At 42.0% G+C, this 72089-nt stretch overlaps 5 protein-coding genes across 5 annotated transcripts in view; 1 reads left to right on the top strand and 4 right to left on the bottom strand.

The window, feature by feature from the left end:
* Positions 1-4407, bottom strand: part of zgc:193811 (uncharacterized protein LOC559801 homolog) — a 23306-nt gene extending 18899 nt beyond the window's left edge. Inside the window, exon 1 of the mRNA XM_060902436.1 lies at positions 4387-4407. Within this exon, the coding sequence (XP_060758419.1) occupies positions 4387-4407 (21 nt within the window). The remainder of the gene's footprint in view (positions 1-4386) is intronic.
* Positions 4408-17458: 13051 nt separating this feature from the next.
* lin7b (lin-7 homolog B (C. elegans)) lies at positions 17459-27457 on the bottom strand. Its single transcript, XM_060902676.1, has 6 exons — positions 27042-27457; positions 23125-23243; positions 19036-19107; positions 18754-18963; positions 18490-18653; positions 17459-18267 (listed from the first exon to the last, which is right to left on the bottom strand). Exons 1-6 carry the CDS (start codon positions 27109-27111, stop codon positions 18246-18248), a joined length of 657 nt encoding a protein of 218 aa, XP_060758659.1. The 5' UTR covers positions 27112-27457; the 3' UTR covers positions 17459-18245.
* A 3608-nt stretch (positions 27458-31065) lies between these two features.
* snrnp70 (small nuclear ribonucleoprotein 70 (U1)) lies at positions 31066-48345 on the bottom strand. The gene is made up of 10 exons (XM_060902106.1): positions 48175-48345; positions 45420-45573; positions 42245-42307; positions 42114-42168; positions 41936-42000; positions 41775-41837; positions 38199-38280; positions 32923-33024; positions 32731-32830; positions 31066-32552 (listed from the first exon to the last, which is right to left on the bottom strand). Exons 2-10 carry the CDS (start codon positions 45564-45566, stop codon positions 31763-31765), a joined length of 1467 nt encoding a protein of 488 aa, XP_060758089.1. The 5' UTR covers positions 45567-45573; positions 48175-48345; the 3' UTR covers positions 31066-31762.
* A 4313-nt stretch (positions 48346-52658) lies between these two features.
* pex11a (peroxisomal biogenesis factor 11 alpha) lies at positions 52659-56440 on the bottom strand. Its single transcript, XM_060902675.1, has 3 exons — positions 56385-56440; positions 56192-56307; positions 52659-53254 (listed from the first exon to the last, which is right to left on the bottom strand). The coding sequence occupies exons 1-3, from the start codon at positions 56438-56440 to the stop codon at positions 52686-52688; spliced, it is 741 nt and encodes a 246-aa protein (XP_060758658.1). The 3' UTR covers positions 52659-52685.
* Positions 56441-70752: 14312 nt separating this feature from the next.
* The window catches only part of rnf113a (ring finger protein 113A), a 25270-nt gene continuing 23933 nt past the window's right edge, over positions 70753-72089 (top strand). The window contains exons 1-2 of the mRNA XM_060902105.1: positions 70753-70864; positions 71029-71108. Of these exons, the coding sequence (XP_060758088.1) occupies positions 70759-70864; positions 71029-71108 (186 nt within the window). The 5' untranslated portion in view covers positions 70753-70758. The remainder of the gene's footprint in view (positions 70865-71028; positions 71109-72089) is intronic.

Raw genomic sequence — 72089 nt, 5'->3', positions numbered from 1 at the left:
TCTGTTATCAGAGGAACACAGTCCTGTGCAAAACATTTATATATCTTTTTTTTGTTATATCATCCACCTCTAGGTTTGTTTAAAAAAAAAAAAAACTGTGCTGCATCATGACAGACCGGCTGCACTGATTCAGTTACAGGTTGCCAGGTCTGTATTCAACACCCACAACCTACACACTAAACAATAATTTTAAACTCAAACATTATCCTGTCTGTCATGACACAGAGAGTTTTTTTAACCTAAATATAACAAAAAAAAAACGATATATAAATATCCTCAAACACAGTACTGTTCAAAAGTCTTGGCACCCTATTGTTTTCTTCATACAAACTTTGTTATAGACTTCTATTTTATGATTTCTACATTTTCAAGTAATGAACCTACAGTCTGAGAGAGTTCTACACAAACACACTGAACTTTACAACAGCTGCATGCATGTGAAATGGAAATAAATTGACTAAGGCAGGAAAAACTATTTTGGATAAAATTGTTATTGTCCGTTACAAGTAAAAAGTAACCAATAACCAAACTTAATAATGAACTTAATCAATAACTCAACTTAATAATGAACTTAATCAATAACTCAACTTAATAATAAACTTAATCAATAACCAAACTTAATAATAAACTTAATCAGTAACTAAACTTAATAATGAACTTAATCAATAACTCAACTTAATAATAAACTTAATCAATAACCAAACTTAATAATAAACTTAATCAATAACTAAACTTAATAATGAACTTAATCAATAACCAAACTTAATAATAAACTTAATCAATAACTAAACTTAATAATGAACTTAATCAATAACTAAACTTAATAATAAACTTAATCAATAACTAAACTTAATAATGAACTTAATCAATAACCAAACTTAATAATAAACTTAATCAATAACCAAACTTAATAATAAACTTAATCAATAACTAAACTTAATAATAAACTTAATCAATAACTAAACTTAATAATAAACTTAATCAATAACCAAACTTCAACTCAATGTGTGATCTTCATTTTATGTTGCAATTCACAACTATTCTATGGTTTTCCTAAAAAAAAAAGTAGTACTCGCAAAATAGTGGGAAAGTGATAATATTGGGGGGCAAGTGGAAATTAACCCCCACTTGCCCCCCAGGACAAGTGGGTTTAAAAGTTAATGTTGAGCCCTGAAATCGTATGTTTACCGTATATTAACGTGCTCATTCTAACATGGACGTTTATAACAGATGCACCACACAATCTTAGCCTTAATAGTAATAAATGTCATACACAGTACTGTGCAAAAGTCTTAGGCAGCCTATTTGTTTATACAAACTTTGTTATAGATTTCTATTTATTGACTTCTACATTATCAAGTCAAAAACATTACAAAAACATTTTAGAGTTCCAAACATTTGGGGGGGGTTTCCAGCACAAAATTAAACGTTACAGGAAAAAAAACTGTTAAAAGTTTGTATCTGAGCAGCATTTTACAGAAGAGAGCACTTTTCAGATTAAAAAAGAAAACATAATGAAGGCTGCTGGGTTTTGGGGCAAAATGAAGACGTGAATGTGACAATCAAAATGTCCAGAAGAACTGTGGCTGGTTCTGTAAGATGCTCAGTAAAACCTACAGCTCACTTCCTTATTAGATTAGATTAGATTAGATTAGATTAGATTAGATTAGATTAGATTAAACTTTATTGATCCTTTTGGGCGGGTTCCCTCAGGGAAATTAAAATTCCAGCAGCATCATTACAGGATAAACAGAGAATAGAAAACAGAGAAAACTTCTAGATAAATTAAATTAAGTATTTTCATAAACAAATATAAAAAAAATAAGATATGAAAAAAAAAGTTCAGCAGGAGCGGTATTGCACATTTATATTGCACATTAGGCGTTTTTCGGGGAAACGCCTTGCATGGGTCACCCGTTCGCGTTCTCCCCTTTGGGCTCATCTCATCTCATTATCTCTAGCCGCTTTATCCTGTTCTACAGGGTCGCAGGCAAGCTGGAGCCTATCCCAGCTGACTACGGGTGAAAGGCGGGGTACACCCTGGACAAGTCGCCAGGTCATCACAGGGCTGACACATAGACACAGACAACCATTCACACTCACATTCACACCTACGCTCAATTTAGAGTCACCAGTTAACCTAACCTGCATGTCTTTGGACTGTGGGGGAAACCGGAGCACCCGGAGGAAACCCACGCGGACACGGGGAGAACATGCAAACTCCACACAGAAAGGCCCTCGCCGGCCACGGGGCTCAAACCCGGACCTTCTTGCTGTGAGGCGACAGCGCTAACCACTACACCACCGTGCCGCCCCCACTTTGGGCTGACATACTTTATTATGTTTATTTTTATGTTTATTTCTTTTTTTATGTTTATTTTGTAACAGTCCAATAAAGTTGGCAAAATAAAAAAATTTAAAAAAATAAAACACATTGTCCAGTATTGCTTTTTGTCAGGCTAGGCTACTGCTCCTTCCCGTCCTCTGTCCTCCTGTTCCCCCTCCTCCCCCCCAGAGAGGAGTTGTACGGTCTGATGGCGTGAGGGACAAAGGAGTTTTTGAGTCTGTTCGTCCTGCACTTGGGAAGGAGCATTCTGTCACTGAACAGGCTCCTCTGGCTGCTGATAACGGTGTGCAGAGGGTGACTGGCATCATCCATGATGCTCAGTAGTTTGTCCATAGTCCTCTTCTCTGCCACCATCACCAGAGAGTCCAGCTTCATGCCGACCACAGAGCCGGCCCGCCTGATCAGTTTGTCCAGCCTGCTTTAGTGATGTCACAGTTAGATTATTGCTTTGTAATATGGTCTAGTGCTTCTATGAAAGACATGAGAAAACTGCAAGTTGTTCAAAATAAAGCAGCGCGTTGTGCATTACAGAACCAACGTGAAGGACATGCATAATCGATTGAGATGGTTAACTGGAAGACAGAGGTCTTATTATGTTTTTTAACCTTTTTGAGGAATATTACAGTATGTTAGTACAGTCCCCAAGAATATTGTATAAAAGGTTATTGCCTAATTTTGTTCAACATGAATATCAAACGCGATATGCAACTGATGGAAGGTTTATATTGCCCAGAGCCAATACATATAGTATTCAGAAGACGGTTATATATAGAGCGATGGAGAGGTGGAACTCATTGCCAGTGTATATTGTGCATGAGAATACTAGGGAAAGATTTAAGATGCTGATAAAGAGCAATTCCAGCGTTATGGACGTGACACTTGAACTCAAAATGGCAACAAATGACCCAGTGCATGTTTTATTGTCTCCCAGTATTTAAACAGGTGTTGCATATTTTAAGGCTGTACCATACTGGAGAAGTGATAGAACAAGAACAATTCCCATAGTACATCTAGGGCATGCCAGAAAATGCCAATAAAAGATGCGTTATGGATGTGACAGAAAAAGTATCACTTTTCTTGGGTGACTGTACATTTTTATCAAACTCTGTGAAATTGTAAACCTAATGTCGAAATGGAGATATCCATTTGATAGAGGGGTCCAAGGTGAATATTAAAAAAATCTTTGTTTAAAATATTTTGTTTTTCATGCAGAGTTTCGGAAGGAAAAGTCAGCGTTATGGATGTGACGAAATTCCGTTATGGATGTGACGCGTCTGAAATAGACATGGCATATGTTTAGAAAATCAGCAATTTAACCACTATAACCCTTTGAAAAACTCTCTAAATATCAGCTAAAACTATCAAAGTTCTTAAATAATATTTAGGATGGCTATTGTTTTGCTGTTTTGTGGATTTTAGCATACATTTCTGTGGCTTGTGGCAATAATATAGAATTGTACATGATCAAAGATGATTTTAGCTTGGGTTTTACATGATAAGAAAGAAAGACTGACAGTGACATATTAGGTTGGTTACAAATTGGTTCAACTTATTCACATCTGTAAAATACAGGCCTAGGTGAGATCTCTGGGAGTGGTTTTGATGTATTACATGTTGCTTTATTTTTGCATGGTGAGGTTGACATTTACATGGAATTGCCCTAAAACAATACCTTGTAGGATTTCATGAATTATGATTTTGTTGTGGGAAATCCAAAATATTACTGAGTATGATAAAATGGACTGTACTGTTTATTGTTTTATTGACTTTGTATTATCTCATCTCATCTCATCTCATTATCTGTAGCCGCTTTATCCTTCTACAGGGTCGCAGGCAAGCTGGAGCCTATCCCAGCTGACTATGGGCGAAAGGCGGGGTACACCCTGGACAAGTCGCCAGGTCATCACAGGGCACTTTGTATTATGATTTATGTTTTTGGAAGTGAAGAGTGGGAGTGTGGGGGGGGTCAGGGTGCGGGTGTCTGGCGCGTGTTCACCGGTGCCACTCTACAAGGGACCCTCCGCTGTTGGGGGGTGTACGTGGGCACGTGTTGGGGGCATCCTCGGGTCACTCTCAGGCCCTGTCCACACGGCAACGGATTCAGGTGAATCCGATAAAATTGTTTATCGTTTCGGCCTGGCGTCCACACGGCACCGGTGTTTTAGGTGCCCCAAAACGATATTTTTTGAGAACGGTTTCCAGAGTGGAAAAATCTGGCAACGGCGCCGTTGCGAAGTCGTCTGGATGAGTAGAACGGATTTGTTTATGATGACGTCACAACCACACGATGTAGTCACAGCCATCTTCTTCTTGTTGTTGTGTGTTTATTCCTGTGAGTGCTTCACGCCGGGTAGAAGAAGGGGTTTATGCGCATGCGTCCTACTTCTTCTATTGTTCTGGTGTCTCCGATGGGACCGTCTTACAGCGCACGTAGAGGTGTGGCATGTGTATTGCATCGTTTTCAGCAAACGTTGCGTTGCCATATGTACCTGATATTTTACTGATCCGTTGCCCATGTGGACGCGATATTTTTTTTACCCGCTAAAACAAAAAATCTCGTTGCCGTTGTCGTGTGGATGTAGCCTCAGACTTACTTTTCTTTTGGTGTTGTTGTTTGTTTTTTTATTATTTGAATTGGAGAAAAGGTAATATGGAAAGTGGAGAGAAACCCATGGTAATATATATTAGAAATGAATAGATTTATGAATTTTTATTGTACTTGATTCAAATATATGAACTATTGTGTGTTTAGTTTGTAGTGTATTGTATGTTGTAATGTATTGTATGTATTTGTATGATTTGTTTGATGTTGTGATGTGAGAAGATTGGACACCAGGAAGAATAGCCTTGTTTATAACAAGTGCTAATGGTGATTCCAAATAAAAATTAATTAAATGAAATGTGTCCTTCTTGGATGTGCAATCAAACTGATTGTACTCAGTGTACCTGAGACTTTTTTTTTTTAAAGCAAAGGGAATTTCTTCTCACACCAAATATTGACTTCGTTTCATGTATTATGGCTTAGTGATTACTGTTTATAGTATTATTTTTTTTAATGTTGAAACATTTCATTTCATTATTTTTAAGCCATTTTTGGTTGACAGCATTTCCTTACATGTGCCTCAGACTTTTGCACAGTACTGTACATGAAGAAATTTCTGTGGTGTAAGAGGAATAGAACTCTCAGGGTATACTGGAAGAATAACTTCGTAGCTGTGACAGTAACACTGTTGTGCATCAGGTCACACCACAACACTGTCAGTGAATAGTTATACAAGTGTTGCGAGGCAAAACAAACCTCGCCCGGTAGCACTTATGATGAATATGAAGGAAGATATCACGATTGACTTTGTTTCATGTATTATGGCTTACTGATTACTGTTTATAGTATTAGTTTTTAATGTTGAAACATTCATTCATTCATTCATTATCTCTAGCCGCTTTATCCTTCTACAGGGTCGCAGGCAAGCTGGAGCCTATCCCAGCTGACTACGGGCGAAAGGCGGGGTTCACCCTGGACAAGTCGCCAGGTCATCACAGGGCTGACACATAGACACAGACAACCATTCACACTCACATTCACACCTACGCTCAATTTAGAGTCACCAGTTAACCTAACCTGCATGTCTTTGGACTGTGGGGGAAACCGGAGCACATTTCATTTCATTATTTTTAAGCCATTTTTGGTCCACAGCATTTCTTTACATGTGCCTGAGAGTTTTGTATGAGAGGACTGTATGTCAACTAAGGAAAACGCAATTGTTGGTATTTTGCATTTTGTGGATGCTCAGTAAAATGAAAAACAACAACAATGTAAGTTATAACAGGAACTAAACTGTTTCCTGGACATTTACAAACATTAAATATTGTTTTTAAAAGTATAAGTTGAATGATTAATGAAGTTAATTGTAAATCACTGAAAAACTGCTGTGGTGTAAGAGGAATAAAACACTTCCGGCGAGCTGTTATAGGAAAACAATCAACTTCCGGGTGGTAACAGTTACTTCATGACGTCACACTGTCGTTGATTATTTTCCTAACAGCACAACACAATATGTTTTATTCCTTACGTAGTGAATGGTGTGTGTGTGTGTGTGTGTGTGTGTGTGTACAGACCTTACAGCTGTGTGTGTGTGTGTGTACAGACCTTACAGCTGTGTGTGTGTGTGTGTACAGACCTTACAGCTGTGTGTGTGTGTGTGTACAGACCTTACAGCTGTGTGTGTGTGTGTGTGTGTGTGTGTACAGACCTTACAGCTGTGTGTGTGTGTGTGTGTGTGTGTGTACAGACCTTACAGCTGTGTGTGTGTGTGTACAGACCTTACAGCTGTGTGTGTGTGTGTACAGACCTTACAGCTGTGTGTGTGTGTGTGTGTGTGTGTGTGTGTGTGTGTGTACAGACCTTACAGCTGTGTGTGTGTGTGTGTACAGACCTTACAGCTGTGTGTGTGTGTGTGTGTGTGTGTGTGTGTGTGTACAGACCTTACAGCTGTGTGTGTGTGTGTGTGTGTGTGTGTGTGTGTGTGTGTGTACAGACCTTACAGCTGTGTGTGTGTGTGTGTGTGTGTGTGTGTGTACAGACCTTACAGCTGTGTGTGTGTGTGTACAGACCTTACAGCTGTGTGTGTGTGTGTGTGTACAGACCTTACAGCTGTGTGTGTGTGTGTGTGTGTGTACAGACCTTACAGCTGTGTGTGTGTGTGTGTGTGTGTGTGTGTGTGTGTGTACAGACCTTACAGCTGTGTGTGTGTGTGTGTGTGTGTGTGTGTGTACAGACCTTACAGCTGTGTGTGTGTGTGTGTGTGTGTGTACAGACCTTACAGCTGTGTGTGTGTGTGTGTGTGTGTGTGTACAGACCTTACAGCTGTGTGTGTGTGTGTGTGTGTGTGTGTGTGTGTGTGTGTGTGTGTGTGTGTACAGACCTTACAGCTGTGTGTGTGTGTGTGTGTACAGACCTTACAGCTGTGTGTGTGTGTGTGTGTGTGTGTGTACAGACCTTACAGCTGTGTGTGTGTGTGTGTACAGACCTTACAGCTGTGTGTGTGTGTGTGTGTACAGACCTTACAGCTGTGTGTGTGTGTGTGTGTGTGTGTGTGTACAGACCTTACAGCTGTGTGTGTGTGTGTGTACAGACCTTACAGCTGTGTGTGTGTGTGTGTGTGTGTGTACAGACCTTACAGCTGTGTGTGTGTGTGTGTGTGTGTACAGACCTTACAGCTGTGTGTGTGTGTGTGTGTGTGTACAGACCTTACAGCTGTGTGTGTGTGTATGTGTGTGTGTACAGACCTTACAGCTGTGTGTGTGTGTGTATGTGTGTGTGTACAGACCTTACAGCTGTGTGTGTGTGTGTGTGTGTGTGTGTGTGTACAGACCTTACAGCTGTGTGTGTGTGTGTGTGTGTGTGTACAGACCTTACAGCTGTGTGTGTGTGTGTGTGTGTGTGTACAGACCTTACAGCTGTGTGTGTGTGTGTGTGTGTGTGTGTGTGTGTGTGTGTGTGTGTGTACAGACCTTACAGCTGTGTGTGTGTGTGTGTGTGTGTGTACAGACCTTACAGCTGTGTGTGTGTGTATGTGTGTGTGTACAGACCTTACAGCTGTGTGTGTGTGTATGTGTGTGTGTACAGACCTTACAGCTGTGTGTGTGTGTGTGTGTGTGTGTGTACAGACCTTACAGCTGTGTGTGTGTGTATGTGTGTGTGTACAGACCTTACAGCTGTGTGTGTGTGTATGTGTGTGTGTACAGACCTTACAGCTGTGTGTGTGTGTATGTGTGTGTGTACAGACCTTACAGCTGTGTGTGTGTGTGTGTGTGTGTACAGACCTTACAGCTGTGTGTGTGTGTGTGTGTGTGTACAGACCTTACAGCTGTGTGTGTGTGTGTGTGTGTGTGTACAGACCTTACAGCTGTGTGTGTGTGTGTGTGTGTGTGTACAGACCTTACAGCTGTGTGTGTGTAAAGGCTGAGGGTGAATATAAACATGACCAACAGCGCTGCTGGTCTGCACTAAACTGCGCCTCTCCATGACACTCCACACGATCTAAACAAAATAAACAGCAATAATTACACAACAAACGACCCTTTCATGACCCTTTCAAAGTGTTTAATGGATTTAATAATGAGAAACGCGCACTTTAAACTTCCCAAACTCGCTCCTCTTCCTCCTCAGCAGCCTTTCTCTAGAGTTTAATCACCTCATATCACTATGGCAACGGCGCGCGCGGCCACTCAGAGGCTGAAGTCCAAACGGCTCCGCTTTGGATATGAAGTGCACTAGATAGGTGCCCTAGATACATACTGTTTCCTACTGTATCGAGTGCGCCTATATAGTAAGTACAAACAGGTTTGTAAACCTGAAAGTCTCCTTTTCCCCCCCCGAGAAATCTTCTGGAGAATCTAACAACAACATGACACCCATAAATCGAGCATTAAATACGTTTATTAACACTTTTTAAACATTTTATCTGTATATACAATAAACACTGATCAATCTCATGTCTACAGTGTTTATTTCGATTTATATCGTATCGTGAATAGATTCACTATAGACACACACACACACACACACACACACGTCTATGTATCAGTAAGGGACTATAGTTAGGGACCGTCGTTAAATTACGAACCAAATATTAACTAGATTTGCATTTCCTGAAGGAAATACTAGTGCTTCCAAAGCAAATAAAAATAAATATAAAGTTATCTTGTGTTAAAAGATACTTAATGCAGGAACAGAGAGAGAATGAGGTAAAGAGGGGGAGAGAGAGAATTTAGCTTACTTCCCTCAAGTACATTCCTTGATATAATATAAAAGGAGATTAGTTTAGATAAATTACTTAAAGATCCCAGGACTACAAAATCAGCCCAGTACATAAGATGTGTTATTATATCAAATAAAACACAATATGAGGTGGTAATACCAATTTATTACAGCAGAGAGAGAGAGAGAGAGAGAGATTGGGAGCTGATAAAAAAACATGAGAGCAATGAAATAAATAAATAGCTAGAAAGAGTGAGTGAAAGTGAAAGACAAAGAAACTAAAGAGATGTTAGGCATGATAGACATGAAGGAAAGAAAGAAAGAAAGAAAGAAAGAAAGAAAGAAAGAAAGAAAGAAAGAAAGAAAGACCAGCTGATAGATAGATAGATAGATAGATAGATAGATAGATAGATAGATAGATAGATAGATAGATAGATAGATAGATATTAGCAGAGAGAGAGAAAGACATAAGGAGGATAGATAGATAGATAGATAGATAGATAGATAGATAGATAGATAGATAGATAGATAGATAGATAGATAGATAGATAGATATTAGCAGAGAGAGAAAGACATAAGGAGGATAGATAGATAGATAGATAGATAGATAGATAGATAGATAGATAGATAGATAGATAGATAGATAGATAGATATTAGCAGAGAGAGAGAAAGACATAAAAAGGATAGATATTAGCAGAGAGAGAAAGACATAAAAAGGATAGATAGATAGATAGATAGATAGATAGATAGATAGATAGATAGATAGATAGATAGATAGATAGATATTAGCAGAGAGAGAAAAGACATAAGGAGGATAGATAGATAGATAGATAGATAGATAGATAGATAGATAGATAGATAGATAGATAGATATTAGCAGAGAGAGAGAGAAAGACATAAGGAGGATAGATAGATAGATAGATAGATAGATAGATAGATAGATAGATAGATAGATAGCAGAGAGAGAAAAAGACATAAGGAGGATAGATAGATAGATAGATAGATAGATAGATAGATAGATAGATAGATAGATATTAGCAGAGAGAGAAAGACATAAAAAGGATAGATAGATAGATAGATAGATAGATAGATAGATAGATAGATAGATAGATAGATAGATATTAGCAGAGAGAGAGAAAGACATAAGGAGGATAGATAGATAGATAGATAGATAGATAGATAGATAGATAGATAGATAGATAGATAGATATTAGCAGAGAGAGAGAAAGACATAAGGAGGATAGATAGATAGATAGATAGATAGATAGATAGATAGATAGATAGATAGATAGATAGATAGATATTAGCAGAGAGAGAGAAAGACATAAGGAGGATAGATAGATAGATAGATAGATAGATAGATAGATAGATAGATAGATAGATAGATAGATATTAGCAGAGAGAGAGAAAGACATAAGGAGGATAGATAGATAGATAGATAGATAGATAGATAGATAGATAGATAGATAGATAGATAGATAGATAGATAGATAGATATTAGCAGAGAGAGAGAAAGACATAAGGAGGATAGATAGATAGATAGATAGATAGATAGATAGATAGATAGATAGATAGATAGATAGATAGATAGATATTAGCAGAGAGAGAGAAAGACATAAGGGGAGGATAGATAGATAGATAGATAGATAGATAGATAGATAGATAGATAGATAGATAGATAGATAGATAGATAGATAGATATTAGCAGAGAGAGAAAAGACATAAGGAGGATAGATAGATAGATAGATAGATAGATAGATAGATAGATAGATAGATAGATAGATAGATAGATAGATATTAGCAGAGAGAGAGAAAGACATAAGGAGGATAGATAGATAGATAGATAGATAGATAGATAGATAGATAGATAGATAGATAGATATTAGCAGAGAGAGAAAAGACATAAGGAGGATAGATAGATAGATAGATAGATAGATAGATAGATAGATAGATAGATAGATAGATATTAGCAGAGAGAGAAAGACATAAGGAGGATAGATAGATAGATAGATAGATAGATAGATAGATAGATAGATAGATAGATAGATATTAGCAGAGAGAGAGAGAAAGCCAAGGAGGGAGGATAGATAGATAGATAGATAGATAGATAGATAGATAGATAGATAGATAGATAGATAGATAGATAGATAGATATTAGCAGAGAGAGAAAAGACATAAGGAGGATAGATAGATAGATAGATAGATAGATAGATAGATAGATAGATAGATAGATAGATAGATATTAGCAGAGAGAGAAAAGACATAAGGAGGATAGATAGATAGATAGATAGATAGATAGATAGATAGATAGATAGATAGATAGATAGATAGATATTAGCAGAGAGAGAAAGACATAAGGAGGATAGATAGATAGATATTAGCAGAGAGAGAAAGACATAAGGAGGATAGATAGATAGATAGATAGATAGATAGATAGATAGATAGATAGATAGATAGATAGATAGATATTAGCAGAGAGAGAAAGACATAAGGAGGATAGATAGATAGATAGATAGATAGATAGATAGATAGATAGATAGATAGATAGATAGATAGATAGATAGATATTAGCAGAGACAGAGAAAGACATAAGGAGGATAGATAGATAGATAGATAGATAGATAGATAGATAGATAGATAGATAGATAGATAGATATTAGCAGAGAGAGAGAAAGACATAAGGAGGATAGATAGATAGATAGATAGATAGATAGATAGATAGATAGATAGATAGATATTAGCAGAGAGAGAGAAAGACATAAGGAGGATAGATAGATAGATAGATAGATAGATAGATAGATAGATAGATAGATAGATAGATAGATAGATAGATAGATATTAGCAGAGACAGAGAAAGACATAAGGAGGATAGATAGATAGATAGATAGATAGATAGATAGATAGATAGATAGATAGATAGATAGATAGATAGATAGATAGATAGATAGATAGATATTAGCAGAGAGAGAGAAAGACATAAGGAGGATAGATAGATAGATAGATAGATAGATAGATAGATAGATAGATAGATAGATAGATAGATAGATAGATAGATATTAGCAGAGAGAGAGAAAGACATAAGGAGGATAGATAGATAGATAGATAGATAGATAGATAGATAGATAGATAGATAGATAGATAGATAGATAGATAGATATTAGCAGAGAGAGAGAGAAAGCCAAGGAGGGAGGATAGATAGATAGATAGATAGATAGATAGATAGATAGATAGATAGATAGATAGATAGATAGATAGATATTAGCAGAGAGAGAGAAAGACATAAGGAGGATAGATAGATAGATAGATAGATAGATAGATAGATAGATAGATAGATAGATAGATAGATAGATATTAGCAGAGAGAGAAAAGACATAAGGAGGATAGATAGATAGATAGATAGATAGATAGATAGATAGATAGATAGATAGATAGATAGATAGATAGATAGATATTAGCAGAGAGAGAGAGAAAGCCAAGGAGGGAGGATAGATAGATAGATAGATAGATAGATAGATAGATAGATAGATAGATAGATAGATAGATAGATAGATAGATAGATAGATAGATAGATAGATATTAGCAGAGACAGAGAAAGACATAAGGAGGATAGATAGATAGATAGATAGATAGATAGATAGATAGATAGATAGATAGATAGATAGATAGATAGATAGATAGATAGATATTAGCAGAGAGAGAAAGACATAAGGAGAATAGATACAACCCCGATTCCAAAAAAGTTGGGACAAAGTACAAATTGTAAATAAAAACAGAATGCAATAATTTACAAATCTCAAAAACTGATATTGTATTCACAATAGAACATAGACAACATATCAAATGTCAAAAGTGAGACATTTTGAAATTTCATGCCAAATATTGGCTCATTTGAAATTTCATGACAGCAACACATCTCAAAAAAGTTGGGGCAGGGGCAATAAGAGGCTGGAAAAGTTAAAGGTACAAAAAAGGAACAGCTGGAGGACCAAATTGCAACTCATTAGGTCAATTGGCAATAGGTCATTAACATGACTGGGTATAAAAAGAGCATCTTGGAGTGGCAGCGGCTCTCAGAAGTAAAGATGGGAAGAGGATCACCAATCCCCCTAATTCTGCGCCGACAAATAGTGGAGCAATATCAGAAAGGAGTTCAACAGTGTAAAATTGCAAAGAGTTTGAACATATCATCTACAGTGCATAATATCATCAAAAGATTCAGAGAATCTGGAAGAATCTCTGTGCGTAAGGGACAAGGCCGGAAAACCATACTGGGTGCCCGTGATCTTCGGGGCCTTAGACGGCACTGCATCACATACAGGCATGCTTCTGTATTGGAAATCACAAAATGGGCTCAGGAATATTTCCAGAGAACATTATCTGTGAACACAATTCACCGTGCCATCCGCCGTTGCCAGCTAAAACTCTATAGTTCAAAGAAGAAGCCGTATCTAAACATGATCCAGAAGCGCAGACGTCTTCTCTGGGCCAAGGCTCATTTAAAATGGACTGTGGCAAAGTGGAAAACTGTTCTGCGGTCAGACGAATCAAAATGTGAAGTTCTTTATGGAAATCAGGGACGCCGTGTCATTCGGACTAAAGAGGAGAAGGACGACCCAAGTTGTTATCAGCGCTCAGTTCAGAAGCCTGCATCTCTGATGGTATGGGGTTGCATTAGTGCGTGTGGCATGGGCAGCTTACACATCTGGAAAGACACCATCAATGCTGAAAGGTATATCCAGGTTCTAGAGCAACATATGCTCCCATCCAGACGACGTCTCTTTCAGGGAAGACCTTGCATTTTCCAACATGACAATGCCAAACCACATACTGCATCAATTACAGCATCATGGCTGCGTAGAAGAAGGGTCCGGGTACTGAACTGGCCAGCCTGCAGTCCAGATCTTTCACCCATAGAAAACATTTGGCGCATCATAAAACAGAAGATACGACAAAAAAGACCTAAGACAGTTGAGCAACTAGAATCCTACATTAGACAAGAATGGGTTAACATTCCTATCCCTAAACTTGAGCGACTTGTCTCCTCAGTCCCCAGACGTTTACAGACTGTTGTAAAGAGAAAAGGGGATGTCTCACAGTGGCAAACAGGGCCTTGTCCCAACTTTTTTGAGATGTGTTGTTGTCATGAAATTTAAAATCACCTAATTTTTCTCTTTAAATGATACATTTTCTCAGTTTAAACATTTGATATGTTATCTATGTTCTATTCTGAATAAAATATGGAATTTTGAAACTTCCACATCATTGCATTCTGTTTTTATTTACAATTTGTACTTTGTCCCAACTTTTTTGGAATCGGGGTTGTAGATAGATAGATAGATATTAGCAGAGAGAGAAAGACATAAGGAGGATAGATAGATAGATAGATAGATAGATAGATAGATAGATAGATAGATAGATAGATAGACACCTGTAGATAGATATTAGCAGAGAGAGAGAAAGACATAAGGGGAGGATAGATAGATAGATAGATAGATAGATAGATAGATAGATAGATAGATAGATAGATAGATAGATATTAGCAGAGAGAGAGAGAAAGACATAAGGGGAGGATAGATAGATAGATAGATAGATAGATAGATAGATAGATAGATAGATAGATAGATAGATAGATAGATAGATAGATAGATAGATAGATATTAGCAGAGAGAGAAAAGACATAAGGAGGATAGATAGATAGATAGATAGATAGATAGATAGATAGATAGATAGATAGATAGATAGATAGATAGATAGATAGATAGATATTAGCAGAGAGAGAAAGACATAAGGAGGATAGATAGATAGATAGATAGATAGATAGATAGATAGATAGATAGATAGATAGATAGATAGATAGATAGATATTAGCAGAGACAGAGAAAGACATAAGGAGGATGGATAGATAGATAGATAGATAGATAGATAGATAGATAGATAGATAGATAGATAGATAGATAGATAGATAGATATTAGCAGAGATGGAGAAAGACATAAGGAGGATAGATAGATAGATAGATAGATAGATAGATAGATAGATAGATAGATAGATAGAGTGGTGCTTGAAAGTTTGTGAACCCTTTAGAATTTTCTCTATTTCTGCATAAATATGACCTAAAACATCATCAGATTTTCACACAAGTCCTAAAAGTAGATAAAGAGAACCCAGTTAAACAAATGAGACAAAAATATTATACTTGGTCATTTATTTATTGAGGAAAATGATCCAATATTACATATCTGTGAGTGGCAAAAGTATGTGAACCTTTGCTTTCAGTATCTGGTGTGACCCCCTTGTGCAGCAATAACTGCAACTAAACGTTTGCGGTAACTGTTGATCAGTCCTGCACACCGGCTTGGAGGAATTTTAGCCCGTTCCTCCGTACAGAACAGCTTCAACTCTGGGATGTTGGTGGGTTTCCTCACATGAACTGCTCGCTTCAGGTCCTTCCACAACATTTCGATTGGATTAAGGTCAGGACTTTGACTTGGCCATTCCAAAACATTAACTTTATTCTTCTTTAACCATTCTTTGGTAGAACGACTTGTGTGCTTAGGGTCGTTGTCTTGCTGCATGACCCACCTTCTCTTGAGATTCAGTTCATGGACAGATGTTCTGACATTTTCCTTTAGAATTCGCTGGTAAAATTCAGAATTCATTGTTCCATCAATGATGGCAAGCCGTCCTGGCCCAGATGCAGCAAAACAGGCCCGAACCATGATACTACCACCACCATGTTTCACAGATGGGATAAGGTTCTTATGCTGGAATGCAGTGTTTTCCTTTCTCCAAACATAACGCTTCTCATTTAAACCAAAAAGTTCTATTTTGGTCTCATCTGTCCACAAAACATTTTTCCAATAGCCTTCTGGCTTGTCCACGTGATCTTTAGCAAACTGCAGATGAGCAGCAATGTTCTTTTTGGAGAGCAGTGGCTTTCTCCTTGCAACCCTGCCATGCACACCATTGTTGTTCAGTGTTCTCCTGATGGTGCACTCATGAACATTAGCCAATGTGAGAGAGGCCTTCAGTTGCTTAGAAGTTACCCTGGGGTCCTTTGTGACCTCACCGACTATTACACGCCTTGCTCTTGGAGTGATCTTTGTTGGTCGACCACTCCTGGGGAGGGTAACAATGGTCTTGAATTTCCTCCATTTGTACACAATCTGTCTGACTGTGGATTGGTGGAGTCCAAACTTTTTAGAGATGGTTTTGTAACCTTTTCCAGCCTGATGAGCATCAACAACGCTTTTTCTGAGGTCCTCAGAAATTTCCTTTGTTCGTGCCATGATACACTTCCACAGACATGTGTTGTGAAGATCAGACTTTGATAGATCCCTGTTCTTTAAATAAAACAGGGTGCCCACTCACACCTGATTGTCATCCCATTAATTGAAAACACCTGACTCTAATTTCACCTTCAAATTAACTGCTAATCCTAGAGGTTCACATACTTTTGCCACTCACAGATATGTAATATTAGATCATTTTCCTCAATAAATAAATGACCAAGTATAATATTTTTGTCTCATTTGTTTAACTGGGTTCTCTTTATCTACTTTTAGGACTTCTGTGAAAATCTGATGTTTTAGGTCATATTTATGCAGAAATATAGGAAATTCTAAAGGGTTCTCAATTTTTCAAGCACCACGGTAGGTAGGTAGGTAGGTAGGTAGGTAGGTAGGTAGGTAGGTAGGTAGATAGATAGATAGATAGATAGATAGATAGATAGATAGATAGATAGATAGATAGATAGATAGATAGATAGATAGATAGGCACACTTTTTTTCCTGTTGTAATATTCTCCACTCTTCTGGGAAGGCTTTCCACTAGATTTGTTGTAATGTGTGTTCATTCAGCTATAAGATCACGAGTGAAATCAGGTACTGATGTTGTGTGAGAAGGTTCCAGTTCCAGTTCATCTCAAAGGAGTTCAGTGGGGTTGAGTTTAGTGAGGGTTCTGTACAGGACACTCGAGTTCTTCCACTCCAACCTCGGCAAGCCATGTTTTAATGGAGCGTGCTTTGTGCACGGGGGCATTGTCATGCCGGAACAGGTTTGGGTTTCTTCATTCCAGTGAAGAAAATTATTGATGCTCGAGTATACAAAGTGATTCTAGATAATTGTTGAGGAAGAACCACATACGAGTGTGATAACCAAGTGTCCACATACTTTTGGCCAGAGTGTATATAGTCAGACAAAGCTAAAAAAAAAAAAAAGCAACCACCTGAAAATCTGAATAGATTTCAGAAAGTCGGTGCTACTGTGAAAGATGATTGTCTAGCGTATGATTAATGAAAGCTGGAAATGATCTCGTCCCGATTCAGACAAAAGAGTCGATAAATAAGGCTGTTCGATAGCATTGCTGATTTTATTGTAGGAATGAATAAATAAATAAATAAATAAATAAATAAATAAATGTAAACAGGCATGACTAGCAGCTCAAATCCACACAGAACAGCGGTATAATGCACAGGGTGTGACAAAGTGTGAACACAGAGCCACTCAAGCACTAAATATGTTTCCATGCACACACACACACACACACACACACACACATATATATATACATCCAGACACAAAGTCACTTCATCAGAGGGTTAAGACAAACTCTTTGGGCATGTAGTGCCGAGGAAAAGCTGTATAGGTCGGAGCAGTGTGAGGTCAGGAAGAGCTTTTACCCCATAATGGTCATCTACACCTGTAATGCAGCATAATGTCATGTACAGAGACAGAGCACACACTCAAACACACACACACTCACTCTCTCTCACACACACACACACACACACACACACACACACACACACACACAGCCCTTGGAGGAGCCTGACTGCAAGCTTCTGATCTGTGAATATGCTCTCTTTGCTATAGTTGGTCTCTGTTTCTTTAAACATTTTAAACATATCACCACACACAAATAAAAAAATTAAACCGGATACTCTGTTCAGTCTCTCCCTACAGATGGATGGCGTAAAGAGGATATCTGAGGTCTACTGTTTCAGGAATGTTCCACTAACATACATGTATCTAAAGCGAGTATCTTCGCTCATCTCCTCAGCATTGCTAGTCTTGTGTCTTCCCATTGGAGGATTGAGGAATGGGAGTGGTCAACGGGTTAACCCATGGGTGGGATTGGTTAACCCCGAGACTCTAAAGATCTGTGAATGAGGAAAGACAAGCAGAGGGAAAAGGAATAGAAATTTTCCTCCAGAGAGAGAGAAAAAAAAACAAAACAGTTATTCTGCTGTATCTAATTTTTTTTTTAACATTTTGCGACCAGCGTTCGCACCACCGTAACAGGAATAACGACAAGAGTATTTGGTGTGAGGAAGCGAAATGTTTCTTTTGCATGTGTTCAGTGAACAGAGAAACACGCTCACGAGTGGCTGGTGTGTTGCTGGCGTCGCCGGGCGCTGCGCAGCTTCTCGAAGCGGGCCTCCATCTCCTCGAGGACCTTCGGGGTGTAGCGCACCACCAGCTTCACTGAACCCTGAGCTGCCTTCAGCAGCTCCACAGCCTTCTCGTGGTGCTCACCCTCGACGCTCTACACACACACACACACCGTGAGAACGTTGGACGGAGGATGTATTCTTGAGTTTTCGTCTCACACACACACGACATCTACATTGATCCGCCTTTCTTACCACTCCGTTGACGGAAAGCAGCTGGTCGCCCCTCTTCAATCCGCCCTGTCGGTCGGCCACGCCCCCTGGAATCACCCTGGAGATGTAGATGGGCGAGTTCTGCTCCTTTCCACCCATGATGTTGAAGCCCAGACCTTCATCCGTCTTGGGAAGCTCTACGACACGTGGGTGGGCGTGGCCTTCGCTGGCTGCAAACGCAGCTACCGTTGCCTGGAAGTGAAACGGAAACGGTGACAAAGTGCTAAATGCGGAGAATAAGAAATAAAGAATGTCGTGACTTACTTTAGCGGTGGCCTGAGCTCGCACTTCGGGTCCTCCAACGATATCTAGCGTGTCATAGAGCTGTTCGTAGACCTGTCACACAGAGAAAGAGAGAGAAAAGAGAGAGAGAGAGAGAACACACAAATCAGTGGGCATGTGTGTATTAACTCTGCAACAATGATCCAACTCTGATACACAATGCAGTCGTATTTATTTAATCAGTGCCAAACCAAAACTTGGTTGTTGGTGTGAATGGAGTGAGGCAGAGTTGCTAAAGAAAATCTGAGACACTGGAAAAGAGTGAGACAAGGAGGTGCTGCACTCAGAAACGAGAGAAAAAGCAGAGGAGGTCCAGAGAAACGACAGTCAACGTGTGCATGCGTGGGAGCGAGTAAGAGATTCATGCAGTGGCTTTATATCTTCATGTCAGTGACTTCATCCCTGCATTGAAAATAAGTCTCCCACCCACATGCTGCTTACTATCCGTCACGATCTAATGAGACGTCCAGCGCTGTGGAGAGGGAAAAAAAAAACAGAAATGGCACATTGGAAGAGAAACAGGTTTTATTTACACATGACTGAAGCACCTGCTAAAATCATCTGTTCAGTTTCGAACACAAACTAGCCTACATATTTACATTTTCACTGACGTCCAATTGTCAGTTTCTTCACGTCTCAGTTCCAGCCCACCAGCCAGCTCGGGATCATGTGACAGCGACCGGCTGGGGACGCGTCCTCAAAGAGATCTGAATCCATCCAAAAGCACTGGCTCTTGTAAGAAAGCACAGTCTACCCTCTTCTACATACATGAGCTCACTGATATCCATGATTAGCCAATGTTGCTGTGATTGACCTCAAAGACAGAGGCCCTGTCCACACGGCAACAGATTCAGGTGACTCCGATACAAATGTTTATCGTTTCGGCCTGGCGTCCACACGGCACCGGCGTTTTGGGTGCCCCAAAACGCAATCTTTTGAGAACGGGTTCCAGAGTGGAAAGATCTGGCAACGTTGCCGTTGCGAAGTCGTCTGGATGAGTAGAACGGATTTGTTTACGATGATGTCACAACCACATGACTGTGAGTGCTTCACGCCGGGTGGAAGTGTAACGAACTCGATGCGAGTTGTCAACAAATCCTATAACTTGGTTCATGAAACGCGCTTACAAAATATTTTCACTGTGAATATTTATTGTGTAATGGTGCAAAGTGAGAGAGAGAGAGAGAGAGAGAGAGAGAGAGAGAGAATATAGCCCTTAGGGCAGAGTCAATCCCGCCAGCAAAAATAGGGAAAAAAAGGAGCGATCTCACCTCTTCAGATGTTGGTTTAAGTCCTACAATACATTCCTCAAAAAGGGCGTAGAAGAACAAATTAATCCATCAACGTGTAGCATTCAATTTATTCCGGACCATTAAAGACGCCGCCTTCCGCGTAGAATCATACGTCATCCTCGCCGCCATATTGGATGGGTCAAAGTGGAGAATAAAGATGCCTCATTCATGTGCTGCGTTTAACTGTACCAACAGGTTTACCGTCCAAACGAGATCACATGGGATTACCTTTCACAGGTGAGACTGGAAAAATACTTTTCATTGTATTTGGTCATTATAATGTAATTTTATGAACAGAATTTTCTGACTTTGTGGCTAATATGAAGTCTCGCGCATAATAGTTTATGCGCATGCGTCCTTACTTCTTCTATTGTTCTGGTGTCTCCGAAGGGACCGTCTTACAGCGCCCCTAGAGGTGTGGCATGTGTATTGCATCGTTTTCAGCAAGCGTTGCGTTGCCATATGGACCTGATATTTTTTTAAATAACATCTCGTTGCCGTTGTCGTGTGGATGTAGCCAGAGTGTGCCATCCCTCCCTCTCAGACAGCATCACTAATTTTGCTCCTGGATGGCTCCAGATGTTCGTCTGGTCATTTTCAAGCTTGATGCTACATTACCATATTTCATTACTCTTGTAAGAAGTTAACGGTTTAGTGACTACGTGTGAAGTTGTGTAACGTCTCTGTGTGTGTATATCCTTATTTATTCTATCCACATTCACTGGATATGAGCATTCACACGCTATGATTGGCTACTCTACTACTAAGCTATCAGCTCATATACCGTGAGGAAAGAAAAACAAAATGGCGAAACCGCAGGTCCTAAAGAAGGTGACTGGACTTGCTTGAAAATCCTTGATGATGTTTCACATCTCATCCGAAAGGCTTCTTCAGTTCTGTCTGACTCATGGGGAGTTCCAAGTACAGTGGTGCTTGAAAGTTTGTGAACCCTTTAGAATTTTCTATATTTCTGCATAAATATGACCAAAAACATCATCAGATTTTCACACAAGTCCTAAAAGTAGATAAAGAGAACCCGGTTAAACAAATGAGACAAAAATATTATACTTGGTCATTTATTTATTGAGGAAAATGATCTAATATTACATATCTGTGAGTGGCAAAAGTATGTGAACCTTTGCTTTCAGTATCTGTTGTGAGCCCCTTGTGCAGCAATAACTGCAACTAAACGTTTGCGGTAACTGTTGATCAGTCCTGCACACCGGCTTGGAGGAATTTTAGCCCGTTCCTCCATACAGAACAGCTTCAACTCTGGGATGTTGGTGGGGTTCCTCACATGAACTGCTCGCTTCAGGTCCTTCCACAACATTTCCATTGGATTAAGGTCAGGACTTTGACTTGGCCATTCCAAAACATTAACTTTATTCTTCTTTAACCATTCTTTGGTAGAATGACTTGTGTGCTTAGGGTCGTTGTCTTGCTGCATGACCCACCTTCTCTTGAGATTCAGTTCATGGACAGATGTCCTGACATTTTCCTTTAGAATTCACTGCTATAATTCAGAATTCATTGTTCCGTTCCATCAATGATGTCAAGCCGTCCTGACCCAGATGCAGCAAAACAGGCCTAAACCATGATACTACCACCACCATGTTTCACAGATGAGATAAGGTTCTTATGCTGGAATGCAGTGTTTTCCTTTCTCCAAACATAACACTTCTCATTTAAACCAAAAAGTTCTATTTTGGTCTCATCCATCCACAAAACATTTTTCCAACAGCCTTCTGGCTTGTCCACGTGATCTTTAGCAAACTGAAGATGAGCAGTAATGTTCTTTTTGGAGAGCAGTGGCTTTCTCCTTGCAACCCTGCCATGCACACCATTGTTGTTCAGTGTTCTCCTGATGGTGCACTCATGAACATTAACATTAGCCAATGTGAGAGAGGCCTTCAGTTGCTTAGAAGTTACCCTGGGGTCCTTTGTGACCTCGCCGACTATTACACGCCTTGCTCTTGGAGTGATCTTTATTGGTTGACCACTCCTGGGGAGGGTAACAATGGTCTTGAATTTCCTCCATTTGTCCACAATCTGTCTGACTGTGGATTGGTGGAGTCCAAACTCTTTAGAGATGGTTTTGTAACCTTTTCCAGCCTGATGAGCATCAACAACGCTTTTTCTGAGGTCCTCAGAAATCTCCTTTGTTCGTGCCATGATACACTTCCACAAACATGTGTTGTGAAGATCAGACTTTGATAGATCCCTGTTCTTTAAATAAAACAGGGTGCCCACTCACACCTGATTGTCATCCCATTGATTGAAAACACCTGACTCTAATTTCACCTTCAAATTAACTGCTAATCCTAGAGGTTCACATACTTTTGCCACTCACAGATATGTAATATTGGATCATTTTCCTCAATAAATAAATGACCAAGTATAATATTTTTGTCTCATTTGTTTAACTGGGTTCTCTTTATCTACTTTTAGGACTTGTGTGAAAATCTGATGATGTTTTTGGTCATATTTATGCAGAAATATAGAAAATTCTAAAGGGTTCACAAACTTTCAAGCACCACTGTATCACAATGATCAAATTTCAGAGGGAACTAAATTTCACCGATTTTATGAAACTGAAAGGCCGTCTAGCTTTAAAGGTGCAAGTAATTGCAATGCCTGAAACGCTCCATCAGGGTCATCCATCAGAAAACCATTAGCAGCAGCAGGTAGTTGTGTGTGTGTGTGTGTGTGTGTGTGTGTGTGTGTGTGTGTGTGTGTGTGTGTGTGTGTGTGTGTGAAAGAGAGTGTTTAAAAAGCCCACCTCTCTGATGGCAGCACAGAATTTGCTCTGAAGCACCCTCTGCAGCGCCTGCAGTTTGGGGGGAGGCAGCTCGCCGCTCCTCTGCAGCCGGTCCAGCAACTCAATTACCCTGCATACATCTGAGCCGAGAAGAGAAGAAAAGATAGGACAAAGGAAGGAGAAACAAAACCTTACTGGACCCCAGAATCAACTATATACTGTGTAAAGTCAGATATACAGTGGTATGCAAAAGTTTGGGCACCCCTGGTCAAAATTGCTGTTACTGTGAGCAAGTTGAAGATGAAATGATCTCCAAAAGGCATAAAGTTAAAGATGACTCATTCCCTTTATATTTTAAGCAAAAACAATTTTTTTTTTCATCTTTTACATTTTCAAAATGACAAAAAAGGAAAAGGGCCTGAAGCAAAAGTTTGCGCACCCTGCATGGTTAGTACTTAGTAACACCCCCTTTGGCAAGTATCACAGCTTGTAAACACTTTTTGTAGCCAGCTAATAATCTTTCAGTTCTTACCTGGGGGATTTTCACACATTCGTCCTTGCAAAAGGCTTCCGGTTCTACAAGTTTCTTGGGCTGTCTTGCATGCACTGCTCTTTTGAGATCTATCCACAGATTTTCAATGATGTTTAGGTCAGGGGACTGTGAGGGCCCGGGCAAAACCTTCAGCTTGGGCCTCTTGAGGTATTCCATTGTAGATTTTGAGGTGTGTTTTGGATCATCATCTTATTGTAGGACCCGTCCTCTTTTTAACTTCAACTTTTTTACAGATGGTGTGATGTTTGCTTCCAGAGTTTGCTGGTATTTATTCGAATCCATGCTTCCCTCGACCAATGAAATGTGCCCTGTGCCACTGGCTGCAACACAACCCCAAAGCATGATCGATCCACACCCATGCTTCAGAGTTGGAGAGGTGTTCTTTTCCTGGAATTTGGCACCCTTTTTTCTCCAAACATACCTTTGCACAATGTGGCCAAAAAGTTCTATTTTGATTTCATCAGTCCACAGGACTTGTTTCCAAAATGCATCAGGCTTGCTTAGATGTTCATTTGCAAACTTCAGACGCTGAATTTTGTGGCTCGGACGCAGGAACGGTTTTCTTCTGATGACTCTCCCATGAAGGTCATATTTGTTCAAGTGTCGCTGCATAGTAGAACAGTGCACCACCACTCCAGGGTCTGCTAAATCTTTCTGAAGGTCTTCTGCAGTCAAACAGGGGTTTTTTATTTGCCTTTCTAGCAATCCAACGAGCAGTTCTTTCAGAAAGTTTTCTTCATCTTCCAGACCTCACCTTGATCTCCACTGTTTCTGTTAACTGCCATTTCTTAATAACATTACAATCTGAGGAAACAGCTACCTGAAAACACTTTGCTATGTTCTTGTAGCCTTCTCCTGCTTTGTGAGCATCAATTATTTTATTATTCAGAATGCGACAGAGTTGCTTAGAGGAGCCCATGGCTGTTGATTTTAGGGACAAGTTTGAGGAGTCAGAGAATTTATACTGTACAGCTTTGAAATCTGCATCATCTGACCTTTCCTAACGAATAATTTGAACCAGCCACAGCTCAATAAGCTAATTAAGGTCTGGAACCTTGGTAAAAGTTACCTGAGAACTCAAATGTATTGGGGTGTCCAAACTTCCACCTGGTGTTCCTTTTCTTTTTTCACTCTCCAATTGTACAAAACAAAAGTAATACACAAATCTTGCAGAAAACGCCGAAAAGAAATGTGTCGTCTTTACCCTTATGCCTTTTGGTGATCAGTTCATCTTCTGCTGACTTAACTATTCAGAGTAACAGACATTTTCAGTAAGGGTGCCCAAACTTTTGCATGCCACTGTAGCTATAGGCTATAATAAAACCGCACACAGCTCTTTAAACTTCCTCCTGCTGCATGACGTGACACGCTTCCACTACTGCCTTTACTTTTCTACACCTGTAATGATTTGTAATCCCGCTGTCCGGCGTCACCCACAACACAACGCCCATCCTGAGTCTTACGGTTTCTTCGAGGAGTTTTTTCGTGCCGATGTGTCCTCTGGCTTCTTCGTTAGTGATTTACACTCACCGGATGGCCACTTTATTAGGAACACCCACCCACCCACCCGCTGTGGTTTGATGCCATTCTGTAATCAGCCGATCCCTCGACAGCAGCACGATGCATCGAGTCACGCAGATCCAAATCAAGGGCTTCAGTTAATGTTCACTCACATTCAAACATCAGAATGGGAAAAATCGTGATCTCAATTTTTGTGTGACTTTCTTTCAGTGTGGCATGGGTGCTGGTTTGAGTCAGATGAGTATTTTTGGACTGAGTATTTCAGAAACTGTTGATCTCCTCCTGGGGTTTTCACACACAACAAACACAGAATGGTGCGAAGAAAAAAAAAAAATCGAGTGAGTGGGGCAGCACGGTGGTGTAGCGGTTAGCACGGTTGCCTCACAGCAAGAAGGTCCTGGGTTCGAGCCCAGCGGCTGGCGAGGGCCTTTCTGTGTGGAGTTTGCATGTTCTTCCCGTATCCGCGTGGGTTTCCTCCGGGTGCTCCGGTTTCCCCCACAGTCCAAAGACATGCAGGTTAGGTTAACTGGTGACTCTAAATTGAGCGTAGGTGTGAATGTGAGTGTGAATGGTTGTCTGTGTCTATGTGTCAGCCCTGTGATGACCTGGCGACTTGTCCAGGGTGTACCCCGCCTTTCGCCCGTAGTCAGCTGGGATAGGCTCCAGCTTGCCTGGATAAATGGTGACAGATAATGGATGGATGGATGGAGTGAGTGAGCGACAGTTCTATGGGTGGAAAGTAAACAAACGCCTTGTTGATAAGAAGTCAGAGGAAAATGGATAGATTGGTTCGAGCTTTTTTTTTGCCAGGAAGGATATAGCAACTCGTCACATGTCCACTCAAGCACAACAAAATTCCTTCTCTGCATTTAACCCATCTGAAGCAGTGAACACACACATACGCAGAGCAGTCGGTAGCTACTCTATGCTACAGCGCCCAGGGAGCAGTTGGGGGTTCGGTGCCTTGCTCAAGGGCCCTTCAGCCATGATATAGAGGGAGGAGAAAGTGCTGTTCATTCACTCAACTAATTGAACCAGCAACCCTTTGGACCGGGCAGCACGGTGGTGTAGTGGTTAGCGCTGTCGCCTCACAGCAAGAAGGTCTGGGTTCGAGCCCCGTGGCCGGCGAGGGCCTTTCTGTGCGGAGTTTGCATGTTCTCCCCGTGTCCGCGTGGGTTTCCTCCGGGTGCTCCGGTTTCCCCCACAGTCCAAAGACATGCAGGTTAGGTTAACTGGTGACTCTAAATTGAGCGTAGGTGTGAATGTGAGTGTGAATGGTTGTCTGTGTCTATGTGTCAGCCCTGTGATGACCTGGCGACTTGTCCAGGGTGTACCCCGCCTTTCGCCTGTAGTCAGCTGGGATAGGCTCCAGCTCACCCGCGACCCTGTAGAACAGGATAAAGCGGCTAGAGATGATATGACACATTGGCTCCTGAGTATTCTGAGATGCCCCCTAAAACCCCACAGGGCCTAATGCCCCCCTTTGCCCTACCCCGCCTCTCACCCAATGTCAGCACGGATTGGCTCCAGCTCACTCATGACCCGGAATGGATAAGGACACGAGAACAGTTTGAATGAACAGGTAAACAGGTGTGTGTAATATTACTGTAAAATACTCCAGTAACCATAGTATAATGGAGCACTGTTTGATTGTTTTAGTGCTTCGGCTCAAAAAAAAAAAAACTTGCAAAACCAGAGTCTATTTGAATGTGATAAAGATAGCATCACTGATGATTTTTTTCCCCTTGCAAGCATGGCCGCAGGTAGTTAGTGCTCAGACTGAGCTCCTGTTTATTTGGCAGAACCCTCTTGTTGATGGAGAGTCTATAAAGTGTAGTGAGGGTGAAAGGTCTGGGTGTGCTACCTCTCTCCAGGCACAGCGGCTCCGCCATGTCCGCCTCCTTCCCTGGATGATGATAATACGATGACATCATTAGTGAAGCTGATCTTCCTGTCTCGCGCTGCGGCGGAAACCGGAGCCGGTTGTTATTATTGTTGTTGTTATTATTGTTTTCCCTCTCTCTCTCTCTCTCTCTCTCGTTGCGAAATAACCAAACCGTATGTATCTAGTTCAAAACCCGTCTGTCATCACACACTCCTGTCCCACACCAGCTGCTGAGTGGACGGTTAAATAAATAAATAAATAAATAAATAAATAAAAGGATCGTGTGGGTCGAACCGTAGTCCCGTGCGCGCGCACCAAATAATGTCACAAGTGACGCAGATTTTAGATCTAAGGCGAGGTGTAATGTGATTGGCTGGACGGCGCTATGGCGTCATTCTACGTGATTCTGCAAGTCTTTCTTTCCAGGAGAAAACTATGGAAGGCTGTTTCTCCTCATTATGACTTTCTATCTCATGAAGACTATTATGAGATAGAAAGCCTTAACTAATGTGTCACAATTATGACGTGCTATCTCAATCATGAAATATGAGAACGTATCTCGTAATTAGGACTTCTTATCTCAGTTAGGACTTGCTATCTCATTTTAATGAAATATGAGAACATCTCTCAATTATACGATATATAATTACGAGTATAATTATGGGATACAACCTCATTTTATTATTATGAGATTTCATAATTGAGATACTGTCATTACTATGAGATAAGTCATAATTGAGATCATTAAGATGCGTTCTCATATTTCATTACTGAGAATCTCTAATGAAATATGAGAACTCATCTTTATCTCAATTATGACTTGAGATAATTAAGATGCGTTGTCATTTCATTACTGAGATTATCTCAGTAATGAAATATGAGTACGCATCTTAATTATCTCAATTATGACTTCTCATTGTAATGACTCAGTATCTCAGAATTATGAAATTGAGATAAAGATGCGTTCTCATATTTCATTAGAGATTATCTCAGTAATGAAATATGAGAACGCATCTTTATCTCAATTATGACTTCTCATAGTAATGACTCAGTATCTCAGAATTATGAAATTGAGATAAAGATGCGTTCTCATATTTCATTACTGAGATTATCTCAGTAATGAAATATGAGAACGCATCTTAATTATCTCAATTATGACTTATTGTAATGACTCAGTATCTCAGAATTATGAAATTGAGACAAAGATGCGTTCTCATATTTCATTACTGAGATTATCTCAGTAATGAAATATGAGAACGCATCTTAATTATCTCAATTATGACTTCTCATAGTAATGACTCAGTATCTCAGAATTATGAAGTCTCATAATAATGAAGTGAGGTTGTATTCCATAATTATACTCGTAATTATATATTGTATAATTGAGAGATGTTCTCATATTTCATTAAAATGAGATAGCAAGTCCTAACTGAGATAAGTCCTAATTACGAGATGTTCTCATATTTCATGATTATGAGATAGCACGTCATAATTCTGAGATATGGAGTCATTACCATGAGATGTCATAATTGAGATACCAAGTTATAATTAAGATACGTTCTCATTTCATTACTATGAGATAGCACATAATTCTGAGATACTGAGTCATTACTATGAGATAAGTCATTATTAAAATGTGTTCTCATATTCCATTACTATGAGATAGCACGTCATAATTCTGAGTCATTACCATAAGTCATAACTGAGATAATTAAGATACGTTCTCATACTTCATAATTCTGAGATACTAAATCATTGAGATTTTATTACTGACATTCTCTCTCAATGATTTAGTATCTCAGAATTACGACACGCTCTCATAATGAAATATGACAACATATCAATTATGACTTAGAATCTCAATTATAGCTTACTATGTCACAATTATGACTTGCTATCTCAGTAATGAAATCTGAGAACGTATCGTAATAACTTAGTATCTCAATTATGACGTGCTCTCATAATGAAATATGAGAACATATCTTGTAATTATGACTTCTTATCTCAGTTAGGACTTGCTATCTCATTTTAATGAAATATGAGAACATCTCAATTATATGATATATGAGTATAATTATGGGATACAACCTCATTTCATTATTGAGATTATTTCACAATTCTGAGATACTGAGTCATTACCATGAGATAAGTCATAATTGAGATACTAAGTTACAATTAAGATATGTTCTCATATTTCATTACTATGAGATAGCACGTCATAATTCTAAGATACTGAGTCATTACCATGAGACGTCATAATTAAGATACGTTCTCATATTTCATTACTATGAGATGCACGTCATGATTGAGATACTAAATCATAAAATAATCTCAATGACATTATTCTCTCAATGATTTAGTATCTCAGAATTACGACGTGCTCTCATAGTGAAATATGAAATCAATTGTGACTTAGAATCTCAATTATAGCTTACTATGTCAATTATGACTTGCTATCTCATAGTAATGAAATATGAGAACATAACTCAATGACTTGCTATCTCATGATAATGAAATATAAGAATGTATCGTAATTATAACTTAGTATCTCATACTAATGAAATATGAGAACATATCTTGTAATTATGACTTCTCAGTTAGGACTTGCTATCTCATTTTAATGAAATATGAGAACATCTCAATATGATATATAATTATGAGTATAATTATGGGATACAACCTCATTTCATTATTAAGAGATTATTTCATAATTCTGAAATACTGTCATTACCATGAGATAAGTCATAACTGAGATACTAAGTTATAATTAAGATACGTTCTCATATGTCATTACCATGAGATAGCACATAATTCTGAGATACTAATCATTGAGATTATTTTATCATTATCCTATCTCAGAATTATGACATGCTCTCATAATGAAATATGAGAACATCAGTTGTGACTTAGTATCTCAATTATGACTTAGAATCTCAATTACAACTGTCACAATTATGACTTGCTGTCTCATAGTAATGAAATATGAGAACGTATCTCAATTATGACTTGGTATATCATAGTAATGACTTAGAATCTCAATTATAAAACACTCATAATAATGAAATCTCAATTATGACATGGTATCTCAATGAATTAGTATTTCACAATTATGACTTGCTATCTCAATATTAAAATGAGACTCATAATTATGCCTTTCTATCTCAATAATGAAATGAGAATTATGACTTGGTATCTCAATGAATTAGTCTCTCAATTATGACTTGGTATCTTATATCAAAATATGAGAATGTCTCTCATTAAGACTAGTTAAAACCTCTCTGATGCTAATGAGTTAGTATGTCACAATTATGACTTGCTATCCCAAAATTAGGACTTTCTATCTCATTAAGACTAGTTAAGCCTTTGTTTCATAATGCACTCAGTGAAATATAACTAATGAAAGATAACTCCATTATAACCTGGTATCTCAGTAATGACTTAGTATGCCACAATTATGACTTGCTATCTCATAATAATGAAATAGGTCTCGTTATTACCCTCGTTAAGACCAGTTAAGCTTCTCATAATTTAGTCTCAAATATGACGTGCTCTCATAATGAAATATGAGAACATTTCAATTATGACTTGCTATCTCATAGCGGACTTAGTATCTCAATTACTACATTACATTAATGGCACTGAGCAGACACTCTTACCCAGAGCAACGGACAACATAGTTGGGGGTTCAGTGCCCTGGTCAAGGACACTTCAGCCATTCCTGCTGGTCCATGGACTCCAAGCAGCAACCTTTTGGCCCTAAAACGGCTTCTGTAACCATTAGGCCACGGCTTCCTAACTAATTATAACTTAAAATCACAATAATAACTTGCCAGCTCATACTAATGAAAGGACAGTCCCTCTCATTACAACTTAAGCTCTCAATTATGACCTGCTATCTCAGATATTAAGTCATAATTTTGAAAAAACGGTTCTAACTCCCAGATAACACGTTGCTAGCTGTTATTACAGCCTGAATCATAACAATAACAAAAGACAAATGTGCTCATTTAAAAAAACAGAGGGAAAAAAAAAGCACATTTATTAAAGAGAAACAACACAAAACAAAACAAAACCCCATAACAAAGGTTACAAGAAGAGGTGGCTCACAAAGTATCCATACTCTTTTTCCAACAAATAAGACTAATTACACAAGAATAAGAGCAACTTTTTGTGAACCTATGGCAACATTCTCAGTTAAAAGCACACATTTTTCTCCCCCGCTCCACTGCTTGAAAAATAAGGACAAAGCTGTACATGATGAAGCCCCGGAAATATTTCACTTGATACCTTTCAAAAAAAACAAAAAAACAAAACAAAACCCTCCTTAAACACATCTTACCTCGAAAAGTCTTGGAGTCGATTAATATATCAAAATACAAGTTGGACAAATCTGGAACTCAGTCTGACCTAATCATATAATGATTTTATCTTGAGGGGTTACCAAAAAATAAAAATACAGCACAACAGTTACAGGAGTCTTTGAATGCACCATTTTAGTTAATCCTTGCCAAAACTATGGTGGACCCCAAAAAAAGAAAAAATTCAGCTCCGTTCTCATTTCAGCCCAGAGGACACGGCTCATGGTGGACAGATCATGCTCTGACGAAGCTGATTGAATAGACACTAAGATTAATTCCTCATCATATAGACAAACAATCAGAGGGAGGTTTTTTTCCATGTGAGGACGCCACTCAAAACGTTTAGTACTCATCCCCCTGAGCTTCCATCTTGTAGCCGTTCTCGTTAGAAGCGTAGCCGTCACCGGACTGCATGGAGTCCTGGTCCATCATCATGGCATTCATCCCATCCTGCGACCCTTCCTCCATTTGCGGCGGGAGAGAGATGTCTCCTTCTTCTCCGTTCCCCAAGCCTTCATTCTCACCCATAGGGGGAAGCAGAGAGCCGTGTCGATCCTCTCTACGCTCTCGATCACCCCTGTCCCTCTTATGCTCGCGATCTCTGTCTCGGTCTCTGTCCCTCCTTCTTTCTCTGTCCCTGTCTCTATCTTTATCTCTGTGACTACGCTTCCTATCCCGGTCTCTGTCCCGGTCCCTGTCTCTATCTCTCCCTCGCTCTTCTCCTTCTGGCCCTCCCTCTTCTCCCACGACTGACTCGTCCATCCCGCGCTCTCCTTCTCCCATCATGCCATCGGTCAGACCGCCTGCGCCCTCTTCACCTCCTTCTGCACCCTTCCCTCGCTCCCTGTCCCTCCTCCTCTCCCTGCTCCTGCTCCTCCTCTTGCGATCTCTGTCTCGGTCGCGCTCTCTGCTCCTTTCACGTGGCTTGGCCTCTACATCTCGGTCCCTGTCTCTGTCCCTGCGACGGCTGCTACTCTCATCCACACCTCCCCCCGCTGCCCTGTCACGCTCACGTGATCGGGTGCGTCTGCGCCGCTCCCGCGAGCGTGATCGACGTCGCTCGTTGCGCTCCTTGTCTCGGTCGCGTTCACGACTTCGCTCGCGCCGATCTCCGCGCTCACGATCCCGGTCGCTGCAATAATAAACAAGCAAGGAAATGCTTTAAAACAGAGCTAGTTTAATTAGATCCCCTCATACACTTCCTAGCTAGCAACATCCATGCTATATTGATACATCATATATACAGATGCTTGTTTTTAAATAGGATAGGAAAGGAAGTGGTTTTAAGAACCTACACCCCAAATACACACCTTCCAATAGGTCGGTCATCATAGCGGGACGTGTCATCTCTACCAGAATGCTTGATGTTAACATCTGCTCCGCCTCTCCTAGTACCACCCAGACCTCCGCCTAGAAACCAAAGCCACGAGTTATGTTAAATCTTTATTTTGGGGGGGGGGACAGACCCCAAACCCTGAACTGAGCATTACTGCGTTTCTTACCCAGCCGACGAGGGTGCCATCCCTTCACGGTGCGACCTCTCTCTACATCGACAAGAACTCTGCGCCCATCGATCTTCTTGCCATCTGCATGCTTGTAAGCCGCTATAGAGAAAGAACACGTGATAGACAGAAAGAGCAACAGGCAGAGGAAGAGAGCATGAAAGAGAGAGAATGAAAGGAGAACGAGAGAGAAAGAGAGGGGATGTGTGAGAAGGACGAACGCATGCTGCAGTATTACTTTGGTGATCGCTTACCTTGAGGGTTTGAAGCCCGTGTAAATTCATACAGGCATTACACAGCAAGCTCTTACCTCAGGGTGCAAAAATGAGTAATAACTACAGCACGGGTTTGCTTTTTTTTTTTTTCCCTGAATGAGTCGTCAAACATTTCGGCTTGACGAGGCGGCCACAGTGGCCGGTTACGTCAAGATGTCTTGGGATTGGTTTAAAAGGACGGAACGTGTTTTAGATTGACGTCCAGATCCGACCACAGGCTTGTAGCAGAACTCCCACATGCAGAAATTCTAATGCTGCATTTGATATGTTCATAAACCTAGCCAAAAATATATATATATTACATGAATTTCGTTTCAGTCCTTCGACTTGGACAATACGACTGGGCTAGTTCCACCATCAGCAGCTCTTCGCATAAAACCCAAACACGCTGGATGGACCACAAAAACTAACTTGACCTGAATGCTTCGTTATCGTACCATGTGGTGAAAACAGCATCAGGCAGTTAGAAAGGATGTTTCTCACCAATTCAGAGCTTTGTACTAAACCTCCGCAGAAGCTTACATTTAAAATACTCACTTTATACAGGAGACTATAAATAATTGCATGCTTTTAAATTAGGACAATTAACATCACCGAACGCCAAACGGGTCTACATTCTTTAGAGGCTTTATAGCTCCGTCTCTTAACTTATGAATAATGGCTGCAGATTCAAAAATGTGCTTCACATCTACCTGTTCAGACACACTTATTAGAGAAGCAGCCACACCCTCACATTAGGGCACAAAGGACAAAAAGAGCACCCGTAAAGACACAGTTGATGTTCTCATCTTAACACCCCACCCCAGACATATCCATCCATCCATCAAAAAGTAGTGTAATCAGGGGAGGAAAATATATATATATATTTTTAAATTCCATGTTGATGTTCTCCCCTCGCTGGATTTTAGTCCCCCCCCCCAAATCTGGCCAAATGTCTGAGCTAGTGAATAAGTAATTCCCTTCATCTTACCACATTACCTGTAATTGCTCCCTTACCATAATACCTGGCCAGGGCTGGAACCCATCGGTGGCGTAGCCTGGTGATTCCAGGTGCTGAGCCAAAATGGAGGCGATACATTTCACATAAGCGGGGGGAAAAAAAAAAACAAACAAAACAAAAAAAACCGGTATCCATTCCTTTCGACAGATGGACTGGACGAGGTCCACACAGCTATTCTGGTCTGCACTGTCGAAGATGGCTGTTCCAGTGGAATCAGATACACATCAGGCTATCTAATCTAATCAGAGGGCCTTACCAACAACCCTCAGGACTTAATCAACTAGAGGGCCTTACCATGAACCCCCTTAAATTTACCCCAACCTCAAACATCTCTCCACCAGAGGGCCTTACCGTGAACCCCCTTAAATTTACCCCAACCTCAAACATCTCTCCACCAGAGGGCCTTACCGTGAACCCCCTTAAATTTACCCCAACCTCAAACATCTCTCCACCAGAGGGCCTTACCGTGAACCCCCTTAAATTTACCCCAACCTCAAACATCTCTCCACCAGAGGGCCTTACCGTGAACCCCCTTAAATTTACCCCAACCTCAAACATCTCTCCACCAGAGGGCCTTACCGTGAACCCCCTTAAATTTACCCCAACCATCTCCACTAGAAGGCCTTACTGTCAACCCCCTTAAATTTACCCCAACCATCTCCACCAGAGGGCCTTACCGTGAACCCCCTTAAATTCACCCCAACCTCAAACATCATGAACCCCTTACATTTCCCCCAAACATCTCCACTAGAGGGCCTTACCGTGAACCCCCTTAAATACACCCTAACCTCAAACATCTCTCCACTAGAGGGCCTTACCAACAACCCTCCACTCAACCACTTTCAAAGGGCCTTACCCAAAACCCTCTCTATTCCATCAAGCTTGAGGGCCTTACCCCAAACCCCCAATTTTCTATCAAAAATCATACCAGTACCCAGAGGGCCTTACCAACAACCCTCTCTTCTCCTAAATAGTCGTACTAAAGACATTCCTCAGTCAAAGTGGGACTTATCAGGAACTCCTATACATACAGGGTGGACAAATCACGCACCTGGGTACTCAAGACGCGCAAGCCTCGAAGACAAAACAGGGTTAACATGCAAACTTGATCTACTTCACAGAATTGTGATGCATCTTAAAGCTGTAACTATTGAACCCGCTATCGAATACAGAGACGCGATCTAGTTAACACGAGAGCAGTTATTAGTATGAAGGGTTTGTGGGTTTCCTTTCAGAATCGGGGGGGGGGGGATATATATAGCTTACAGTTCTGCTGCTTGCGAGTCACCTTAACAGTCAATTGTTGACCAACAGCTCAACACAGACTATTTTCTACACGAGAAAAAGAGTTTAAATTACCATAAACTAAAGTTACTTTCCCTTAGTCTGTATCACCGTACTGCTTCATTACATCAGCAGCTTTTTTTGGTTGAGTAAATTAAATTTTCCAAAGTAACCAAAATGCCCGCGTGGGAACCACATTAGAGCTAATACATTTATGATTTGATTTGTCCACCCCGGTCTATATACTCTACAGGGAAATGAGTAGTATATCGAGATTTTTTTTTTTAAATATGCCTGTCCAGGTCTAATTATAGGTGACGTTACACTGAGGATTAATCTTAAATTCTGAGATCCAAAGGCACAGAGGAAGGAAGAAAATGTACAAAGGGAAATACACAACCTAGACATAAAAAAAAAATTTAAAATAAACCTTGAGAAGGAAAGCATTCTCTCTCAAGATTTCTCGATCGGTGTTATGGACGATTTAATTTCGGACAATTAGGCTGTTAATACTAGTTTATGCTAAATTGTAAAATCTGTATGCTTTCATTGTGCAATTTTGTTTTAAGATCTAATCTTCCTTGATCTGATTTACTGGACGACTTTGGGAGGATTTTTTTTTTTTTGTCAGATAGCAGACTGCCTTTGATTAACCTACACTATTAAAGCCATCTATAATCAAAGGGCTATACTCCGTAAGACTTAGATGGGTCAGGGTGATGTACAAGACCACCCATTTTTTATCTTTAGGTTCACGGACTTTTTCAATATATTTTTGATGATGTCGGTCGAAATAAAAGTGTCCTTGTCCAATTTTTTTTTTTTTTTCATAGCAAAATTTCAATGTCGGATTAAGATTTACATACACACACATATATATGAGACATGGACTAGCATTCCAGTACTTACTTCTCTGAAGGTATATGTGGTCATATGACCGCTGAGCTCTCATGAGCACATCGAAGGCTGATCCGTTCGTGCTACTTGATTCGATAGGGCTCTCTGCAGCACCATCCTCTTCTAATTCCAGTCAGATACTTGCAGCCAAAATCGCGAACTAATGTTACGGCAGGCATATTCACCATCGCGCTCGTTACATCACCACCTTCTTTCTGAGAACCAAAGATCGTTTTGATCTTTTCATCGTTTACTTTCAACGCTCGAGAGACGAAGTCGCCCACGTTTTGGTTAGTGAGACAGTGAAAAGACTTTTCTTTACCACACTTTATGCTTACGTACAGTTGAGGCGATAGCTCGGAATCCATGCTGTCAGCGTCAGCCATGGTCAGCACCAGGTTGACACTGTCGTAAAGCGGTCGTAAATACCATAAAAACATTCAAGTGAATACTCAATGTCGTAAATAGTTTCGTTTTCGGACTCGGCTGAAGTGGATATATACAACACACATTGTCGTTTGTATTTGCGATTCTAATACTTTTTACTTAAAGAAATATGACCTAGTACCAGGGATACAGTGCTGTTACAAGAAAAATGTGTGACTATTTTTTTTTTACATTTCTTTTTGTACGTTTTGGCGGTTAAAATAAAAATACGCACAGACTATTTTTTTAGCGGTAGTATTTAACTGCCGTCGGTGGATCCGTGATCCGAAAAATCTAAAACGAGTCGCCTAAGGCACATAAAAACACCGTAGAGTGCCACAGGGATTTCTCCCACTACAGTTTTATTCCTGATGGAATGACATGCCGCATGAGTCTCTACACGTTTCTTCCTCAGCCTTAGATTATAAAAATGTCTGCCACTTTATAACTCGGAAAAGAAAAAAAAAAAAATCCCATGTAAATTTTGCAGAGTACAACCTGGACTTTACCCTTAATTCACAATGGCTTTAACAGAGGTTGACCCCAGACATCCGCTCCCTAAGCCTACCCTACAACAAGGAACGTTCATGGACCAAAAGGAGCCTGAAAAAGGAGAGGGGGGAGAAAATAGCCTTTTGGTAATTTGGTCGAATGAACGTGTGCCTTGTCGGAGCCTAGAAGTAGATGAGGGTGTAAAGAAATCTTACCCATCATACAAACCCATCATACCAACCATATACTGAGCTGTGGTAGTAGGGTGTAGATGTATCAAAACCATCATCATGATCTGCAAGCCAGCTCTGGCCAATAGCCATCAGAGATAGGCGGCTGCAGTAGCAACGAGAACAACACACAATTAATACACGGCATGGACTTGCGCTTGCAACACTTCACTCAGCAACAGACTCGTCTGGGCTAAGGTATACAAAAAGCCTTCTTCAGGTTGTTCGACAGAGACAGGTGTGCAGGGTTTAAAAAAAAGTCACCTTGGCGCTAAAGAAGGCTCGGCCTTTAGCTTACCATCGCCGCTCCGACTGGAACACATACACACACTCCTGTGTGTCTCACTGCCTAAACATTAGAGATGCCGTAGAGCGGCGACATTCATCAGAACGCACGTGTAGTGGACTAATGCATAGTCATATCGACTTGTATGTAACACCCCCCCACTGCCAGCCAGCCCGCCCACTCCCTTCAACATTCACACCAGGTACAACACAGATGTGAGAAGAAACACCACACAAACACGATCTTTGTGCAAGTTATATTAACTATTCATCATACTGGTTTAAACCAGTTTCTCTCAGTGGGCACAGACAAACACGGATTTTAGGAGAGAAAAAAAAAAAAAAAAGTCTGAGCCTAGTGAAGATATTTAAGAAGAGCTTACTCACAGTGCATGTCTCGCTCGTGCTCGTATTCGATGAAAGCGTAGCCGCGTGGCTTTCCCGTCCTCTTGTTGTACACAATGTAGATCTAAAAATGAACATCCAGCTGTTAGAGCGGAAGGGGGGGGGAGAGAGACAGAACCCCGCCCACACCAGCAAAATGACCATCGCTTAAAAGTACTGCAAAGTGAACAGTCAGTTTTTCTTGTGCATGGCATTTTCCTAAGTCTCGTAAGAACAAGATCATGTGCAGCATACATGAGATGAGATCATTTTGATGTCCTGAGGGTCGCTGTTCTCCGTTTTGGGAGGTAAACCGTATGGTCCTCGGGAAACAGCCGAACGCAAGGGGAGGAGCTTTAACTACCGTATTTTTCGGGCGATAAGGCACACCGGATTATATGGCGCACTGTGAATTAACGTGTCTATGTTCACACATAAGGCGCACCAGATTGTAAGGCGCATTAAGCAAAACAACACAGTCCGATAAATCAAACTTTATTCCACTCAGTTGTAACAACAAATACCGGTACAGAAAAATACACTCACTTATTGATTCATTCCTCTTCCAACCTGCTTGAAACCCACTTCGTAAGCATGCCTCTTAACAGACGCCATTTTGGGGGTCCTTTTACGTACACACAAATGTAGTGCAATATAATGTTGAAGCACAGTACGTATTACGTATAAAAAGTGGCGAGGTAAGCGTACTAAACACTGTTCTCTGATTGGTTTATTGTTGCTAGTGTGTACTCTGGGCCCGGGCTGCCTTACATGAACGCATTTCTAGTTTAGACATTACAGTCAGGCAGTCTTGTAGACTGCTCAGGGGTCCTGTTACGAGGCCGATCAGGTAGTGACACAGCGTACCGTAATGCTCCGAATATCCATTGAGCGGAGCGGCTCCGTTGCTTACCAAAGTCGTACTTACACATTTTGACAAATTTTTGAGCGCATTGTACCACATAAAATCGGTCAGTAAGCACAAGTAATCATACATAAGGCGCGCTGGATTATAAGGCGCACTGTCAATTTGAGAAAATTTAAGGATTTTGAGTGCGCCTTATAGTCCCAAAAATACGGTAATTAGCATAACTGTCACACCAAGAAAATATCGCGACACTGTATTGACCTCGGAGAGTTTTGAGTTGTGGCTGATATTCACGCATAGATCCGTGAAACAAAAGACAAATAAATAAAATATACACACATTAGGGGTGGGCGGTTTGCACGGTATGATACCGTATGCGGTATTTTTTGACCAACGGTAGAGAGTTTGTGTCATAGCGTGTACCGCGATAGCTCATTGCCTCCTCTAGTTGACAGTAATGCATAGTTTGAACACCCGCCTGGCTGCTTCGAAGAACAACAACAATGGCGGCGAGTAGTGAAGAGATGGCAGCAAAGGAAGAGCTCGTGAAAAAAGTCGGCGCGACATCAGTAATCTGGGCATGGTTTGGATTTAAAGTGACGGATATTAAACAAGAAAATGTTATCTGCAAGATATGCCGGGCGACAGTGATCGCAAGACACGGTAACACAAGTAATCTGTTCAACCACCTCAAGACTAACCACGCTATCGAATATGAAGAAAGCCAAAGACTGCAGCGTGATGTTACCGAAAAGAAAGGGCAGTCCTCGGGCGGGAGAAAAACCACACACCACAAACAGTCTATCGCCCAGTCATTTACTAAAGGTTCGCCTTATGAGAAAAAGAGCCAGCAGTGGATTGACATAACCAGGTCCATTGCAGTACACTTATATGTCCTGTTTTTTCTGTTTTGCACAATAAATTTCAATATTGCTGAAAATATCTTGATTGAAAGCTTTTACTTTTTGCTATGGTAACCACTAAGAAACTGTTCTGTTGTAATTTATATACAAAACTACAATACCGTGATGTATACCGTATACCGTCAGTGGCTCAAATTATACCGTGATATACATTTTTGGCCATACCGCCCACCCCAACACACATTCTCTCATTTACTGCTTTTATCATTTCTTTCTCTGCAAGATCAAAACAATAGGTGTACAACTCCATATTCGCTACCGCGGTGTCGAGCTCATGCATTCTAAGGCTAAGCGCTAGCTAGAATGATTTATGCCGCTTTTCCACTACCAATGCGGCTGAGTTGGGCTGAGCCGTGCCGTGCTGAGTCGGGCTGAGTGGGGCTGTTGGTGTTGCATTTCGACTAACCGCGCTGAACCGTGCTGGCTCGAAGTGGGTGGACACATTGGGTGGAGTTAGCGAAAGTGGGTGGACGTCACGTGATGTCGTTAAGCAGCGCAAACAGTGACATCAGTGAGCTTTTAAGCGGTAGTCTCACGACCCGAATAGTAAACAATAAACATGGAGGACATGGAGTCGTTAGTGTTGCTGGTCTTGGTGCTGTGGCTTGTTGTCACCGACAACGCCAACAGATACTGGCAAGAGCGTATAGATGAGGCGAGGCGCATAAGGCTTCAGAAATTCTCGTAATTTGTAATTATTCTTCTTCCGGGTTTACGGTGTTTACAGATCCCAGCGTGCTCGCGGGGCGTGTGTGGGCATGTGAGGACACTCCTCCTCACCAATCAGTGCACAGGGGAGTGTCTGCTCACGCCCCCAGCCTCACTCGGCTCGGTTTGGCTCGCTTCAGCCCCACTCCAAAACCGTGTGAGTTTTAGGGGCTAAGCAGGGCTGAAGCGAGCTGAGTCGTGCTGTTCTTTGGTAGTCGAAACGCGAGCCATGTCGGGCTGAAGTGAGCTGAAGCGAGCCGAAAAAGGGTAGTGGAAAAGGGCCATTAGTTATCAGTCCAGAAAAAAATGACGTCATCTGACTTTGCTCTATCTTGCAGTTGCACTCACTAGGCAGATTTTCCGTTTCTTTTCTGCTGGAAGGAGCGCCGAGTCCGCCATGTTTGCCCACGCCGACTTGTTCTGATTAACAGTCGGTCTAACAGACACGCCCCACGGTGGCCACGTGATATTGTTGCTTACTTGCTTCGGCATGGTAAAAACGTGGGACACTTTTTATCTCGGCAAAACATTTATACACAACACACTGCATGCAGCGGCAAAACATCTCGAAACCCCAACAACTATAGAAATAGACCAGAATTCAACTTTGCAGTCAGAACCTTTAAGACAGAAAAATCAGAGTATACACGTCACTATAGGTTGTTTGCGGTCACATGATTCCGATGACATGCACAATCAAAGCAGAATGGACACGATGGAGAAAAACTGGCACTGTGCTAGCTCTGAGGAGGTTAAACAGAAAAATCACAGCATAAGCTCATCGTGGTTTAATTGATTTGAGCGAACAGAATTTTGAGAGCTTGAAGTGCTTCCTATGCAGAAAATCACTTCCTGACTCCAACCTGCACTGGCATCACATCGTATGCAAACAAACTACTGGAGAACGATGTCTGATTAATCAGCATGGACGGATGATTATTTTAAACGAGGGCTATTCAGCGTCACCCTGGGAAATCGTATACTTGTACGTTTGGCTTGGTGCATGGTGAGAAAAGCTAAATCTTTTTACATAATTTCAGAAAATCTAGAAGATTAGGAATGAACAAGCTGACTACTCACTCGTTTGATGGGGCCGTAGACCTCAAACTCACGACGCAGTTTGGACTCCGTAGTATCGTAATTCTGTTCAAAAAAAAAAAAAGACAACCAAAAAACAAGTAAATAAAAGGCAGAGGAATACATGTTAGATATTCAAGTCAGATACAAATCAAGGAACTCACAATCCGAGCCACGAATAAGGTCTTGAAAGCGTCCCCTTGTGCGTTCTGGTCGTTGTGAGGATCCCCTGTTTAAAAAAAAAAAAAAGGAGTAGCAAAGATGACTGTTTTGCGGTTACGACAACAAAAGGTTTGTAACTTAAAAATAAAAAATGGGCGCGTGTGTTTCGGCTGCACTTACACAACTTCAGCTCGGTTTCTACGACCGCTTGTCTCCTCTCCATCTTCTCGCGCCTCTGTGATTCAAGCAGTAGTTTAGAATACAATACAGCATATCCAAAAATACTCTGAGAACATCACAAATCTCTTCACCTTTCTTTCCAGTCTCTCCTCTCGCGTTTCAGCTCTTGTCGGTGGCGGCGCATCGCGAGGATCCTGATCATTTAGAAGAAAGAAAGGAAAACAATGAGCACAATCCATAGAGGAATGAGTCACGAACCTGGACAACTATACAGGAATCTCGACAAGAACGAGGTACAATTAATACTAAATCGAGGAGAGTTCTACTAAGGTCACTCATAGCCGGCTGACCTGTGAGAACTGTGGCTGGGGCTACCGTGGTCATTCTGGCAGATTTTGGAGGCGAGCTGTTGTATAAAATTTGGGCGGGGCAAATATACAAACAAAGCCATGGAAGCTGTAACAGTAGTGAAGGAAGACCAATGGCAACAGTGACATACAGCTTTACAGCAACATGCATGGTTTTCACAACGGCAGTACGGCATAGCTATGGCAAGACGAAATAAGCCACGCCCCCGATCAAGCTTTTCACTTTATGCAGAATGTTGTCCCGTGAACATTTTGAACTTTATGGTTGCAACAGAATGCTACGGTAACCACATGGAGCCCCTGAGCACGCCTTCACAGTTGCGAAGGATGAACTCATCCACTGCTCGACTCAATTTTCAACATGACAACGCCAAGCCCTCCAGGTTGTCAAGATAACTCGACAGCTCTCACATATTCTGCCAGAAGGGCCCAGAACGTGTATCTGATGATCCCCAGGAGGCTCAAAACCATCTACCGTGAAGTGATTCTGGCTATGCAAGACCTTCGCTTTAATGAAAATAATTTAGCCTAAATTTAACATACACGCTCTGGAACAACAAAACTACAACCCCGATTCCAAAAAAGTTGGGACAAAGTACAAATTATAAATAAAAACGGAATGCAATGATGTGGACGTTTCAAAATTCCATATTTTATTCAGAATAGAACATAGATGACGTATCAAATGTTTAAACTGAGAAAATGTATCATTTAAAGAGAAAAATTAGGTGATTTTAAATTTCATGACAACAACACATCTCAAAAAAGTTGGGACAAGGCCATGTTTCCCACTGTGAGACATCCCCTTTTCTCTTTACAACAGTCTGTAAACGTCTGGGGACTGAGGAGACAAGTTGCTCAAGTTTAGGGATAGGAATGTTAACCCATTCTTGTCTAATGTAGGATTCTAGTTGCTCAACTGTCTTAGGTCTTTTTTGTCGTATCTTCCGTTTTATGATGCGCCAAATGTTTTCTATGGGTGAAAGATCTGGACTGCAGGCTGGCCAGTTCAGTACCCGGACCCTTCTTCTACACAGCCATGATGCTGTAATTGATGCAGTATGTGGTTTGGCATTGTCATGTTGGAAAATGCAAGGTCTTCCCTGAAAGAGACGTCGTCTGGATGGGAGCATATGTTGCTCTAGAACCTGGATATACCTTTCAGCATTGATGGTGTCTTTCCAGATGTGTAAGCTGCCCATGCCACACGCACTAATGCAACCCCATACCATCAGAGATGCAGGCTTCTGAACTGAGCGCTGATAACAACTTGGGTCGTCCTTCTCCTCTTTAGTCCGAATGACACGGCATCCCTGATTTCCATAAAGAACTTCAAATTTTGATTCGTCTGACCACAGAACAGTTTTCCACTTTGCCACAGTCCATTTTAAATGAGCCTTGGCCCAGAGAAGACGTCTGCGCTTCTGGATCATGTTTAGATACGGCTTCTTCTTTGAACTATAGAGTTTTAGCTGGCAACGGCGGATGGCACGGTGAATTGTGTTCACAGATAATGTTCTCTGGAAATATTCCTGAGCCCATTTTGTGATTTCCAATACAGAAGCATGCCTGTATGTGATGCAGTGCCGTCTAAGGGCCCGAAGATCACGGGCACCCGGTATGGTTTTCCGGCCTTGACCCTTACGCACAGAGATTCTTCCAGATTCTCTGAATCTTTTGATGATATTATGCACTGTAGATGATGATATGTTCAAACGCTTTGCAATTTCACACTGTCGAACTCCTTTCTGATATTGCTCCACTATTTGTCGGCGCAGAATTAGGGGGATTGGTGATCCTCTTCCCATCTTTACTTCTGAGAGCCGCTGCCACTCCAAGATGCTCTTTTTATACCCAGTCATGTTAATGACCTATTGCCAATTGACCTAATGAGTTGCAATTTGGTCCTCCAGCTGTTCCCTTTTTGTACCTTTAACTTTTCCAGCCTCTTATTGCCCCTGTCCCAACTTTTTTGAGATGTGTTGCTGTCATGAAATTTCAAATGAGCCAATATTTGGCATGAAATTTCAAAATGTCTCACTTTCGACATTTGATATGTTGTCTATGTTCTATTGTGAATACAATATCAGTTTGAGATTTGTAAATTATTGCATTCCGTTTTTATTTACAATTTGTACTTTGTCCCAACTTTTTTGGAATCGGGGCTGTAATATGGCTAAAATTAAAGAAGCTTGTATACATGCCAATCATCACACTCAAACAAAACAGAGCTGCTTATATGGTTTCCAACACATTGTGACTGTTAAAAACAATCATATCATGACATGTGGAAGTCAGAAACACTGAGCGCATCACAATCCTCTAATTCAGTGCTCCTCAATCCACATCCAGCACATTTAACGTTTATCAGGTTCGATAATTAGCTGATGAGATGAATCTGACTAAATGTGAGGAGGGAAACCTCAAATACGCAAGATAACATTTATATAAAACATGGAAATAATTAAAATATTGGATAAGGCAGTTAAATATAAAATGTTTGCCCCTTGTGTCTCAAGCCTTGTTTACTTTTTTTTCCTGTGAAAAAGGAGTTAAGAAGTGAGGAAATGAAAGAATTACAGAAACGAGAAGCACTCAGTGTCCGCTTCAGCACATACTTCTGAAACAGGCTCGGATCTCTATTTAGAAGGGGAAGTGATTCGGATCATTATAATCCCAGCATTTATACGTCCTTTTAAAATATCTATAATTTATGTGCCGTTTTAAACAAGGCCAATAATTTTTCATTTTAGTTTGGGCAGAAAATAGAAAAGATTACACGCCTTCTGGAGTACTGGAAGAAAAAGCAACACACTTCTTTTCTGCCGTCAATTCAGAAATGATATCCATGACCTGCGATTATTCCTAATGACCATTTTAGAGCACAATGTAAACATGCCCGTCACGGTGAAAGCTGCACAATCTGAAATCAGCGTACCTCAAAGTGCTTGATGAAAGGAGCGATGCCGGAGTAAGGCTGGTTGTGATGCTTTTCATGGGGAAGTTTCTCCAGCTGCGGCAGGAATGGGATTGGATCCCGTGGGGCAAACAGGGCCAGCAGGTTCGGGGGCAGAAACTGAGTCATCGTTCACCTGAAGAGAAATATAACACAGTATTTAACATTACAGCATCTGAGTTTTGCTCACACACTTCATTCGGCTGAAAAACAAAACCCCAAAACACAGGAACATCTCAGTAGGAGATTACAGTGGTTTAAAGTGTATATTCTGGACCAATTTCGTTTCTTTTTTTTTTTTAATATATATGAAACTATGTCCCTTTACACACTCATCCAGAAGGGTAATTTTGCACAAGGCCATCTGTCTACAGCAGAAAAAAAAAAAAAAACGCGTCTGGAAAAATCCCAAGGGAGTCTGGAGCCAGATTAGTGACATCACCTGCGGAAGCGCCAGCAGGCTACGAGAGCTTCGCACGGTGTCACGGTCTGAATTTACCAGGTAAATTTAAACTGTAGCAGCCACGGTCTAACCTTACCACAGTATAAAAATTTACCAACTTGGTATAATTGGACCTAGTCTGAATTTACCAGCCTAATATGAGATTTATGTTCATACTTGAATTATTTACACTATCTTGATGAATATTGATTTGTTTAGGTAAGACTCCTCATGATTATAATTTAGTTATTCTCTCAAATTTACCAACTTGGTATAATTAGACTGCTGTCATTGGGCCTAGTCAGAATTTACCAGCCCAATATGATAGATTTATGATCATACTTGATCCACAAATAAATTATTTTCATTTTATCTTGATGAATACTGATTTGTTTGAGTGAGACTCATCATGATTATAATATAGTTATTCTGTCAGGTATAATTAGACTCCCGTCATTGGACCTAGTCAAAATTTACCAGCCCAATATGATATGGGATTTACGTTCATACTTGATCCACAAATAAATTTTTTTCACTATCTTGATTAATGAATGAATGACCAGTGTTTTAGTTCCAGTTTATGCACCAAGTAGGCTGATCAGGACCAGCCAGCAGCCAGGAATGATGAACTTTATCTTCATGAATATTGATTTGTTTAAATGGCGAATCGCTGGTCTCGTGCATCTTTGGACTGTGTTTTGCTGATCTTCATTTTGTGACTGGGAAATGATTGTTTCCTCATCCATATTCAACAGTTTGTCTACTGATAATCAAATCTCACAACTGTAGTCACAATTCGCGTTCTATCAGTCCACAAATGTGTTGAAATGCTCGGTACAAAATCGCAGCAAGAAATGGTAAATCGAGACTTCCCGGAAGTTGATCGGAAAATAAATAAATAAAATATTGGTCTGCGCATGTGCATGGTAAATTTATACCAGCGCACGATCAGACCGTGACAACGGTTTCAGTGCACAGCCTGTGTAGACCACGCGCTCCCATTTCTCTCTCATTGTCTGGTCTTTTGGGAAATGATGAGTACTAATCCCATCAAGATTGGTGTTGCTCCACCCTCGTACGATACATCTGTTAACCATTTTAATAATTGCGTGATAACGTTGAAGAAATTTGCAGCAAACCACCAGGTCGTTTTCTCATAAACAAACCAGCACTGATGTAGGATTCAGAAGGAGGCGTCCCGCACGCGACGTCACGAAAATCAATGTTTGCCGGGAAATCCAAACGGCAAGTTTTTTCAGAGGCGGACCAATTCGCCTCAAATGGCTTGATTTCAACTGAATTTTTCTGGTATTGCGCAAGGTAAAAAAAATTGCACAAAATGTGACAGATATTTGACCAAAGTTTAATATAATATAGGAGAATTACATTAATCTTGCTCCTGAATTTACCCGTGATGCGCACTTTAACATCTTTTCAGAGTGTTAGTCTGTACTTCTTTCTTGGTTTAAGTATAAATCATATACCTTGTAATATTAAGACTGTATTAGACAATCTTTTAATGAGTGACATTAAGCTTTGTTCATAATTTACTGTCATTCTGCACAGCTTTTTCCACAGTTCCCATTCTCAAAACCCGTGAATGATTGACACCAGTTATGACTTGATTAAACTCAAAGGTGAGAGATTTGTAAACTTGACAAGTTTACAAGTCAAGGAAAATATGAAGGTCAAAAAAGTGCTAGTGGTGAAAACAATAAAATTTGCCATCTCAACACAGCGGATTTAGAAATATAGCGTATTATATTTATCACTGCTACCGAAATACAGTATATTCTGACCCCTCGAACTTATTTTAACTAAATTATTGACTTTTTCTGTAGATTATTGACTATTTTTTAAACCTGAGTAAGAATTCTATCATGGCGCAAATACAAAAAGAATTGCCTCAAGTGATCAAAAACTTTGAAAGTATTTACTAGCAAACTCCTAAACCCTCAATGTTACCGACACGAGAAAGAAGGCCAGTGTTTAAAGCAGCACGTTAGCATGCTAGTTCGCTACATGACACGATTGAGCTTGCTAAGCTAATTAGCATTATTCATCCTCGAGGCATTTCAGCGACAAAACCCAAAACAACTAGATATTATTCCTGCAAATGCAACCGCGTATTAACGTCTACAAGGAATGCAAATTTAAAAAAATAATAAAAATAAATAAATCCAGTTAGCAAGCTTAATCGATTATCCTAACTGACTCGGTTACACAATGCTAAGCTAACACTTTTCCAGAAGCCCTCGCTAGCCAGCACGGCCTTCTTCTGTGAGATTAAATTACCTCAGCTCCGCATTCAACAACAAAGGGAATCTCCGAGCTCGACGGACAAACAAATTCTCCTTAATTTTCTGAAGATAACAGCCGAAATAATTATACTAATTCAGTCAAACTGACGAAAGAACTGAAAAACGTCCGTGAGCGTTGGCGTTCTTCGTGCAGCGCTCTCTTAAAATGGCGCGGTGCCGTAAATCGCACTAACAACTGTTGAACTGTTGTGCGACAGTAGGTCGCAGTTTGCGGCAGAATGACTGAGCTAACTTTCTTTGGCTGATTTTTGAAGTAGAAATTGTACATACATACATACATACATACATACATATATGCATGCTAATAAACAAAAATTTCCAGAGTTATTTTTATTTAAAGTTCTAATTTGGCATGACTTCTCCCACAACATTTTATAATGTGCAATACCTCACTCCATAATGTGAAACACAACACATTCACCTCACCTCAGGACTGTGCACCTTACACACAGCACATACACCTCAGGACTGTGCACCTTACCTTACCTTGCAATACTTCATAAATGTGTAATATTTTTATTTTATTTTATAATGTGACTCTCTCTGTGCAATACTTTATATGTGCAATGAGCAATACCTCACTCCATAATGTGTAATAGCCCGGTCACACCGCCCGAACTGGGCGGCACGGTGGTGTAGTGGTTAGCGCTGTCGCCTCACAGCAAGAAGGTCCTGGGTTCGAGCCCCGGGGCCAGCGAGGGCCTTTCTGTGTGGAGTTTGCATGTTCTCCCCGTGTCCGCGTGGGTTTCCTCCGGGTGCTCCGGTTTCCCCCACAGTCCAAAGACATGCAGGTTAGGTTAACTGGTGACTCTAAATTGAGCGTAGGTGTGAATGTGAGTGTGAATGGTTGTCTGTGTCTATGTGTCAGCCCTGTGATGACCTGGCGACTTGTCCAGGGTGTACCCCGCCTTTCGCCCGTAGTCAGCTGGGATAGGCTCCAGCTTGCCTGCGACCCTGTAGAAGGATGAAGCGGCTAGAGATAATGAGATATTATCTTGTGAATAACTCTGACTTTAGTTATCCTTTAGAAGAAGAAACCTTTATTTGTCACATGCACACTTCAAGCACAGTGAAATTCATCCTCTGCATTTAACCCATCTGAAGCAGTGAACACACACACACACACACACACCCAGAGCAGTGGGAAGCCACACTAGAGCGCCCGGGGAGCAGTGAGGGGTTAAGTACCTCGCTAAAAGGCACCTCAGCCCAAGGCCGCCCCACGTTAACCTAACTGCATGTCTTTGGACTGTGGGGGAAACCCACGCAGACACGGGGAGAACATGCAAACTCCACACAGAAAGGCCCTCGCCGGCCACTGGGCTCGAACCCAGAACCTTCTTGTTGTGAGGTAACCGTGCTGCCCCTTGAATAATTAACTCCCAAAGAGATCTATGCTAGAAGGCAGAAAAGTATTAACATTGCAGGACTGACATTGCAATTGTGTTTTATATTAACGAAGCGCATGAACTTTGCAGTACAAAGTCAGCGATCCTATCTGTTTCAAAGCTCTGAGACTGGAGACTCATCTCATCTCATTATCTCCTAGCCGCTTTGTCCTGTTCTACAGGGTCGCAGGCGAGCTGGAGCCTATCCCAGCTGACTACGGGCGAAAGGCAGGGTACACCCTGGACAAGTCGCCAGGTCATCACAGGGCTGACACATAGACACAGACAACCATTCACACTCACATTCACACCTACGCTCAATTTAGAGTCACCAGTTAACCTAACCTGCATGTCTTTGGACTGTGGGGGAAACCGGAGCACACCCACGCGGACACGGGGAGAACATGCAAACTCCACACAGAAAGGCCCTCGCCGGCCACGGGGCTCGAACCCGGACCTTCTTGCTGTGAGGCGACAGCGCTAACCACTACACCACCGTGCCACCCGCAATTATACATGTTTAAAAAAAAAAAAAAAGAAAGAAAAACATTTATACTGAGTGTCTGCAATACAAGCCTATATGCATGGTGTTACTGTAGAAACAAACCATAATGTAATAGAATGAACGTATGAATATAAACCTGAGTTGCAGCTGTATTAATGTCAATCTATCTTCTGACAAATCAGAACTGAGAATTTAACAGCGCTGTGATATATTTTAACAGTTCTTCCATGAAATCGAGTTGTACGTGAGCCGATAGCCGACGAGGTGTGTAGCACCAAGTTGGCTATAAGCCATGTACGATGAGGCTGAGTGGATGGTAACTATCTGAGGGTATGCTATGGTGTCCCAGGTGGTTACTACGGTATTGCAGGTGGATGGTGGTGTAGGTGGGCAGGGCAGTCCATGTTTAAGTACCTTCCATGTATCTGAATTGACGTATGCTTAAGTCTTACAGGAATTCGGTATTCCTATGGTATCCCAGGTGGTTGCTAGGTACAGTAGTAGCAGCTCAGTTGTTAAGGCATATGATGACTGATTAGAGGGTCCTGAGTTCAAATCCCAGCACCTTTAAGAAAGGCCCTTAACCTGCAACTGCTCAGATGTATGAAGCTGTGGTACTGCAAATGGTTGTTGCAATGTTGCTTGCTGGTTATTATGGTATTCCAGGATGTTGCTAACCGATTCTTAGGAATCTCAGTTGGTTTTTAGCATGCTAATTGGTCGCTAGAGTTTTAAGATGTGCGACCCAAGAGAACAGAAGAAATTTTAGGGGAGGATGATAATTAGATGACAAGGCCCTGTCGCCTCACAGCAAGAAGGGTCCGGGTTTGAACCCCACGGTCGACCGGGGTCTTTCTGTATGGAGTTTGCATGTTCTCCCAGTGTCTGCATGGGTTTCCTCCACAGTTCAAAGACAAGGTGAAAGGTAAAATACCCAACCACTGGGGTTGTACAAGCCAGCGCATACTTGGTGCCAGTCCCCAGCCTGGATAGATTCGGGAGGGTTGCATCAGAACACAGTTGTAAAACCTATGCCAACTCAAATATGCGGAACAGAGCTGCTGTGGCGACCCCTAACGGGAGCAGCCGAAATAATAATAATAATAATGATGACGGCGGCACGGTGGTGTAGTGGTTAGCGCTGTCGCCTCACAGCAAGAAGGTCCGGGTTCGAGCCCCGTGGCCGGCGAGGGCCTTTCTGTACAGAGTTTGCATGTTCTCCCCGTGTCCGTGTGGGTTTCCTCCGGGTGCTCCGGTTTCCCCCACAGTCCAAAGACATGCAGGTTAGGTTAACTGGTGACTCTAAATTGAGCGTAGGTGTGAATGTGAATGGTTGTCTGTGTCTATGTGTGGGCCCTGTGATGACCTGGCGACTTGTCCAGGGTGTACCCCGCCTTTCGCCCGTAGTCAGCTGGGATAGGCTCCAGCTTGCCTGCGACCCTGTAGAAGGATAAAGCGGCTACAGATAATGAGATGAGATAATGATGACCAACAAGAACAGTATGTTTGCTCTGTCAAGCCAGTATAATTCACATTTATTGCACGTCAGAATACTTAAGAGGTGTTCCCGACCCTGTTATGACTATAGAACTAACTGCACATTAAATTCAGAATTCACTGTTGTGTACAGTAGTATAACACATTCATTTTAACAAAAGTTCATCAGGTGTAGCACTAAAGTTTGCTACCAACAAAACCACTATGACATGTAGTGTTACTTATGAAGTACATCTCTAAATAAATGTGATTAAAACCCCAGGAAGAGGCTGATTGATTGTTCAGACTGTAACAGTCCTGATATTTTTCTCAATTTTTTGGACATATAGGATAAATGATGGTGATGGACAGTTCACTCATCCAGCTCAAAACAAGACATCTGTTAATATCAAAGTTCAAAACACCTTATTTTTGAATGATAACTCGTATTCCTGGAGTCCAGTGTGAAAACACGGAGCTCTTATGCAAAACATATTAAAGGATTTTAGGTTTGAAGGTCTGAATCACAAGACCTGATGGCAGAGCTCACACCATTCAGCAGAATAGTGATTCATAGTAATCCAGTCTCATAGATACAAATGCTGACGGTCCACTTTATTAGGAACACTGGAACGCAGGAGATCAGTAGTTTCCGAAATACTCAAACTATCAAACCATCTGGCATAACCAATCATGCCACAGTGAAACTCAGAGACAAATTTTCTCCATTCTGAAGTTTGATGTGAACATTAGCTACCATTAATATATTTTTTTTGTATCTGCATGATTTTATACAGTACATTGCGCTGCCGCCATATGATTGACTGATGAGATAAGTGCATGAATGTCCAGGTGTACAGATGTTCCAAATACAGTGGACATTTTTATATAAAACTGAAAAGCTCAATTAGGATTCACACCAAAAAACTACTTCCTGGGCATATCATTTCCATTAATATGTCTTCAGACTACCAGAGTGATTCATCTAAGACTCTAGTTCAGTTTATAATGCCAGTCTTACACTATTCGTATCAGCTTCATGCCCTGACAAAAACGCACATGGAGTCGATGTCTAAAAGTACTTCCTGTCTGGGCTTCAATCCCATGCATCTTGTCTTACGGTTTGTTTTTTAAACTGGGCTTCAGAACCAAGACTATCCCTATAAGAGATGAAACGAGTCCACAGAGTCCGACAACCCCTTCATTCGTCCTGTAAACTCCAAGCTTATTGAAAGAAATGAAAAGATCACATGCATTCTTCAGCACATCAAGAATTAGAGCTGGGTGACTTCTGAGGCTCTCGATGAGCAGGAACAGAAATGCATCAAGCTGTGGAATAACGACAGTGGCAGTATCCTGGCTCTCGTTGAGGTGATTGTGGACTTTCTGCCGATATTGTCCATCTTGTGACTTCTGGACCATGAGCTGGACAATCACGTAAGCATCCTGGACGAGATTCATCACCAAGGAGAAAACGTAATATCGGGTGGCATTTAAGCTCCATCTTTCCTTATCGATATGTTGGATGAGGTTGATGCTTCTGGCCCAGAGGATGTTGTCACAGATGAAATAAAGGGCGCGGTTCAGGTTGGCTACGGTGAGGCACCATCGCAGCACAGGGTCACTCAGGTAAAGGGTTCTCCTGGCTGCATCAATAGAACTCACTGCATTGCCGAGCCTGAAAACTGAACGAAATAACAAAGTTAAGTTATTTTGAAGGCGTTCGGATTATGGTTAAAGTGCCATTCCACCATTGGATGTATTCTTTGGCATAAAATACAATACATTTTATGACAACATGACTAGACAGAGAAATCTTTTAGCTTCAAAATGATATATCAAACATAATTTTTTGACAACGACAAGTATATTAATTTTGCGACCAAAGTCACCTACCCTTTTAATTTCCGCGCGGTAGTGAAACGTGATGTCATCGGCAGGTTCCCCTTCTTGTGTACCACGTGTCGGTCTATTTTTAGACCAGGAAACCCCCAAAGTGAGAGAGTCATTTCTCCTCGTATATGGGGGCCAAAAAAAAATTGCGAAAAATTGAGTTAATCTTTCAGTTCGCTAGATTTATTGGTATTAGCTAGATTTATTGGTATTATTTTTATCGCGTTCTATCCGCCATTGCTGATAATATGTGCCACGTCACATGTCACGTGGTACACAAGAAGGGGAACCTGCCGATGACATCACGCGCGGAAATTAAAAGGGTAGGTGACTTTGGTTGCAAAATTAATATAATTGTCGTTGTCAAAAAATTATGTTTGATATATCATTTTGAAGCTAAAAGATTTCTCTATCTAGTGATACTATTTATATATGTTGTCAAAATATATTGTATTTTATGCCAAAGAATACATCCAATGGTGGAATGGCACTTTAAATTCTTCTGGTCAATCATTAAATCAGAATTAAATACAGAAAATAAATTGAAATAAAATTTGCGACTCGGTACTCATTCTAACATTTTACCAGAAACACAAGGATGGATGCTTGGTGCGTTGTGCATGCTCAAAAAGCATGGGGGGAATGTTCATTATAAACATTAATATACATACTCATTGGGTGGACATTTTATTAAGGACACCCATACATCCACCCGCTGTTTGATGCAGTTCTCTAATCAGCCGATCCCTTGACAGCAGCACGACGCATCAAATCACGCAGATACAAATCAAGAGCTTCAGTTAATGTTCACCAACATTCAAACATCACAATGGGGAAACACTGTGATCTCAAAGCGTGACTTTCTTTCACTGTGGTAGGGGTGTTGATTTGAGCCAGATGTAGTTCAGGTTTGAGTATTTCAGAAACTGATAATCTCCTGGGGTTTGCACACAGAACAGAGTTTATACAGAATGGTGCGTAAAACAAACACCAAGTGACTGAGCGACAGTTCTGTGGGTAGAAACAAACACCTTGTTGATAAGAGAGGTCAGAGGGGGGGAAATGGCCAGATTCATGGTTCGAGCTTTTTTGTCAGGAAGGATTTTGCAACTCATATAAATCACTCTTTACAACCGTGGTGAGCAGAAAAGCATCTCAGCATGCAACAGAAAGCAGAACAATACACTGGGTTCCACTCCTGCAGCCAAGAACAGGAACCTTAGAATCAAGAACAAGTTCCTATTAAATTGGACAGTGAGTGTATACAACAATAGTTAATTCTGATCCACTAATTTGATTGGACGATGAGCGTTCTAAGAGTGGTTACATTTAGTACAAGAGCACTGGGACATTTCACTGTGTCACTTTGCTTGTTTTGTTTTCCCACACCATTCTATCCGAGCTCGAGAGTCTGTTATGTTTGAAAATCCCAGGAGATCAGCGGTTTCTGAAATACTCAATACTCAGACCTGTCCATCTGGCTCAAACCAACACCCATGCCACATTTAAGGTCACAGAGATGATTATTTTGCCTGCATTATGGTGTAAGAAGCTGCACTTTTTATTTGCATTTTAGTTTAAATGACCATTTTAATATTCCATGCATGCATTCTTTTGAAAATTTATGGTGGGACAATTTAAAAAAAAAAAAGAGAAAGAGAAAAGGACTCCATTTGTACATCTCATGTGAATATTGGGATCATCTGGAAACATTAGTGATCGGTTATAAAAGGTGTTGATTTCATTGTTAAAGAAGAGGCTAAGGAGAAAAATGGGGGGGGAGAGAGAGAGAGAGAGAGAGAGAGAGAGGACAATCCATCTGGGCTTTTAGTCAACATCTGTGTACCACTTACGCTTTCGGTCTGAGCTCATGTTGGATTGTCTCTCTGTCAATCCAACACAAACGTTTTCATTACAAATGACATGATCAGTGTCAGGAACCAAACAGCAAGGCAAAAGGACACAGGAGTTTTTGGTTCAAAAGGCAGGGTTTTATTGACCCCCCCAAAAAAATATAAGTTTACAAAAAACAAAATTAATAAATAGGCCTGGCGGCACAGTGGTGTAGTGGTTAGCGCTGTCGCCTCACAGCAAGAAGGTCCGGGTTCGAGCCCCGTGGCCGGCGAGGGCCTTTCTGTACAGAGTTTGCATGTTCTCCCCGTGTCCGCGTGGGTTTCCTCCGGGTGCTCCGGTTTCCCCCACAGTCCAAAGACATGCAGGTTAGGTTAACTGGTGACTCTAAATTGAGCGTAGGTGTGAATGTGAGTGTGAATGGTTGTCTGTGTCTATGTGTCAGCCCTGTGATGACCTGGCGACTTGTCCAGGGTGTACCCCGCCTTTCGCCCGTAGTCAGCTGGGATAGGCTCCAGCTTGCCTGCGACCCTGTAGAACAGGATAAAGCGGCTACAGATAATGAGATGAGATGTGAGCATTATGGTGTAAGAAGCTGCACTTTTTATTTGCATTTCAGTTTAAATGACCGTTTTAATATTCCGTGCATGCATTCTTTTGAAAATTTATGGTGGGACAATTTTTTAAAAAAAAAGAGAAAGAGAAAAGGACTCCATTTGTATATCTCATGTGAATATTGGGATCATCTGGAAATATTAGTGATCAGTTATAAAAGGTGTTGATTTCATTGTTAAAGAAGAGGTTAAGGAGAGAGAGAGAGAGAGAGAGAGAGAGGACAATCCATCTGGGCTTTTAGACAACATCTGTGTAACACTTACGCTTCCGTCCTGAGCTCATGCTGGACTCCAAACTCTGCAGCTTCTGCACCAGAACTTTTCTCCGTGTATCATTTCGAAGCAGGTATTTGGCCAGTGCGCATGCGTACTGGGTTGCCCTGAACAGAAGTCACACATGGCTCAGATCTCTGCATTCACCGAACTTTAATGCTCATAAACATGCAAACACACCGACCTGAAAACACGATCCCTCCCCTGGCTCTGACTGCTCAACTTCATAAAAGAGTCCATTGCACTGATCTCACTCACTCACACCATCTGCACTCAAACTCGCTCACACTTGTACCACTTGGCACACCTCTGCGCATGCGCGTTAGCATTCAAGGCAGGATGGACAAAGTGCGTTTCATCGCATGATGGGGAATAAAATACATCATTAGTACTTGTTAAACATCTTTATCAAATCACAAACTTTAAAATATTACTAGACACGTCATGACTTTCGCTCCTGTTTTATTTATTTATTTATGCAATAACAGTAATTACAACAATGAAATAACTAGGCATAGACAAACAGACAGCAACAAAAGAAAAACAATAAATAATAATATAAGGGAAAAAATAAATAGAATAAATTAAAGACAATAAGTAATACATATACATACTATATCATATTATATAATACTACACAATACAGTGAGAGGAAGGGAACAATCATTCTTTCCATACTGTGTGAAGGACACATAAAAGTCTGTCATTCTTTTGATTGTCTTTAACCACTCGAAGAGAGCAAGTCTATTTCTGCCTTGAAGGCACAGAAGGAAGGTCGTACCTTTTGCCATTTTTGTTTCATCTCATTATCTCTAGCCGCTTTATCCTGTTCTACAGGGTCGCAGGCAAGCTGGAGCCTATCCCAGCTGACTACGGGCGAAAGGCGGGGTACACCCTGGACAAGTCGCCAGGTCATCACAGGGCTGACACATAGACACAGACAACCATTCACACTCACATTCACACCTACGGTCAATTTAGAGTCACCAGTTAACCTAACCTGCATGTCTTTGGACTGTGGGGGAAACCGGAGCACCCGGAGGAAACCCACGCGGACACGGGGAGAACATGCAAACTCCGCACAGAAAGGCCCTCGCCGGCCACAGGGCTTGAACCCGGACCTTCTTGCTGTGAGGCGACAGCGCTAACCACTATACCACTGTGCCGCCCCGCAAAAATATTTATGCCTCTTAAATTAAAATCACTAACTATACTCACTGATAATAATTCCGTGACCAACAGAAATAAGAAGGGGGAAATTGGGCATCCCTGCCTGATTCCACGATTGACCTCAAATCTGTTGGTTGTATTTTGGTTAATTATTACAGAACTATTTATATTTTTGTAAAGCATTTCAATAACCTTAATGAAAGGATCACCAAAACCAAATAACCTGAGAGTTTCCAAAAGAAATGAGTGTTCAATAGTATCAAAGGCCTTGTAAAAATCCAAGAAAAGGATAAGAGCTTGTGAAGGCACAGCATCGGCATAGTCTAGCAAATCAAGCACCAGTCTTACATTATTTGCTATATGTCGGTTTTTCATAAAACCAGATTGAGTTTCTGATATGATATGATATCATAGAGACCTGTTTTGAGTTTATTTGCATAAACTAAAGCTAATATTTTATAGTCAAACGTTAATAATGAGATTGCGCGCCAATTGTCAATACGTAGCGAATCTTTGTCCGGTTTAGGCACGGGCGCAGATAGAGGGGGGGACGGGGGGGATTCGTCCCACCCAGATTTAAATTCACCTCGTTCGGTCCCCCCCACTTATAGGGAGGAAAAAACGTCTATGCTGTCTTTCTTTGCATAAGGCAAACCTCACTGAAAAATCAAAAGACTAATTACCATTCGGTTTACTGAGGTGCACAGCAGTACATAGTTGCAACAACTCACATAAAACAAAACAAAGACTGATATTTGGTTGGTTGAGCTGCGCAGCCTGCACAGGTTGCGAGCTCGAGCTTGGTTGCTATGGTTACCCACAACAAGTTTGACAGGCATATCGGGGTTGGGGTTGGTTTGCTGGCAGCTTTGTCCCCCCCAGTTTTTTGTACCCCCCAGTTCAAAAAACGTATCTGCGCCCCTGGGTTTAGGTATAAGTGAGATTATTGCTTGTTTCATAGTAGTCATCATCTCCCTTTGTTCCAGACATTCATTATACATACAAAGTAGGGGACCCTGAATATATTCCCAAAAATGTTGATAGAATTCAGTTGAAAGCCCATCAATACCAGGAGACTTTCCTGTTTTCATAGAATTAAGGGCTTTCTTTACTTCAGCAACAGTTATATTTGTATCACAAACTTCTTTCTAAGCATTATTGATAACAGGGATATTGTTTCTTAGGGGTCATCCATAATTGTCATCATTATCAAGAGTCTACAAAGAGTAGACTTTTGAGCAAACCCCCCCCCCCCCCCCCCCCAAAAAAAAAAAAGTGTACATTAACGGACAAAAAAATGATGATGGATCTACGTGGAATAGGAATTCAAAATAAAACCATGTCTTGTATTACTTTTTATTAAAATATGTCCAGATTAAAAAAAAAAACCAGAATGCTACACAGGACTCAGTTTCACATGCAACATAACTGTCAATCACTGTGTTGGTCTTCCTTTTTTCAGCTTATGTCCTGTAGAATCCTGATGACGCTGAAGCTGGTAACGAGTTGGGAAATTCTGGTGACATATTTTACAACAGTTCTTGCGCAAGTCTTTATCCTGCTCTTCCTGAGCCAGTGCCCTCTTGCCTCCATGTACTTGAAGTATGTGGCGATTTTCGTTGGCTATCAGTTTATATGAAGTCTGGCCTGTTAACTTGTTGAATTTCCTTGCCTTTTGAGCCCGTACACATGCCTGCAGAAATGGAATAGCCGTCTCCATTGCATCTTTCAATTCAAAAAGTACAGGCAACATTGAAAGCATTTTATTCATTTTTTGCTGACAAGATTGAAGCTGGACAGCAAGGTTTGTAGTAACCACTTTCAGATCAGAGAGTTCAGTCAGTTTCTGTTTCAATTGGTTTATCTCAACTTTAGCTGCAGACACTGTAGTGCTTACTTTAGATCCAGCTTTTGTAAATGAACCCGATCCTTCCCACTGCTTCAACAAAGTGGAGAATTTCAGGTGTGATGAGGAAACTGTCGACAAAGCCCTCATAAATTCTGGATGACTCTTGATATCTTCAGACAGCAGTTTTGCACACGAAATTCCCAATGCAGTGCACAAAAGTGAACTGGCGTTTACTTCGTTTTCTGTCAAACGCTTCTCTCTAGCAGGTTCATCAGCCATGGCCTCTGGTGTTGTAACTGAGGTAGACACACTGACCAGTTTTGGAGCTGGGGCTGGTCGTGCAGGACTTTCATTCTGAAATGGAAGAAAAGATGACTGACTGTATAAAATTCAACTGACTGCTGATGCAAGTACAAAATACCCATATGATATCCTACGTACCGTTTAATGAGATTAATAATCCCGAATTGTAAAAGTCGACTTGATTTTTTCCATCCGGATGATCGCTTGCCGGCACAGCTCAGCTTGCTTTGAAACGTTCGTTTTCGATTCTTTCCAAGTAGCCTGTCCTGCCTTAACTGCTTCCTGCCGCTTCTCAGATGAATGCAGGAAACAATAAACGTTTAAAAACTGCTCGTACTCGTTTGAAGGAGTCTTGTGAAGAGCGGTATTTCTGCTATTCACAAATTTGTAAATGCGGTCAAAATCTGGGTCAGCCATTGTTGTTGTATTGAAGAAAGAAAGCGTGTAGAGCTAGCTGGCAACACTGTCGTGGCACGAAATTGACGGCTCATCATTTTTTTCATTTTTAAAAAGTGTACGCCTGGTCATTAACCCCCTCCCCCCCGCATATGGTTTGTACGCTCATGATAATGATGAAAATTATGGGTGACCCCTTATCTTTTCAATGAATCCGCTACAGTTGCTCGAGTTAAATTTGGAAGAATACAAATTTTTATAAAAGGTTTCAACGAAACTTGAGATTGAAGAAGGATCATTTGATATGGTGCCATTGATATTGAGAGAGGTCAAGGCTTTTCTTTGTCCATTTCTTTTCTCTAGAGAAAAAAAACTAGAATTCTTCTTGCCCTCCTCAAGCCATTTGGCCCTTGATCTAATAAAGGCCCCCTTTGCCAAGTCTATATAAAAATTGTCAAGTTGCAAGCTAAGATTTTCCTTTTCTATTTTTTCTTCTTCTGTAACATTTTCCCTAGACAGTTCATCTATTCTGTTGAGTAAGTTTGCTTCAAATTGACGTTTCTAGGCTTTGATCATTTTGGATCTCTTGATAGCAATATGTCTTGCCTTGTACTTGAAAAACTCCCATTTTTGTTTACACCCCTCACTTAGGTCATGGAATATCTCAGATATCAGGTGTTTAATACTATTGTTAAATATTTCATCTTTTAATAAGTTGTTATTTATTTTCCAATAACCTCGTAATTGTGGATAATCCTGTTGACCTCCTAATTTAATAGTTATCAATTTCTGATCAGATAGTGATGGAAAAGAATGTGAGATGTCTTTAACAAAGTTTATGGCTGATTGGGAAACAAGAAAAAGATCAATTCTTGATTTAAGTGTTGAGTTTTTGTTTGACCAGGAGCCTATCCCAGCTGACTACGGGCGAAAGGCGGGGTACACCCTGGACAAGTTGCCAGGTCATCACAGGGCCGACACATAGACACAGACAACCATTCACACTCACATTCACACCTACGGTCAATTTAGAGTCACCAGTTAACCTAACCTGCATGTCTTTGGACTGTGGGGGAAACCGGAGCACCTGGAGGAAACCCACGCGGACACGGGGAGAACATGCAAACTCCACACAGAAAGGCCCTCACCGGCCACGGGGCTCAAACCCAGACCTTCTTGCTGTGAGGCGGCAGCGCTAACCACTACACCACCGTGCTGCCCAGGCATTTTTACTTACAAATTTTATTTGTGGCCTTGGCCTGAGAAGACGTAAATCTTAGAGCCTGCTCATTAGGCCATACCACATCCCACCATGTGCCCGAAAGGGAGTTACATGTCAATCCTGAGATCGAGATCCTGACCTTTTCTGCTCCTTGGACCTGCCTGATCCATCCTGATGCCCTCCATCTGGTCAGAGTCTCATAACATCGCTCCTGTAGAGGACGGCTCCATATGGACAGTTGAAAGTCACACTTGAAAGACGCTCTTGGCGGCACGGTGGTGTAGTGGTTAGCACAGTCACCTCACAGCAAGAAGGTTCTGGGTTTGAACCCAGCGGCCAGCGAGGGCCTTTCTGTGTGGAGTTTGCATGGTGTCTGCATAGGTTTCCCCCACAGTCTAAAGACGTGGAGTTAGGTTAACGTGGGGCGGCCTTGGGCTGAAGTGCCCTTGAGCAGTGTACCTAACCCCTGACTGCTCCCTGGGTGCTCTGGTGTGGCTGCCCACTGCTCTGTGTGTGTGTGTTCACTGCTTCAGATGGGTTAAATGCAGAGGATGAATTTCATTGTGCTTGAAGTGTGCATGTGACAAATAAAGGTTTCTTCTTCTTAAGCCAGTATCTCACTGGGCTGTGACAGCCTGCGACTAGTTGGAGACACAACAATTGCAATAAAATATGTGAATTAGCGACAATTTTCACTTGGAATCCACTGAATTGATATTCGCATATTTTACCGCAATTGTCGTGTCTCCAACTAGTCGCAGGCAGTCACAACCCGGCTTTCCCTCGGCAGGCAGGGAAGTAGAGGAAGCCTCACGGAAATTGACTTGAGAAAGGTTCGCGATGGCTTTGCGACACCAGCGACGCATTTGCGGCTATTTTGAGAGAAATTTTGTCGCACAAATTTTTTGAACATGTTCAAAATTTCAGCGACGAAGGAGCGACACTTTGCAACTCATGCAAGGAAATTGAGAAGCCCCACGAAGGTTTCAAGACACTTTTGAAACTCTCTCGCGAATGATGTTCGCAATTTGTCGCAAGCTGTCGCAGCAGATACTACCCTTACAGTAATGCTTTTATGGCTGACGACTACAGCTGACTTGCTAACTTTAGGACTGCAGTTGTTATGAACAGTTTTGCACTCAAGTTTCCATCAATGAAGAGTTTATAACATCAACGAAACTGACTTCATGTTAAAAATGTTAAAAATGTTATCATCAAATTGTCTGTTGTCACCCAAATGAGGATGGGTTCCCTTTTGAGTCTGGTTCCTCTCGAGGTTTCTTCCTCATGTCGTCTGAGGGAGTTTTTCCTTGCCACCGTCGCCACAGGCTTGCTCATTGGGGATAGATTAGGGATAAAATTAGATCATGTTTAAAGTCATTAAAATTCTGTAAAGCTGCTTTGTGACAATGTCTATTGTTAAAAGCGCTATACAAATAAACTTGACTTGGCTTAACATGATTTTGGCTTCAGTTAATTTTGCTTTGTATCTGTTTGCATTTATTTTTGTTACCCCTTTTGTGTCATTTGGTTTGACCAAGCCACTATATATGTTCCTTTTTGTCTCGTTGTGTGAGGTCAGTTTTTGTTCAGTTAACGTCATGTCAGATGTGTTAGGACTGGGACTGTTTTGGCCTCTAGAGGCCGCTGTTTTTTCCTTATCTTGTCATGTTTGTTTTGGCCTCTAGAGGCCGCCACTGTTTCTGTGTTTTGTGTTTTTGTTTTGATGGCCATGTGCCTTTGTTTTGTGCCCCGCCTAGTCCTCATTATTGTCACCTGTGTCCTATTTAGTTTGTGTATAAATACTCCCTCAGTTTGGTCCCTAGTCACGGAGTCTTTGTGCTGTTATGTTTAGCTCCAGTAACCTCTGTTCCGTGTTCCTCGCCTGTGTCTTTGTGGTTTTTGTACTTTGCTTTCTTTTGGACTTTTTTGGACTTTGTGTTTACCATTTTTGGATCGTCTGAGTGTTTGTATTTTTGCCTCTTTTTTTCTGGTTTTTGGCTCTTTGTTTCTTTGAACTTTTGGTTTTTTCCCGGTTATCTTCTGAGCGTTTGGATTATACTTTTGTTTTTGCCCTGGATTGTAAATATTGTAAATAAACTGTTTTTCTACTCTACTTTTGCCTCACTCCTCTGCACTTGAGTCATTCCCCTGGTGGCCTAGTGGGGGTTTGCTGGCTCACTACACCAGCGACCTGGGTTTGATCCCCAGCAAAACCCTAACAGAAAGACTTCGTCATGACCGACTCAGCAGAGGCGTCTTCAACGGTCTACCTGGCTAACCTTCAGGGAATTACGGCTGCTTCAACACGCTTCGGAGCTACCATGGACACTCATGGACGAACACTTGCAAGCCAACGTGAGGCCCTTGCTCGCCACGAGGTACTGCTTCAGCAAATTGGGAAAACCCTGGCACAGCTGACTCCTTTGCCCACATCTCCTCATCCTGATCCGGCTCCTGCTCCACCATCTGCTCTTGCTCCAGTGCCTTCCGCCACGCTGCCTCCTTCACCTTGCGAACCCAGCCTTCCTGCACCACAGAGGTATGACGGCAAGCACGGTGAGTGCCGGGAGTTCCTTACCCAGTGCCAACTCACCTTTGAGCTCCAGCCTACCACTTACACTACGGATCGCTGCAAGATTGCCTTTGTGATAACCTTGTTAGCTGGTAAGGCACGAGCTTGGCCAATGGCCATCTGGCAGAGACAGGGACCTAAGTGCTCTGATTTCAAGCCAGGGGTGTCCAAACTGATCCATAAAGGGCCATGTGGCTGCAGGTTTTCATTCCAGCCATGCAGCAGCACACCTGACTTGGTTCATTCAATCAACTGACACACCCACCCTTTAATCAAGGGTGGGTGTGGCTGCAAGTATTTGACTGTGTGAAGACAGTTCAGTTGATTGAATGAGCCAAGTCAGGTGTGCTGCTGCATGGCTGGAATGAAAACCTGCAGCCACATGGCCCTTTATGGATCAGTTTGGACACCCCTGTTTCAAGCTGTTTACAGAAGAGATGCTTCGTGTCTTCGATCAGGCGGACATCAGTAAAGACGCAGCCAGAAAGCTCATGTCCATCCAGCAAGGAGGAAGCATCGCAGACTACGCCATCTCATTCCGGACGCTCGCAGCAGTCAGTGGATGGAACGAGGCTGCCCTGGTTTCAGCCTTCCACCATGGTTTGTCTGACCCCATCAAAGATGGCCTGGCCTCTATCGGATGCCCAAGTGACCTCAAAACTATGATCTCACATGCTATTCGTCTTGACAACAGGATTAGAGAGTGCCGCCGAGTCCTGAGCTTCCCCGGCCTCACTGCCTCGACCTGGAGCCCGTCTACCTCCTCCAGTGACTGTCCGGAGCCCATGCAAGTGGGTCGTACCCATCTCTCCGCATCTGAGAGGGAGCGCAGAAGGAGGGACAAGTGCTGCATCTACTGTGGCAAGCCTGGCCACTTCCGAGCATCATGTCCCGAGCTCTCGGGAAAAGGACCGCCCCGTCCAGCCGAGGGAGGGTTGTGACGGGGCCTACCCTCTCTCCTGAACTTCCTGGCCAAGGAGTCTACATCTCGGTCTCCATCTCCTGGGGTGAGTCCGTCCACTCTTGCCAGGCCTTGCTAGACTCCGGGGCGGCTGGTAACTTTATGGATATCCACTTCACCCGAACTATCAATGTCCCGACTGCACCTCTTGAAGTCCCGCTGTCTGTGTCTGCCCTGGATGGCCAAGCTTTAGGTGACAGAAGAGTCACCCAAGTAACTTCTCCAGTCTTTCTCCAGTCTCAAGCTCACAAAGAAGAAATATCCCTGCACCTGATTCATTCACCAGTGTTCCCAGTCATTCTAGGCCTTCCTTGGCTTACCCGCCACAACCCGCGCATAGACTGGGTAACTAGCCAGGTTGTGGAATGGGGCCCTGCATGCCATGCCTCTTGTTTGCTCTCTAGCTCTCCCGTGTCTCCTGCCGAGCCTCCTGATCTCACCGAGTTATCTCAAGTTCCCACAGAGTACTGGGACCTTCAAGAAGTCTTCAGCAAGAGTAGGGCCGCCATTCTTCCTCCGCACCGTGCCTACGACTGTGCCATTGGCTTGCTCCCTGGGACTACCCCTCCTCGGGGCAGACTGTTCTCCCTCTCTCAGCCAGAATGCAAGGCCATGGAGGAATACATCAAGGACGCCCTGGTCTCTGGGTTCATTCGACCCTCCACCTCACCTGCTGGTGCCGGCTTCTTGTCGGCAAGAAGGATGGGGGGCTCCGACCATGTATTGACTACAGGGGCCTGAACAAGATCACTGTGCGCAACCGCTATCCCCTTCCACTGATGTCCACAGCATTCGACCTGCTCCAAGGCGCCACCGTCTTCACCAAGTTGGACTTACGGAACGGATACCATCTCATCCGTATCCGACAGGGAGACGAGTGGAAGACTGCCTTTAACACCCCGTCAGGGCACTACGAGTACCAGGTGATGCCCTTCGGACTCACCAACGCACCAGCTGTTTTTCAGGCCCTAATCAACGACGTCTTGATGGACATGATTAACCAGTACGTTTTTGTCTACCTCGACGACATCTTGGTATTTTCCAAGACCTTACAGGAGCACCGCCACCATGTCCACCAAGTCCTCCAGAGACTACTACAGAATAAACTGTTTGCTAAGGTCCAGAAATGCGAGTTTCATGTCCCCGAGGTCTCCTTCCTGGGTTTTATAGAACGGACGGGACAACTCCAAATGGACCCAGCCAAGACCCTGGCCGTCCGGGACTGGCCTACTCCCGAGTCCGTTAGAGAAGTTCAGCAGTTCTTAGGATTCGCTAACTTTTACTGCAAGTTCGTCAGGAACTTCAGTTCCGTAGCAGCACCCATATCGGATCTCACCAAAAAGACTGGTAGATCTTATGTCTGGTCTTCTCGGGCGGAAAAGGCGTTCAAGGACCTCAAGCACCGCTTTTGCACGGCACCCATTCTGGTCCTCCCGGACACTTCCCAACCGTTCATCGTGGAGGTGGACGCCTCGGACAGTGGTGTCGGCGCGGTGCTCTCTCAACGCTCGGAAGGAAAGTTGCACCCCTGCGCTTACTTCTCCCACCGCCTGAGCCCTGTGGAGTCCCGATATGATGTGGGGGATCGAGAACTGCTAGCGGTTAAACTGGCCCTTGAGGAGTGAAGGCACTGGCTGGAGGGAGCGCAACATCCATTCCTGGTTTGGACGGACCACAAGAACCTGGAGTACCTCCAGCAAGCCAAGAGACTGAACCCATGACAGGCTAGGTGGGCCTTGTTTTTCAGTCGATTCAATTTCACCCTATCGTACCACCCTGGCTCTAAAAACACCAAACCGGACGCGCTCTCCAGGCTATTCTTGCCCAACAACAGGGAGAGTGAAGTTGGGCCTATTATCCCGGTGTCCCGGATTGTGGCCCCTGTCCGCTGGGGTGTTGAGGAGGCCATCCGACAAGCTCAACACCAGGACCCCGGTCCTGAGACAGGGCCACCGGGCCTCCTGTACATCCCTCGTCAAGCCCGGGCCAAGGTTCTCCAGTGGGGTCATTCGTCCCCTCTCACCGCCCACCCGGGAGCTTGGAGGACCCTGGACTTCTTGAAAAGACGCTTCTGGTGGCCAAGCATGGAGAAGGAAGTTAGGTCATTCGTCCTGTCCTGTGAGGTGTGCACCAGAAGCAAGAACCCACAACAGCATCCCCAGGGCCTCCTGAATCCCCTGCCCATTCCCCGGAGTCCCTGGTCCCATGTGGCAGTCGACTTCATCACGGGTCTTCCTGACTCACAAGGTAACACTGTCATATTGGTCATTGTCGACAGATTCTCGAAGGCCTGCCGCTTCATACCACTGTGCAAACTCCCTTCTGCTCTTGAAACAGCCAAACTTATTTTTAATCATGTCTTCTGAGTCTTTGGTCTCCCACAGGACATCGTCTCTGACCGGGGGCCCCAGTTCTCCTCCCGAGTGTGGCGCGGGTTCTGCAAGCTCATCGGGGCCACTGCCAGCCTCTCCTCTGGGTTCCACCCCCAGTCCAATGGCCAGACGGAGAGGCTCAACCAGGACCTGGAAACCACCATGTGAGGCCTGGTGATGGATAACCCGACATCGTGGAGCACCTGGCTGCCATGGGCAGAGTACGCCCACAACACCCTGCAGTCATCGACCACCAAGCTGTCGCCGTTCCAGTGCCAATTCGGGTTCCAGCCACCTCTGTTCCCGGAGCAGGAGGAGGACGCTGGGGTGCCCTCGGTCAACCAGTATGTGAGACGGTGTCGCAAGACCTGGAGCAAGGTCAGGAGGACCCTCATCCAGACCTCCAGAACCAACCAGACTCAGGCCAACTGCCATAGAAGGCCTGCCCACGTTTTCCGCCCTGGGCAGCGGGTTTGGCTGTCCACCAAGGACCTTCCGCTGCGGGTGGAGAACCGCAAGCTTGCCCCTCGCTACATTGGCCCCTTCAAGGTGGTGCGCAGGGTGAACCCTGTCGCCTACCGGCTCCAGTTGCCCCGGACTCTAAGGATCAACCCCACATTTCATGTTTCCCTGTTGAGGCCCGTACTGTCGTCCACGTATGCCCCTGCCCCTAGGAATCCCCCGCCCCCCCGCATCTTCCAGGGTCAGACTGTGTTCACTGTGTGTCACCTGCTTGACTCCCGCCGGGTCCGCGGTGGGCTCCAATACCTAGTGGACTGGGAGGGCTATGGCCCTGAGGAACGCTGTTGGGTCCCCGCCCGGGACATTTTAGACAAGGATCTGTGTCGGGACTTCCATTTGGCCCATCTGGATCGCCCTGGGAACGTCAGGAGACGCTCCTTGAGGGGGGATCCTGTTAGGACTGGGACTGTTTTGGCCTCTAGAGGCCGCTGTTTTTTCCTTATCTTGTCATGTTTGTGTAAATCACCCTGCTCATCAGCAATAGATTGCACTACAAGTTCTTTACACTCTAGGGATGATACTCACTTATACAGAGGCCTGGGGTAAACTATGGAAATGTTTACAGTTGACTGCTGTGCTTCTATACAGTTATACTCTGAGCCCCCACTCTGATTAACCTCAGAGAATGACAATTTAACATATTTAAACTATACCTATTGGAGACCATTAATTACCATGACATAGGAAAGTAAGATCAGGCATACAGTAGATTATATCAGAAGATAAGTAATAAACATTTATTATGAACCCATTACTGTGCTTAACCTTCTTCAAAAGTCGTTAATAATATTAAATGACAGCAACACTGAACAAACCACACATTCAAGATAGAAAGGGAAAAGAAAGAAAATACCCGGCCGGAGTTAAAACAGCAACGTATGGGTACCCAGGTTGGCGCGCGTTGGAGCTCTAAACATCCGAGGGAAAGGAATCACTGTTTACTCACGAACAGCTGTGAGTTAGCTTCCCCAAGCTAACTGTAGTCACTCTACGATGTTGACCCCAAATACCAACATTGACCGTCGTCCATACGACCCCACTACCATCCGCAGCAGCTGAGAAGACTCTGTACCACGAACATCCCTCGGGCACCTCGAAGTAGTCCCCTTTTACGTGTTTAATCCCGAGTAAAAAAACCTTGCTAGCCGAGACTCAACAGCTCATAGCAACAGCGGTAATTGAAAACAGCTGTGACTCCACCCCGTCCCGCTGAACCGACTCAAGTGGAAAAAAATACAACCGTGGATCAACTGGTCTCAAAGTCCGTAACTTTCACATAGTGTTACTATTAATCAAAATCACTAATGTCCGTGGGACCACGGACGAGAGGATATTCACATAACTTGTTCTTACACTCCCTTCCCCCATTACCCTAGCAACCCACACACCCTCTGGAACACAGGCTGCATAGGAAGTAACGTGTGTTACACTCGTGTAGTTTGTCGGCCTACAGTCCGACAAACAAAATACAAAGCACATACTACAAGAGGCCTATTGGACCTGAACAACCATTGTAAACAATATATATTTAAACAATTATATTAGATATTAAAATCTCTTATTAGGAATGCATATTTTTACACCCCAATATACAGTACATTGAAAGATTACATTACATATTGAACTCTCCTGTTAATAACACATACTAGTACACAATATACAATACATTAACATAAATTAGGCTTAACCTAATTTTCAGATGTGTTACATTTGTTTTGGCCTCTAGAGGCTGCCACTGTTTCTGTGTTTTGTGTTTGTTTTGACGGCCATGTGCCTTTGTTTTGTGCCCCGCCTAGTCCTCATTATTGTCACCTGTGTCCTATTTAGTTTGTGTATAAATACTCCCTCAGTTTGGTCCCTAGTCACGGAGTCTTTGTGCTGTTATGTTTAGCTCCAGTAACCTCTGTTCCGTGTTCCTCGCCTGTGTCTTTGTGGTTTTTGTACTTTGCTTTCTTTTGGACTTTGTGTTTACCATTTTTGGATCGTCTGAGTGTTTGTATTTTTGCCTCTTCTTTTCTGGTTTTTGGCTCTTTGTTTCTTTGAACTTTTGGTTTTTTCCCGGTTATCTTCTGAGCGTTTGGATTATACTTTTGTTTTTGCCCTGGATTGTAAATATTGTAAATAAACTGTTTTTCTACTCTACTTTCGCCTCACTCCTCTGCACTTGGGTCATTCCCCTGGTGGCCTAGTGGGGGTTTGCTGGCTCACTACACTAGCGACCCGGGTTTGATCCCCCGCAAAACCCTAACAAGATGTTTGTGTGTTAAGTTAACATTTGTTGACCTCTTTTATAGGCCTATAGGTACTGTATTATTAATTTTGGTCTTTGTAAACTTTTTAAATATTTTTGGGTCAATAAAACCCTGCCTTTTGAACCAAAAACTCTTGTGTCCTCTTGCCTCACTGTTTGGTTCCTGACACTGATCATGTCATTTGTAATAATGAAAATGTTTGCGTTGGATTGACAAAGAGAGTCAAACAGAAGCATTTTCACTAGTGCTCTCAGACTCTTGGACTCCTCAATCAATAAGACCAGCCCATGAGTATTTTTATTTATTTTTATGAGAAACTGGCCCTCTATGAAAAAAAGGAGGCTTTAAAATCTTTCACCTTTAGAGTTTATTGAACTGAATTGAACTGTCATTGCGCAGCTGTACAATGACATTTCAGTGCAACTCCTCAGTGGTACATCCAATATAAAAATAAAAGTCTAATATCAAATAAGTCTCATCGCTCATCATCTCTAGCCGCTTTATCCTGTTCTACAGGGTCGCAGGCGAGCTGGAGCCTATCCCAGCTGACTACGGGCGAAAGGCGGGGTACACCCTGGACAAGTCGCCAGGTCATCACAGGGCTGACACATAGACACAGACAACCATTCACACTCACATTCACACCTACGCTCAATTTAGAGTCACCAGTTAACCTAACCTGCATGTCTTTGGACTGTGGGGGAAACCGGAGCACCCGGAGGAAACCCACACGAACACGGGGAGAACATGCAAACTCCACACAGAAAGGCCCTCGCCGGCCACGGGGCTCGAACCCAGGACCTTCTTGCTGTGAGGCGACAGCGCTAACCACTACACCACCGATCTATCTAATTAACCTCCAGTACACTAGGTGGCGCTGATAAACTCTAACACCGACTCTTAACTCTACTGGTTTGTTGTTGAGCGGAATTGAAGATGGCGGACGCTGAGGGAACCAACTCAGCAACCTGTACTTTTCTTTTTAAGAAATCAAACAAGAAATTCTCTGCGCGGAAAAGAAAAGCAAGCGACAGCGACAAAGGTAAAGTTCACAATTTATTTCTCCGGCATTAAATATGAATTGTTTAGCGGATGTTTACATTATATGTAGCATTTTAAACATGCTAGTCAGTCTTGCTAACTGTGTAGAAACTAGGAAGCTCCTAAAACAAGGCTGTTTATTTATTTGTTTACTTGTTTATTTAGACAGAAGCAGCGATGAGGAGAAAAACGCCGTGGTGAAAAGGGAGAAGAGGCCGAGCTCTCACAACCCCATGATACAGCGGGTTAGTCTGGTGTCGTAAAAAACTCTTTAAAGGTGCAATAGCTGATTTTTAAAATTCTTTATTTGTACAGATAATGCGGAAGATATAGAGTCTGGTCTACAACCCCGATTCCAAAAAAGTTGGGACAAAGTACAAATTGTAAATAAAAACGGAATGCAATGATGTGGAAGTTTCAAAATTCCATATTTTATTCAGAATAGAACATAGATGACATATCAAATGTTTAAACTGAGAAAATGTATCATTTAAAGAGAAAAATTAGGTGATTTTAAATTTCATGACAACAACACATCTCAAAAAAGTTGGGACAAGGCCATGTTTCCCACTGTGAGACATCCCCTTTTCTCTTTACAACAGTCTGTAAACATCTGGGGACTGAGGAGACAAGTTGCTCAAGTTTAGGGATAGGAATGTTAACCCATTCTTGTCTAATGTAGGATTCTAGTTGCTCAACTGTCTTAGGTCTTTTTTGTCGTATCTTCCGTTTTATGATGCACCAAATGTTTTCTATGGGTGAAAGATCTGGACTGCAGGCTGGCCAGTTCAGTACCCGGACCCTTCTTCTACGCAGCCATGATGCTGTAATTGATGCAGTATGTGGTTTGGCATTGTCATGTTGGAAAATGCAAGGTCTTCCCTGAAAGAAACGTCATCTGGATGGGAGCATATGTTGCTCTAGAACCTGGATATACCTTTCAGCATTGATGGTGTCTTTCCAGATGTGTAAGCTGCCCATGCCACACGCACTAATGCAACCCCATACCATCAGAGATGCAGGCTTCTGAACTGAGCGCTGATAACAACTTGGGTCGTCCTTCTCCTCTTTAGTCCGAATGACATGGCGTCCCTGATTTCCATAAAGAACTTCAAATTTTGATTCGTCTGACCACAGAACAGTTTTCCACTTTGCCACAGTCCATTTTAAATGAGCCTTGGCCCAGAGAAGACGTCTGCGCTTCTGGATCGTGTTTAGATACGGCT

Source organism: Neoarius graeffei, chromosome 20 (assembly GCF_027579695.1).
Source record: "Neoarius graeffei isolate fNeoGra1 chromosome 20, fNeoGra1.pri, whole genome shotgun sequence".
Taxonomy (NCBI): domain Eukaryota; kingdom Metazoa; phylum Chordata; class Actinopteri; order Siluriformes; family Ariidae; genus Neoarius; species Neoarius graeffei.
Note: the sequence above shows the minus strand (reverse complement) of the source record. Positions and strands in the feature narration are given on the sequence as shown.

Coding starts and splice junctions, on each gene's coding strand:
- snrnp70 (XM_060902106.1), bottom strand. CDS start 45,566: ATGACTCAGTTTCTGCCCCCGAACCTGCTGGCCCTGTTTGCCCCACGG. Junction 42,308..45,419: donor CTTTCATCAAGCACTTTGAG/GTACGCTGATTT, acceptor CTAAATGATCAG/GATCCTCGCGATGCGCCGCC. Junction 32,831..32,922: donor ATGGCACCCTCGTCGGCTGG/GTAAGAAACGCA, acceptor TTTGGTTTCTAG/GCGGAGGTCTGGGTGGTACT.
- pex11a (XM_060902675.1), bottom strand. CDS start 56,440: ATGGACTCTTTTATGAAGTTGAGCAGTCAGAGCCAGGGGAGGGATCGT. Junction 56,308..56,384: donor GGGAGGGATCGTGTTTTCAG/GTCGGTGTGTTT, acceptor ACTTCTGTTCAG/GGCAACCCAGTACGCATGCG. Junction 53,255..56,191: donor CATGAGCTCAGGACGGAAGC/GTAAGTGTTACA, acceptor TATTTCGTTCAG/TTTTCAGGCTCGGCAATGCA.
- lin7b (XM_060902676.1), bottom strand. CDS start 27,111: ATGATGTCATCGTATTATCATCATCCAGGGAAGGAGGCGGACATGGCG. Junction 19,108..23,124: donor TCTGTGCTGCCATCAGAGAG/GTGGGCTTTTTA, acceptor TCTGTGTGACAG/GTCTACGAACAGCTCTATGA. Junction 18,654..18,753: donor TGCTTTCCGTCAACGGAGTG/GTAAGAAAGGCG, acceptor GTGTGTGTGTAG/AGCGTCGAGGGTGAGCACCA.